At 45.4% G+C, this 72089-nt stretch overlaps 2 long non-coding RNA genes across 3 annotated transcripts; both read right to left on the bottom strand.

Moving 5' to 3' along the window:
* Positions 1–9857: 9857 nt before the first annotated feature.
* Positions 9858–13220, bottom strand: LOC147002466 (uncharacterized). The gene is made up of 2 exons (XR_015048730.1): positions 12777–13220; positions 9858–10084 (listed from the first exon to the last, which is right to left on the bottom strand). It is a non-coding gene; the product is annotated as an uncharacterized LOC147002466 (long non-coding RNA).
* A 43145-nt stretch (positions 13221–56365) lies between these two features.
* LOC110300771 (uncharacterized) lies at positions 56366–69054 on the bottom strand. Of its 2 annotated transcripts, none has more exons than XR_015048729.1 (5): positions 68965–69054; positions 67240–67308; positions 63503–63723; positions 56739–56864; positions 56366–56483 (listed from the first exon to the last, which is right to left on the bottom strand). It is a non-coding gene; the product is annotated as an uncharacterized LOC110300771 (long non-coding RNA). The 2 variants fall into 2 exon arrangements; XR_002378622.1 differs by lacking the exon at positions 68965–69054 and adding an exon at positions 67662–67696.
* Positions 69055–72089: the final 3035 nt, after the last annotated feature.

The following is a 72089-nucleotide window of genomic DNA, read 5'->3' as shown; positions in this document are numbered from 1 at the left end:
CTCTTGGTGGTCATCTCGTGGTACTGGCATCTCCAAAACACTGCGTGACCCCTTCAGTCCTGGGTCTTCAATTACAACTGGGGCTGCACCTTCACCAATGGCCTTCCATGGCCTCTCACAGTGCCGAGCCTGAGCTGCTGTGTGACCCCTTCATGCCTTCAAAACCAGTACCACCTGGGTGACCCTTACACATTACCAAGTCCCACTGCAGAAGGAGTACAACCTTGCCTATCTCTGGAACACAGCCTCTTTGTGCTTTCAGAAAACACTTCCCAGAAGATGTCACCTCAACGATGCTGGTCTCTTCTTAATCACCGCTAATTTCTTAGCTCCAGCTAACCAGCATCAATAGTCCCAGTAATGCAAAGTTTTTGCTTTAGTAGTTCTGGTATCTTGTTAATCACAGCTGATTCTTCAGCCCCAGCTAACCAGAACCACAGAATCTTCACAACCAAAGTAACAATGGCCCTGAAAAGAGTCTTTAATTTTCCCTCTGAAATTTCACAAACCAGGCCTCCATCTTCTGCACTGTTCTCAACATTATCTTCCAAGCTCCTACACAACATCTGACAGAGCTCTTAACAACAAATGGATCTTCAAGCCCAAAGTTCCAAAGTCCTTCCACAGTCCTCCCCAAAACATGGTCAGGTTGTCACAGGAATACCCCACTCCTGGTACCAATTTGTCTTAGTCAGGGTTTCTATTCCTGCACAAACATTATGACCAAGAAGCAAGTTGGGGAGGAAAGGGTTTATTTGGCTTACACTTCCATACTGCTGTTCATCACCAAAGGAAGTCAGGACTGGAACTCAAGCAGGTCAGGAAGCAGGAGCTGATGCAGAGGCCATGGAGGGATGTTCTTTACTGGCTTGCCTCCCCTGGCTTGCTCAGCCTACTCTCTTATAGAACCCAAGACTACCAGCCCAGGGATGGTCCCACCCACAAGGGGCCTTTCCCCCTTGATCACTAATTGAGAAAATGCCTTACAGTTGGATCTCATGGAGGCATTTCCTCAACTGAAGCTCCTTTCTCTGTGATAACTCCAGCTGTGTCAAGTTGACACACAAAACCAGCCAGTACAGCGCCCTTTACTGTGTTCAGACTATTTAGAGACCTCACTATTATGGCTCTTCACAGAAAGGCAAACCAGCACCAGACGGCAGGAGATGATCATGCCTGCGTAAGCATAAAGATGTTTACAGACTAAGATCTCTCTGACTGCTACCTAGATGTTACAGGCTCAGCTTTCAAATGAAACAGCAGTCCTTAACATCTGGGAAAGCCTTTTGAGTGTACAGGATGTTTTCTCATCACCTAGACCAGAACTGAGATCTGCCTCCCTGTGGCCATTCTCTGCATGATTTTCCCTTGGGGCAGGTTCTTCCTGGGACTCAGCAGTGGGTGAATTTGCCCTTTCTTTACATGTGTGGTCATGCTCTCTTGGAGAGATGGCTCTGAAAGCCCATTGGCTGATTGGGAGTGGGAGGCTATACTGATGCCCTTGTCCTGGAGGCAGGGGGTCGCAGAGAGCCAGGACTGGAGAGTCCACACATATTTGTGACGCTCACGGTGAGCTGAGGGAGGAGTGGCTTAATGGATGTACATTTTGCCTACCTCTCAGTCTTATCAGGTGGTTGCATAAGCATAACAAACCAAATGTCAGCGATGCAGGGACCTTTCAGCAAAGCCTGGCTTTCTTACTAGCTTCACCACAAAGGGAGTCCAACTTAAACTTAAGAGCAAACTGAACCTGCACTGAAGAGGGACCAGAATCTAATCATCTCTGGGCCATTCTGAGCTTGCTGCCCTGATAACAGTAATGATTGATAATTACAATGACTGGCGTTAATGGAGGACTTAAATGCAGATCCAGTTGTGTGCTAAGTGCCTCCCTGTATCAACTTACTTCACAGCCTTGTCAGGTACGTATTACTCATGTCCAGGTACTCAGAGATGGTGTGACCCGGTCCCCTGCCCCTCCGGGATCCCATAGCTTGTACATGGAAGGCGGGAGTCCAAATTTGTAATAATGATTCTGTATTTCCCAAATGCCTCTTGACCTACTTAAGTCTGTGCTGGAGGAATTCTATGAGCCCCCAAACTGCAATGAGTCCCTGGCATCCAAGCAAGTCCTGGCATGGGTGTGTTCTATGGGAGAGGACCTGGAGCAAAGCAGCCTATAAGGACCAAATAAGATCAGAGCCTGTTGTGAGGGCTGGAACCCCTATTTTCTCTTCATCTTCCTTTCATCCCAATCCATAGGTGGACCAGTTCCAGTGGGATCCCTTTGAGTACCGTGCTTGGGACATCACATTTAGAAAAGAGTGTGTTTATCTTATGGATGATAGTGACGGCCTCTGTCATGAAGGTCTTATCAGAGAATATTCCTCTAAAAAATGTGTGTGTGTGTGTGTGTGTGTGTGTGTGTGTGTGTGTGACCAAGGAGGCCCCAAGAGGCCATTAATACCCTTGGAGCTGGAGTCTGGTCCTGGGTGCTGGAAGCCAAATGTGGTTGCTTTGGAAGAGCAGCAGGCAATCTTACCCACTGAGCCATCTTCCAGACCCTCCAAGGTCGTTCCTTCATCTTGACTTTGGCCCCAGCCTTGGACTCCAGCCTATGCCTACGGCAGGCAGACCGCACTGAGTCCATCGTTATCTTGGCGAGATGGCCATGGGTTCATATTCTATGTTTGCCTTTTTTTTTTTTTTGGCCCCAGCACACAGAACATGGGCTTAATTGCAGCTAGAAAGAGAGCCTGTCAAGGAACACAGAGAGCCCTCTCTTACACATGCTCTCTGATAGTCAATCTAATTAGCATGCTTCAATGATTAAAGCTGCGTAACCACCCAGGGCTGAATGTTACCAAGTTACCCTGCTAACGCATGCCCAAGGGGCACAGGTCCGGAAGCAGCTTACAGCCAGCTGCAGTATCAGAGCCTCAGATTTGTTTGATCCTGACTCTTCTCGGCCATGAAATCTCCAGGCCCTTCCTGGCCTTGATGTCGCACCCAGAGCTGTGATCTGGCTCAGGTCCTGGATTCTGGTCCTCCCTCTGCAGCCACCTCTCAGTTTGGTCCAATCCTTTTTCTTCCTGGTGCCCCACATAGCCACCTGCACTGTGTGGCTACAAATATTTGCTCAGGATCATTTTAGCAGCTGTGAAGTGTCTTGGGATCTGTGCATGAAAAGCGCTCTATTCAAGCTTATGAACCAAGTGATGACTCTGGCCCTGTGCACATCACAGGAGACAGACTGGGACCTATTCATCCTTCATACAGTCCGGATTTTATTCCGAAGCTTCTCTGGGTGCCAAAGGCAGAGGACTTGTCAGGGAACTGAGCAGTCTTGCCATTTTCAAAGAACCTTCTATTTGGTAAAGTTCCTCTTCCCGTTGTTAACTATTTCATTACATGTTAGCCAACGTAAAGGCATCAGGTAAAGAAAGGAACAACTATGCGAAGAGAAAGCTCTTCTTATGGAAGCATTAATTATACGCTGTTGAGAGGATGAAGGAAGCCATTTTCCTGCTGGGATCTGCACTGTTCGCATACCGGACACCTCTGGAGTCCACCCTACACAAGTATTTTCTACTTTCATATTTAGTCTTATAGGTCTGTGGGGCATGATTTTTTTTTTGTTTTGTTTTGTTTTGTTTTGTTTGTTTTGTCAGGGCATCTACAGTATAGACCAGAGAATGCACACACTATGTCTAGAATTTGTTAGGGACTCATTTGCGTGTCTTAGTCAATGTTGGCTACTGTCACAGAACATCATTGTCTGGGTCACTTGTCAGCAACAGAAGTTTAATTCCTACAGTTCTGGAGACTGGCAGTCTAAGGTCAGGTGTTGACATGATCAGGTTCTGGTGAGGACCCTCTTCCCAGTTAAAGATCCTCATGTGGCAGATAGAGGACAAGACTCCTTTGTGGGGTCCCCTTTGTTAAAAGCTCTAGTCTCATTTATGAGAACATCCCGTCGTGACATAATCACACCCCTGGACAGCACAGTGTCCAACGTTACCCTTACGGGCATGTACATTGTGGCTTCCTTCCGTTCTTAGTGGGAACGACAAATCTATCTTTTCTTTTCTTCAGAAAAGTCTAGGATACTATGCAGCCCAGGCTGTCCTCAAACTCTTCAATCTTCCTGCTGTAGCCTCCCAAGTGCTGCGGGTTATAGGTTTGTGTTACCATGACATAGCAAATATCTCATGCAAATTACTGAAGTCTTACTAAGCCAGGCCGTGTCTTCCTCGTTCTTCCTCGTTGGCATAATCCCCTCTCCTCCAATTCTTTGCTCAGCAGACCCAGCCATCTGGTTTTCTTTACTCATTGTGGTTTATTCAAGTGCTAGGGGTTCTGGCTTTCACTCCTCATCTCTCTCCTCCAGAACACTCTGCATCCCAAATGCTGGGTTTTAAAAAATCATCTAGACCTATGTGTAAATGACATGATCCTAGAGACTAATTCCATGAGCATTTTGTGTGTCATGTTACCTCTTTCCTTTCAATACCAGAATATGGGATTCCACGTGCTGGAACCTTGTCTGAGGTCCTTTCTCCTAAGACCCTGACGCCACAGAACCCATCTGGTGTTCCGTATATCCCCCTCTTTAGATATTTGTCAGATGACTCAGTGGGTGAATAAACAAAAATCCTTTGAAGCTATGCTGAACTCATTTTGCAAAGGCTCTGTCTTTAATACATGCAATGCAAACCCCGTGAGTCCCCAGCTCAACTAGCAGAAAGCCACAATTCTTCACCTGGTATGCCCATCACTTCAGCTATGTGGCAGTTTCCCTATGGCCAAGAACCAATCTCTAAAATCTCTAAAGGGTCCAGTGAGCTGCCATTCATTGAGAGCTAGGTAGAGTAGAAGGGTCTTTGTAAGAAACGTTGACTATAACCTGAGAAAACCAGGACAGAGGTGGAGCCAAGAGTCCTGCTTAAAGGTCTTTTATGGCAAGTCCCTGTAGCTGAAGTGTTGGGGCTTCTGGGTTCACGTGCACAATAGCCTGAATGCTGCTCTTGAAGAAGGGAGCTGGCTGGGGCTATACCATGCCCTCCTGGGAAAGATCTGATACCTAGGCCGGTGTGACTTAGGAGGGAGGGAGCACACTAGTAGAAGTGAGTGCTCCCTCCCTCCAGAAGATGATGTCTGTCTTGTTGCTGAGTGGAGTATGTTTAAAGGAGGGCCGAAGAGGACTACAGGATGTCTCTAGCAGCCCATGAGGATGAGAAGACTCACACACAAGAAGAGACGTGAATGCAGAGTGGAAAAAAGCATAAATCAGTTCGAACTCTACTGTCAGAATGGCGAGAAAGAACTAAGTCAGCTTAAACTAGCTCAATGTGTGTAGAGGCCTTGTTTCATGTCGGGATGAGTTCAGAATCCTAATGGAAGAGCAGGGAGAGGAAGGAAGTATGCTTTATCTCTGCACATACTGAAATGGACACACCCTCAGGGATCCACAGATGGCTCTGATACCCAAAGGCAGCTGGGAAGACTGACAGCTCAGAGGATGAAGGGCTTGTATTGTTTTGCTTTTGCTTCTGTTTCTGAGTTAAATAATGAGAATTTTAGTAGTGTGTGTGTGTGTAGAACCTAGGAAGATATATTTTTTAACTTCAATAAACTAATATTGGGCTGAGGTTGTAGCCTATTTGCCCAGACTGTGTGTGCAGTGCACTAAATTTGATCCCCAATATCACGAAACAAACACATACAAACATACATACATACATACATACATACATTCATACATCTATTATTGAGCAAAGAAAACTTGAAGCTAGAGGACAGTTTTATATTTAAATGGAGGATTTGGGGGATTAACATGAAAACGTATTATGGTACTTTCAGAAATCATCTGTTCTTTTGTTTTACAAAGAGAACTCAGGAGTATCTTTGGAAGTTCTGAAATATACAAACTCCTTCCCCCAAAGAGGAAAACTGCTCCCGTTCACTGCTTTGGCCTATACTATACCAGTTACCATGACTAACACAAAACGTCTAAGTCTGGGTACTTTAAAAGTAAAAAGTTTACTAGCTCCTAGTGTGAAGGCTAAGGCATCTGATCTTGCCATAGCCTCCTTAATCACATGGCATTACAGTAGATGAAGTCACCGTTGGATCATGTATAAGAAGGAGAGTCTAGTTCTGTGAGACAGGAGGCTAGAGAATAGGAAGGGCTTGCTCTGTATAGCAACTGGCTCACACAGGAACTAACTGGGTCTACTGGAAAACTATGTTAATCTTCTAAAAGAGCATCTATAATGATTTAACCGCCTTCCACATAGCTCTACTCTGTACGTGTGTCTGTGTGTGTGTGTGTGTTTCATGTGCATCTGTGCACATCTATATCTATGTGTATAGAGGCCAGCAGTTGACATTGGGTATCTTCCCCAGTCATTATCCATCTTATTTTTTGAGCTAGGATCCCCCACTAAACCTGCAGTTTGCACTAGACTGGGTGAACTGCTGGGGTCCTGTCTCTGTCTCTCCAGCACTCAGATTATAGGCACATGCCATTGAATTCAGGTTTTAAAAATATGAGTACTGGGCATCTCAACTGATGTCTTCATGACTGAAAGGTGAGAATTTTACCAAAGGAGAAGTCTCCATAATCTTTGGCCTCACCTCCTAAAGACCCCATCGCCTCTCACAGCACTGCCCTGAGAAATTCAATTCTTGGGTCACACAAAGCATATCTACACCAAAGCAGCAAGCTATGCAGCGCACTCTGGGCAAAGGATTCTGCGAACGCCATACCACAACAAACAATGCCACCCACATGATTTTAATAATAAATATATGAAAGCAAAAACAAATTTCTCTTTGTTTGCAAAGGAAGAAAACCAAAAACTTCAGACATGAAAACAAGGGAGATAACAGAAGAATTGTTAAGCAGGTTGAGCCCCCGGAGCTAGCAGGAGCTAGTGAAAATAATTACTACCAGCAGAGGTAGATCATAGAACAAAAAGGACGCTTTCCCTCCGTGCCAAATGAACAGAACAGAAAATGTAAAAAGACAGGGAAAGAAAACTATTTAACAGGGCAAAAATACGTCAACAAAAGCGTAGCTTTGGACCCCTCTTCCTAAGTTCTTATAACAAGGGTTAACATGTTAAGGAGAGGCTAGGGAGATGGCTCAGTGGATAAAGCATGTAACGGTTGAGTGTAAGGACCAGAGTTCAGATCCTCACGGCCACTTAAAGTAGGGTGGGTGTGGCGATCCATCCCAGGGCTCTGAAAAATGGAGGCAGGCAATCTTCAGCTGGCTAGCTAGACTAGGTGGAATTGAAGAGCTCTGGGTTCAGCCAGAAGTGGTGCCTAGGAAGATGAAATGGAGAGCGATGGAGGACCACACCCAGCTTCTACCGCTGACCACTACAAGCCATACATATGAACACATATAGCCACACACACATGTAGAAACAAAACAGCAAGGATCCAGGTGTCATGGTGCACATCTGTAATCGGGGTTTACTGAGGCAGGAGAATTGAGAGGTTGGGGACAGCCTGGACGGGAGAGGAAGACACTGTGGGGAGCCGAGCTGCGAGCAATTGCCATTATAAGATGGCGCTGGCTTCCGCTGTGCCTAACTAGTAAACAAGCCTTGTGCGCAAGTGCGAGAGTGAACTCACGCCTAGTCACTGCCTATCTGGGGCATAGTAATGAGGTGATGGGCGAGCAACAAATCAGGAGCTGACACGCCACATCAGGTGCTGAAACGCCACGCTGAGGGCTATATAAGCAGCACCATTTTCCGGGGTCTGGGTCTTCCCTCCTTAAGAAGCAATAAAGCTTGCCACAGAAGAATCCGGTTGTCCGAGTGTGTTCTTGCCAGCGAGAACGATAGCTCGGGACAAGACACTGTGTCAAAAAGTTGTAAAGGAATGAATTTAAAAGTTAAGTAGTAAACAGACAGACAGACAGACGACTGGCCTGGTCTAGCTGCTTACAGAGATCACTGAGAAGCAGGGCAGGTCCCGGCTAGGAACTGTGGGAGCAGAACCCTACATGAAGGCTGAGGAGCAAGACTCAGCAGGAAAGAAGAGGGGGCTGGGGATATTATGTGGCTGCAGTCCTCCGTGACCTTCCCCTGGAAGCCGGTTATGTCCTCTTTGACATTAGGACGGAGTGGACTCTAACAGTTCTGAAGGGCCTTGGAAGGCATGCAGATAGCGTGAGCCAGGAAGTAGCCAGGGATTTGGTAGTAAATCAGCTTGAGGAATAGTATATACAAATTAGTCATTTGAATCCACAGTCTATCAGTGTATTAAAGGCTCTGGCAGGTCGTGCAGCTAGAGAAACCAGTTCGATTCATCAATGTCTCCGCCAGCAGCCACGCAGGGAAGCCAGAACTCTATAGGCCACTTGCTCACTTACTCCGTATGCGTGTTCAGCAGCAGCAGCAAAACTGACCATGGCATCTGCTCTGGCTGATCAATTGCTAATGCCCTCTCTTCCTCACGTCCACGTGTTTCTGCCTGAAGCTTAACCTGCAGTGAACAATATGGAGGCACTCCAAGTGGACGTTTTCTTCTAGGTAAACCCTCTGCAGATGTCTGTGCAAGCTGCAATCTGGCTGCCAAACCACTTCGGTCTTAGAGAGTGGTTTTGCAGGAGTATCGTGTCTCAGAGCCTCCCACTATCATGATGACTTAGGCAACACCCAGCTCACCTCGTTCCAAGAGCGCGGCGAAACGGACTCCGCAGAGTTGAGGCTTTTTGTTAATGGGGTCAGGTGCCCTGAAGATGTGGGATGACGATCCCTACTTACCACAGCAGCCTCCTGGTTGCAGCCAGTATGCACCTACTGATGGCTTTAGGGTACTTCCCTCATCTCTTCTCAAGTTTAACCTACAGTCATTTGCGCACCCTTAGGGTGGTGGCTGAACAAGCTGTTTGGATCGGAAGACTTAAAGCTCACATTATTTTACTTTTCAATTCTGTTTTAATTATCTAATGATAGATCTCGCCGAAAGGATTAAGTCCAAATCACTTAGCAACTCTTCCCGAGAGCCCCTCCCACCACTGACCAGCCAGAGGTACTGGGGCTGAAACACTGCGGAAACCCTGCTGTCTCCTCAACGGGCCACTTGTGCTGTTTGCTTGCTGTTGTCTAACAAGCATGTGAGATGATTATCTTATGAAGAAGAAAGGTTTATTTTGGACTCCGGTTTAGGTATAGCCTGTGGTTAGTTAGATCCATTATTTTTAGGTCTTTGGTGGGAGTGCCATATAGTAATGTCAGGGCGCACAGAGCAGAGAAAAATAGCTCATTAAATGGCCAGGTAGGGAAATACAAAAGAACAAGGTTAGGGTCCCACCCTCCCCTTCAAGGACTTGTTTCTGGTACCCTAAAGACTTCCCTCTGCCTCTTTCAGTGTCCACTCTACCTCAAAGCACCAAACTGGAAACCAAGTCTTTAAATACACGGGCCTTCGGAGAATATTCCAGATCCACTGTAGTCCCATGCTTCCTCCAGGTCTTGCTCTTCTATAGTCTGTCACTGGCTGTCCTCTTTCCTTTTCTCCCCTCATGGAGGGACAGCCTGTCTGAGGGACTGTCATCTTATGCCAGAGCTTGCCTCTCCTCCCCTGGGCCTGCTGTACTTCCTGCCTCCTGGCCTCTGACAGCGCCCAGGGAAGAGGATTGATGGTCACTGAGTGCATGATGCTTTTACTACTGGGTTTCTGGGTTCCATGTGGAGACAGGAAAGCCTTCCCACAGTCATCTCTAGCTATCAATCAAGAGCAGAGCCGGCATGGCCCACCCTGCGTAGGTGAGACAGGCCTGGGCCCAGTGGGTGCTTTGCACAATCTTAAGGAAACAAACAAACAAACAAACAAAAAAACAAAACCATTTTTTAAAATGCTCTTCAAAACCAACATGGACTAAAAGATGATAAACTGGTCCAAAAGCCACCCTGCTTGCTTTCGAGAGGGATGAGGAGGCCAAAGCTGGCGGAGCAGAACCGTAGGATGCTCTTGTTGTCTCAGGCAGTGCAGAGGAGCAGGCTGCAGACTCCCTAAACTGTGGTCTCTGGGGATAGGGAGAAGCTTACAGCTACTTTCTCTGAAAAGGGGCAACAAGAACAGGTAGCTGGTGACTACTTTAGCACCTATGCATTTAATTTCTATCATTTAGTGAGAATCTCTAAGAAGCTTATTTTTCTTTCCCTTCCTTCCCTTCCCTTCCCTTCCCTTCCCTTCCCTTCCCTTCCCTTCCCTTCCCTTCCCTTCCCTTCCCTTCCCTTCCCTTCCCTTCCCTTCCCTTCCCTTCCCTTCCCTTCCCTTCCCTTCCCTTCCCTTCCCTTCCCTTCCCTTCCCTTCCCTTCCCTTCCCTTCCCTTCCCTTCCCTTCTCTCCCTCCCTCTCTCTCCCTCTCTCTTTTTCTTTTTCTTTCTTTCTTTCTTTCTTTCTTTCTTTCTTTCTTTCTTTCTTTCTTTCTCTCTCTCTCTCTCTCTCTCTCTCTCTCTCTCTCTCTCTCTCTCTCTCTTTCTTTCTTTCTTTCTTTCTTTCTTTCTATCAGAGCTTAGTCCACCTTTGCTAATTTTTCTCAGAAACTCCTGAAGTCAAAGGAAGGGCAGCCCAGTTTCCAGACCTTTGTCTCAGCCTTGCAATCACCTCTAGGCATTCTGGGTAAGCAGACAAACAAGCTTGAGGCAGGGCAAGCAGGAGCTACCCCACCTATTTCTTTTCTCAGACTTTCCTCGTCAGGGAATTAGGACAACAGCGACTTAGCAACAAGGATTTGGTCTCTATAAACTTATTAATGTCACTTGAAAATACAGTAAGTTGAAAATTCACTGCGTACAGTTAAGCAACCAGGTCACAGTAGCTTTCCTTGTTCCTGTCAGGTCAACAAAGCTGATGGGAGCTGAAGCTTCCTGCTCCACCCAACATGTAGAGGAAAAAAGTCAAGATATGGTGTCTCCTGAATGGACATTTCGTTCTTACTACAGGAATAATATTGATGATGATAATAATAATAATATAATAAAGTCAAATCATTAAAATTCAGAAGCCTGAGTAGTCATCAATTTATATTAATAAAAGCTAAAAACTCAGCCCCACACGAAGATAATCGTAGACCATGGAAACTAAATGGGACACAGGGTTCAGTTAGTCCCCCTCCCCTACACTTCACAAGGTGGAGACAGACAGGAAGATATGCTGAGCTCAAACAGCAAAAGACTTGGTGAAATCCTGCAGCTATTTCCTCTAGAGGACAGAGACACAGTTTAAGGTCCTTTTTTAAATAGCCACCATTTTCCAGTTTGGCTTTTTAGCAGCAGGACAGCAAGCAGAAGGATGGGCACAGAAGTGAGGAGAGCACTTTGAAGCGACAGGCACAAAGGGAGAGGGCGTGAGGAGGCCGCCTGAGCTTATTTAGATGAATTCCTCTCTAAGCAAATCCTCACAGACAGGAAATGGTATAAAATATTTATGTATGAATGGATATATTGAGTTGCTCATGCCTTTTTAAAATGTCGTAATGTATGGATGCAGTTATATATCTTAATTGCTAATTCAATAAACATTATTAGCATCTACTAGACTAAACCCATAGGGATTAGAGTAAAAGTGAGGATATAAATATTCATAACGAGAAGGGCAAACATTCGCTGACGGTTATGCTTGATAGGCTGGACAAGTCTTGGCTTATTTACCCAGAACACTAAGTATGGTTCTTTCCCCACTTTATAGGTGAGGAAATGGAGACTTAGGGAGTGACGGAACCTGCCCGTGGTGGCAGAGCTGGAAGGTCTCAGGGCAGGTGGGTGGCAGAGCTGGAGGACGGTAGAGCTGAGAGTCTGACTCGGACTAGTGCATTAGGCTCGTGAAGCTTGCATGAGAACTCTTCCCCACGAATTTGGACTGGACTAGGTGGAACTCATCCGAGCAAACATCACTCACGCCAGGTCAAGGCTCACAGTGAAGGGAAGAAAAAAAATGAGGTAGGGGTCTTCAAATGGAGGAATGGAACGGAAGGCTTCAGGGAGAAGAAACTCACAGGCAGGGGTGAGCAACGCAGGTGAGAGGAGCGTGGGAAAGTACACCTTAGAAATGGTGGGGCGGGGCTTAGCAGCAGCAAGCAACACATGCTAAGAAATGATGCGAGGGTTGGACTGCTCACATCCCAAGGGAAGCAGCGCGTCTTGAGTTCAGTGTAAGAGGAACATGTCTTGATGCAACGAGGATGGAGCAAGATCTGGAGATGACAAGGTCATTAGTGGCCACTGGAGCGCCTCTTCATGGAAGCAGGCAGCGCACCTGTCTGTCTGTCTAGCCTTCGAGTTGTGAGCTGCCAAGAACTGCGGAAGCTGCAGAAAATAATTCATCTTCCCTTCCCATTCCCTTGGGTTTTAGTGACTCTGGAGTTTGGAGATCAGCAATAGACTACAACCAGTAGGTCTGTAAGGAAGGGGAGGCGTGACCAAGGAGAGGCTGGCTCCTAAAGGAAGCGTTTCTGTGTAGTGAGTCTGCCTTCAGAGAGCTGAGTGCTTGTTTAGCTAAGTCATAGTTTTCACACTAAGGACCATGAACCAGGCTAAACCACAGACACCAGCCAGCTACATGACCCCAGTACCTCTGGCAATGGCTGTTCATCTTTTCTAGTTTGCAGCGTGGGTTTTGTCTCATTCCCACTTCCTGCCCCTAAATCCTCTCTAACCTCCTGCTTCCTTTCCTCTGTCCCTGAGGGTTACCCATGTCATTCCTCACACGTTGGAAGCGCAGCGCCCCCTTGTGATTATGACCACTTACCTTGGACTCTCTCAGAAAGCTGAACAAAGTAAAGAACTGTGGCTCCACCTCAAAGACTCTCAGCCTTGTCCTCAACCAGCTCCCCAAAACCATTAGCGCCACTGAATCGGTTTTATTTACTAAAGTTTAAGATCCACTGTCCTGGGAACGGAGATCCTGGTGGCTTTGAGATTTCTGTAGTTTTCTGACTCCATTAAACCTTCTTTGGAGAGCATAGCAGCTCAGGAGAAGGCCCCGAGTCAGCGGTGGACACGCCTCCACTCTTCGCGTTTTACATCTCAGATGTGTTTCCCTTATCGGGGGTCAGTTTCTGAGGATGGAAATGTCGTCTCCAGCTCCCAGAGCCCAGGGGACATTTATTAGACGCTGTGAAGATGACATTGTTAGAGGGTCCCCTTTCCTTCTTTCTTCTTTTTTTTTTTTCTTCTTCCTTCTCTACTGCCACCCCACCCCCCACCCCCCAGCCCTGGCTGGCATTGAGCATAAAACACAGGTTTTAGAAAGTGGTTAATGTTTAAAGGGGAACTCATCAGGCTAGGCAGGGCATGGGCAGGTTGCTCAACGGACAAACAAATCCACCTGCTTTGTTGCTCCCTAAGCTAACAGGAAGCAGCCAGGAGATGGTCACTCACCCAGCAGTGGCTCACACCACCTGGCAAGCCACCGACAGGGCGACAGCACAGCGTGCTGCAGTAGCAAGAGGCTATAAATAGACTTTTCTAAGAAGCTGCAGGCTGGTGCTGGACAGGCCTGATGCGGAGGCCTGGTGTGTTGCCCTTCAAACAGATAGGGAAGAGTTCTAGAAGGACACTATAGAATGTAAGCCTCCTCCCAGTCCCTCTTCTTTCCTATTTTGTTACCTGCACCTGAGAGTCTCCATTGGGCTCTTAATTGCTGGCTCCTAGCTTAACAATACTTGAGACAAGAACAGAAATCCCTTGGTAGGTCTTCATGAGGGGAGCCTCGTTCCTATTGCCCCATACTTGTCTAGCTTCTTACTCCTTATGCATGACCCTCTCTAGTGGTCAAGTCTCATGTCCTTCTCGCCTTTTCCACAAGACTAATTTCCCTACTCCTCCATTTGTTCATGTTTTCCCTGTTTGGACTCTTTGAATGCATTCCCCTTTGTTTATAATTGTGGTCTGCATTTTAAGCACGTACACCAGTTCTTTACAGACTAAATACATGCATGCCTATCAGTCTGTGTGAAATACAAGAAAAGCTTACTTTTCATGGATAACCTGTGATAAACAAACATGAACAGGAGTTTTATAGTCCTCCCTGCCCACCACCAGGTCATTTTGCAGATTCTGTAGCGGGTATCACTGAGCACAGTACCAGATCACTCTGCTGAGCTCTTGAGGTTCCAAGTCATGTATTTATCCACTCATTCATCATTTTTAAGTGACTACTGTGCTCAAGCCCTGGGCTAGACTTGGGAGCTAATAGGAAGGAGGCCCAACCTCTATTGCTCGGGAGCTCAGACTGTGGGAAGAGAGGCACACATAAAATAACTCCTTAAAGGGAGAAGAGAGAAATAACTGCCCATGAGAGTCAGGAGAAGCCTCACAGAGGATTATTTGTACTGTGGTGAAAAAAGAGTGGGGGTTTGCTCTGTTATGAAATGGAGAGAGGCCCTTCTAGCACAGGGAATGTGAAGGTACAAAGGTGAAGGAGGAGACAAAGGAGGAGGAGGAGGAGGGGAGAAGGGAGGAGGGAGAAGGAGAAGGGAGGAGGGACCATGTATTGAGAAGCTATAAGCAGGTTACTAGACAGGCGGGGCACACAATACAGTGACACAGACAAGCACTGGAAGGAACAGCTGAGGCCAGATCCTGCAGACCCTTATCTACAGTGTCATTAAATCCAGCTTTCATTCCGAAGTTAGTGTGAGTCGAGGATTTGTCAAACTCTGCTCTTTCCCAAGTGGCTTTTAACCCGTATCTCCATAGTTCCCGGGAAGGAAGGCACTTTGATTTTCTCTCTTTGTACTTTTATTAAGAAAGTGATGTCTGTGCAGCATTCCCACAGAAAACACTTATCTCTGAGGCTCATTAACCCACCACATTCCTTTCCTGAGACACTTTACCACAGAAATGGTCTTCCGGGACTTCTGCTCCTAGAATCTACCATTATCCTGTGTGTAATGGTTGCTAGGCGTGGACCCCGCAGGCTTTTCATGTCTCAGGTACTCTTTCTCGGGAGGAAAAATATCACAGATGATTCATTCCCTTGTGGTTGGTACCTTTCTGTTGTTTTGCCAGGGAGGACCGCTAACTCCCTCAAGCCTTCTAGGCTTCTTGCTTTGTGTCCAGGGTCAGGCGTTTCCAGGATCCTTCCTCCATGTTGGAGGTGTGGTTTGTGTTGAGGTACCAGCCCTCTCCTCTGCTGTGCTCTGCCATGTGCTGAGACCACTAGGCTGAGCTCTGGGACTTATCCTTATGTGTGAAGATGAAATAAAGCGAAGAACACCATGATCCAGAGAGAACATGTATTGAAATAGAAATGACAGTGCTTGTGCTCTGGGCTGGGAATGACTGTCACAGACGATGAAATCAGGAGACAAAGGGGCCTCTGGAAGTACATGACTTCCAGGACAGCTGACACTCTGTGCAAGAGGAGGCTGTACTAGAACAGGAACCAGAACTGAACAGGAAGTGAACGTGCTAGGCTCAGCCCTCATGTTGAAAGGCACACATCCTCTCTGGCTCCCATCATCATCTCTGCCAAAAAAAAAAAAAAAAAAAGACAGGAGCTCATTTGCCACCTCAGAACCTTGTGCCACGTAGCTGCATTACTGCACTGTATCTCAGTGCTTGGCAGCCATGGTAAGAGGTATCCAGTAGCCACCACCTCTTGTGTGTGTGTGTGTGTGTGTGTGTGTGTGAGTGAGTGATGCTGGAATGCTTTTATTATTCTAGTCCAGATTAGAGTTACTGACCGACTGGTTCTCTTTGGAAATGCTTAGAAAGAGAATGCAATAGGCATTCCTTGTTATTTTCCATATTCTGAGTCTCTTCTGATATCTTAAAACTAGGAACGAGGCTAGGAAGGGAGAGACATACACCGTGAAGCAAGGACCTGACTCGTCATCGGAGACAGAGAGAGCCATTCCCTATGTGACCATGAGTGTTGGCTTTGGTGGGAGTGTGTTAGAGTTCTCTGGTGGAACAGAACTTTCAGCCTTAATTATGTAGCAGAGGGAAGTTACGAGGTTGCCTTATTAAGACATGGGCTGGGGAGTTCAACAATGGCTGTCTGAGAAAGCTGGATCGGGTACAAACTTCTGCTTAGCCCAAGAAGCTGGAAGTCTCATCGAGGTGACCTGAAGACAATTGTGTAGATGTATTCTCTTGGTTGCTAATTGATGTAGGAAGGCCTCATTGTATGGTACCAAATATATGGGAGTAAGCCTGGCTATCTAAGAAAGGTAACTGAACCGGGTGATGGCGGTGAACACCTTTTATCCCAGCACTTGGGAGGCAGAGGCAGGCAGAGTCTACAGAGAAGGTTCCAAGACAACCAGGGCTACACAGAGAAACCCTGTCTTGGAAAACAACACAACAATAACAATGACAACAGCGACAAAGAAAGGTAGCTGAATGTGAGCCAAGGATCAAGTCAATAAGTGTGTGTTAGGGTAACTCTCCAACCCAAATATGCCCCAGCAATGAAAACACGACTCCATTAATATGAATACATGCTGTGCACCTAGATTGGGCAGATCTACTGCTACACTACCATGTTCTTCTGGCTGCTTTTCTCTCTTTCTTTCTCTTTCTCTCTTTCTTTCTCTCTTTCTTTCTCTCTTTCTTTCTTTCTTTCTTTCTTTCTTTCTTCTTTCTTTCTTTTTTCTTTCTTTCTTTCTTTCTTTTTTCTTTCTTCCTTCCTTCCTTCCTTCCTTCCTTCCTTCCTTCCTTCCTTCCTTCCTTCCTTCCTCCCTCCCTCCCTCCCTCTCTCCTTCCTCCCTCCCTTCCTCCCTCTCTTCCTTCCTTCCTTCTTTCCTTCCTTCCTCTCTTCCTCCTCCTCTGCACCCTCTCCCTCTTCCATTTTCTCCTCCTTCTCTCTTCCCACCTTCCCTTTTATCTACCCAATCATCAGCTCTCCCTTTTGTACAAATTAAGGTGGGAAGCAGGTTTACAGGAAATCACCTGAGTGCTGACTCATTCCTTGTTCACAACCCCTCACAGGAGAAAGGAATTGACATCAAATATAATTAGCCCCAGGGCCATCCACAACAAATAAGCAGCACTCTTCCATGACTTCTGTTTCAGCTCCTGCTTTGAGGTCCTGCCTTGACTTCCCTCAGGGACAGGCAGGGATCGGCAAGTATAAGTTGAGCTAAACCCTTCCCTCCTCTAGTTGCTTCTGGTCTCAGTGTTTATCACAGCAGCAGAAAGTAAACTAGAAGAGCCTGCTGAGAACTTCACCTATACTGCGAGGTACTTCCAGGCTCAACTGAGAGACGCTCTAGTCTATTCTGTGATGTGCTTAGAGGTTATAGGGTGGTTTCTGGAACAAAGTGGCTGTCATGATCTGGATGTGAAGTGTGCTCCCAAAGACTCATGCCTTTGGTTCCCAGTCTGAGGACTATGTCACTAGGAGGTGACTGGATCATGAGGGTTCTAACCTCTTCGCAGGACTCATCCATCCATGGATTCTTAACTTGATGGTGTCTGATGGGAGCAGGGTCTAGTTGGAGGAAGTGGGTCACTGAGGAAGGTGCCCTAAGAAGTTACACCTTGCTTTCGATGCTTTCTTGACTTTCTCTGCTTCCTGGCTACCACTGGGTGATGCTTCCCTTCACTGTGGGCTCTGGTAACCACGGGCTGCAACCTCTGAAGATGTGAGCCCAAAGGGCTGACTTACTCCTTGTCAGTTGTTTCTTTCTGGTGTTTGCCACAGAGATGAAAACCTACCCCTGTGACACATGAATGGAGGTTCAAATAATTTCACAAGTGTGGGCCAAAAGTCAGAAACTCTCCAGAACACATACATGTATGGTTATATGTGCTCCAGAACACATATATGTATGGTTATATGTGTTTCATGTTAGTTTCTTACATTTAGAGGTTTTTTCCCTTCAACTGTTCACCCTAACTTTGACTTTCACCTGTAGCTTGCCTATAGAAAGGCTTGGGAGACTATGGCCTGTGTGTCAAGCTCTGACCATGGATTTCTGTGCCACCCATGAGGTTGACAATAACTGTCAAGGTTTCCAAGGAATATACAATAAAAAACAATACACACAAAAGAACATTCCACAGAGTCCTGACTGTAGTTCCCAAACTCTACAGTATACTTGTTCCTTTGCATAAATGATTGCTTGCCAACTTCTTCCCTAGGGATGTCCTCCTGCCTTTGGGATATTGGCTCATCTTACTGGTACAGCCACCCTGGGAGGTGGGGCACTGGCTATCGTGCCCATAGTCAAAGTGAGGCAATAGAAGACCAGAACAGTTATATAACTACTCCAAGGTCATGTTCATGCTGGTGAGGTTGGAAATGGGTCAGGGACTCCTAGTCAGGTCCCTTATCAGGAGGTGGCAGAGGGAGTGACTGACCAAAGTGACTGACCCAGCTCTTTTGTACAGGACAAAAGAGGTTGAATGGCATCCAAGTTGATTGAAGGGCATTGGGCCTATCCACCCTTACTTAGCAGGCAGCTCATTGGGGGTGGGTGGGAAATATCATGAAGAATATTTGGAAACACTAGAAATGTTTAACTAGCCTTATTATAGACTTGGGCAAGCTGGGCAACAAAAGTTCACATTGCCCAGTAGACACTGTGTCTCAACTCCCTGGGAGTGACCCTCCCCACAGGGTGGCCTGGAAGGCCGTGAGACTGGCTTCTACCAAGTGGCCTTCATGGCTCTTTCTTTCTCTGCTCTCTCCTTCTCCTCCACACAGGAGTGCTATGCAAACATCAGCTGGAGTGAATGAATGCTCACATTATCCACTGCCTCCAGCCTGTCAGCAGCTTCCCCACGGCAGCCCCAAACAGCCAGTGTGGAGCGCTCTGTCCCCAACATAAACAGCTAGCCAGGCTGAGCAGTGGCTTGTTTTCCTTACCAACCCAGGCAAGGTCTGACAGATACAGGGACTCCACCCCGCCTCCCCCTGCTTGCTGCCCCCAGGGCTGAACAGGGGCTTTGTACCAGTTAATGCAAACCAGCTCCTGCTTATTAATGTCCTTGAATGCTACTCAGTGGAGTCCTGAAATCAAGATGTGTACAGGGTGGGTTCTGAGTCACTTTTAAGGAGGGGAAGAACTGGAGATTCCAAGACTAGGCTGCCTGTCTGCCAGAGAGCATTTGAGATGCCTTAATGCAAAATCAGAACTCTGAACAAGGTGACTGTAGACTCTTCAAAGAACCTAGAGTTCTAAGTCCCCGAATCCCTTCCTTACAGGCTTGCTTCAAAGAGACGGATTCTTATTCTTGGAGACAGGTCCTTCTAGAAAACAGAGATAGTCAAATGAGCCCTTCTTAGGCACAGGCATGGCTGTAGGGAGGAACAAAAGATTGGTGAAGAGGAGGAGCCCAGGTGAGAGCCAGTCTCCAAATGAAGATTGTCTGCTGAGCCCGGGAGAGCCCAGAGTCCTTGAGCATCTGCCAGTGAGCTCAGAGGGAGTCCAACAATGTGGCGCACCCAAGTGCTTCCAGCAGCAGGTCTCCTTTGTCCTCAGATTTGCAAATTTCACAGTCAATTAAAGAACTGTATGGTTCCTTCCTTTTTCCCTCCCTCCTAGCCTCCTTCCCTCCTCCTTTCTTCCCTCCCTTCTTCCCTTATTTTTCCTTTAGAAAAAAGTCTTTATGTAACCCAAGTTGACCTCAAGCTCATTGCATAGGCAAGAATCTCCTTGAACTTCCGAAGGAGTTAGTATCTCCATCCCGAGTGCTGGGAGGGATACAGGCATGTGCCACCGTACCCAGTTTATGTGGTTTGAGGATGAAACCCAGGACTCCCTGCGTGGTAGGCAGACATACTACTCATGGACCTTCGTGGCCAGCCTTTTCTCCATGCCTTCCTGTCTCCACTTCTGTGGCCTTGTTGCTCTTTCCTGACCCAGGAGCCCTTTTGCATATTCCTGTTCACAATCTACAGGCCATATCTGAAGATCTGCCTTGTGCTTTTTGTAGCCCCCCTCTTCTTGGAAGTCCAATATTTCTGGAGACTTGTCTTCCTCCTCTGGAGGACTCTGAGATTCTGAGCCACTATCTGATTCACTGGCAGCCACCAAGCAGTGTCCCAGCCACTAGATTGCATGCCACTAGTAGGGACCACTTTAGTACTAAGAAAAATGTTGAAAAAGCTAGGAAAAGGGGACAGCTAGGGGACAGAGCCACTTGGAATTGAAGAGATCTTTTTTCAGGCCAGTCCCCACCATCCCCATTAAAGTTATTCAGGACACCAGGTTGCATCAGACACTGAAATTTCCAAACTTTTTAGCAATCTGCCCATCCAAGGTTTTTTGCCAAGGCAAACACTCCCATTGATAGAAGAGAAGAAAGGTGTCTCTTGCCTTCAAAGTCACCCACCTATAAAGATCACTCAGGCCTAATAAAGACAATTCTCACGGAGGAGCTCACGGCTCTCTCGTTCTGAAATCACACTTTTCCATCTTGATCATGTTCTTTGTAGGTGTTTATTACGCTTGCCAGGAGAGACAGCCCGCTGTGCCTGCTCATTTGGCGAATGGCTGCTGACTTAAATCCAGCAAATAGCAACAAAAAGCTGCTTTAATGAGATTTTAAAGTTCAGCTGTGAAAATTGAAAGTTGCCCAACATCAAACCACCCAAGCACCTGAGAATATTGCTCCGAAATGTTCTTGTCACTCACAGAAATTCTATTTTGGACTAGGCAGTTTACAGTAATGGATGGAAGAGGCTGGGGTGTGAGATGCAATGTAGGTTAGGTTACCCTGGGACAACTGTGGAAGAGTTGAAGACAGAATGTCTGCAAACAGCACAGCACACAGCACGTGGAAAGCAGATGTTAACATCACCCATCCTGTCTCCCCTTCTCTTAGACCTCAGTATTCCTCGGTGTGTAATTGGATTATGGCTGTACTCATGTCTCTAAGTAAACAATCCATTCGCACACTGAGAGAAGGCCAGGATGAAGGTGGTCCCTTGTCAAGAGTTGTGGTTGGCCCGATTCTATAGACTTGAGGTCTGTTGTATGTACCAGTACAGAACAAAGTATATTATTATCGTTTCACTCAGTGACTTTCAGTCCCCACCTATCCCATTTAGTAGGAAACTGAGTATCATCTTCTTAATGGATGCCATTTTCCATTCAAATGACATTCCTGCCTCTCAGGCATAACCAGTTCAAAGGTGTCAAAGACAAAGTATAGGAGTAACTGATATTTCTTGTAATCAGCCAAGGTCTCCATATGTCTGGGTCACAGGGCACTGGAGGCAGAGCTTCATGGCCAAGTGTATCTACTCACTCAGTGCTACGACTGAAGTCATATACACAGCCTCTACTATTACTTTGCTGGGTACCCAGAAGAAAGTCTTCCCTCAAGTTCAGAGACTCTCAAGCCAGGGTTAAAAGTCACCGCCCTATCTAGCGTGAGGGCAGCAGACTAGAGTGAAACAGACTAGATTTAAGAAAACTTGACATACAGGTTTTGTTTTTATTGACTGTCATGCAAGAAAGTTCGATGCAAAAAATGTGTATTACTGATTATCTTTGACATGAAGAATGCAGAATGAATAACATATGTTATAATTCAGTTCTTCCCTAATAGGAGTCTGAAAGACTAAGACCCTTCCCTCTGCATTTGATGTCAGTGTCTTCTCATACTACGTGGGCTCTGAAGGCAGACAGATGAAGCACTTCACCTGGAGAACTCTGTTACTTCAATCCTGTTGCAGTAGGTTTTTGGTATTATTTTGCCTACCTTCAATAACGTCAATTGATATTTCTTCCTTTATCCCACCAGGATTAAGTGATAAAGGTACACTCAGAAGTACTATTTCCTTCTCATTGTGTTTGAAATACGCTCCTTGCCAACCCTAGTCAAATTGACATTTTTTTTTAGAATGTCATTGAATCTATTACTTTTTCATTTCTGAGAGCTCATTCCAGCATAGCGAGGTGGCCCCGACTGCACCCTACAGAATGAGTTTCTTAGAGGTAATTTCTTTAGAAATGAGTAAATTGAATCTCACACTTCTTACCAATATCCTTCAAAATAAATATTGTAAAGTTTATTGTAGAGAGTCTAGTTTGCAGAGAATGGTTGTGAGGGTTTAGTGTTAGGCTATATGAACAAATCAATTCATCTCAACAATTCAAAAAAAAAAAAAAAACTCTTACTAGCTCTGAACCTGCTCAATGGATCTCCCCCAAAGGCCATGAGACACAGCAGAAGAGGTCTCAGTGCTTCAGTGGGCCATGCCTACCACGTAGCCAGCAGCAACACACACACAGGAACCCATCCAGGGCTCTGTGTGGCTTACTAATATCTCTGACATAGTCTAGGTTTTAGCTAGAAACAATTTTAGCACTAAACAATTGCTGTATAATGACATAGCAGGCTTAAAGGTTTATGTCCTTACAAATATTGCCTTAGTAAATTTCTTAATAAGTTTGACATCGGTGCTGGGTAGGTCACAGATATTGGCTTCTAAGTATGCTAAGGGTGACCTCTCTGTGCTCAAGCTAGCAGGACTCTTCGGGCACCCTAAAGTAAGCCATCCCAGTAATGTGTTTACCACAATGGCCTTCTAACATGAGTCCCAATCAACTCCAATCATATTTAAGCATCTGGCACAGAGCACTGGATATTCCTCACCGTTTGCACACAGCTTGTACTGCAGATGTTGAGTGCTAGAGTCAGTCAAGTGACAAGATTTCTGGTTATTTCCACTTGGGATTGTGAACTTTAAGTCGAACCAAGTCTCTAAGAAGGGTGCCATTTAGCATTCAGAATAGATCCCTGGAACCGTTTGCCGATTGTGGGGTCACTCAGGTAATTGGATCCCTGGAAGAACTGCAGAACAACTTCGACTTAGAATTCTGGGCAAATTCCTGTTTCAGATGCCAAGATAAACAGCTGTCAGCTGCCCTCATGCGACCTATGAAACCTATAGTTGTATGTAAATCTCAACCAATCAGAAATGAGCACGATTGCCCCCTCATTTACATAGAACTAGCCAATTGGCCTCGAGGAAGCCTGCATGTCTCATTTGCATAGGTTGGCCCAATTGGGAACCTTGTTGGGGAATTTCTCCATATAAGCCAGCCCTTCTCTCTGCTTCTTCAGGGAGGGCCTTCCTATTTCACTTAAGGCTGCATGTCCCTGCAGCTCCAGTTTGCAAACTGCTTGGTTCTCTTGTTTTCTTTATAGTTAGTAGACTTTTTTCAAGTTTTATTTACTTTTTAAATATATGTTTGTGCATGTATATGTGTGTCTGCGTGTCTGTATGTTTGTGTCTGTGCCTGATTGTCTGATGTTTACCATGTATATGCAGTGACCTTAGAAGCCAGAAAACGACATCAGAGTCTCTGCAACTAGACTGACAAGCTGTTGTTAGCAGAGCTAGTAGTATCCTTCCTCCTACATATCAGATGAAACGGTCGGAGATGGTAAATCATCTGGCCAAGGGGATGCAGAAGCCTATTTAGAATGCGAGAAATTCAGTTTTGGCTTGAAGTCTACCTTGCTCTCACTCTCGGCTGTGTGAATCTTGGTTCCAGTGTAGACGCTTCCTGGGCAATGCATTTTCTTGAGAGGGCTTATTCCTCTCCATTGTCTGTGCTGACTGAGCATGCCTGATCCTTTAGTACTCTTAAGGCCTGGAGGGACCAATCAACACCGGAGAGAGAACGGGTTCTGATGTTCTGCAGTACAACAGAGTGGCTGGGGTTCATAATAAATTAGTGCACGTTCTATGGAAGACTAGAGGAGAGCCTGAAGAAACGATAAGAAGCCTCGTGGGGATGCTTGGTGTTAGAGAACCACTTGCCACAGGAGCAGGGGAATCTGAGTTTGGATTCCCAGCATGCGCCCAAAAGCTGGACAACAGCACCGTTTGCCTGTGACCCCAGCACTGTGATATGGGGAGTCAGAAACCAGGAGACCTCTGGATTTCACTGGCCAGTCTTCTCTCTCTATACCCCCATGCCTGACTCTGGACTGTGCTGGCACGGCTTGCCATGAGACAAGCAGGAATCGAGTTTCCATTCTCCCTACTTCTTCTACACTCTTCCACCGTCTTCTCCCACTACTTTGTTTTGAGTTGAGCTCACACGTGTATTTTTCTGAGGTCTCTAGAGAGAGGGGTAAACCGCAGTCATGGGTATTATATTTCTTTCCCAATTATTAACCAGTTTAGGATTATTTTCAGATGATCAAGAAAAATATCCAAAGGAGAGGGAAACTCCACAGAACGCTGCCACTCAGAAGTAATCGCAGGCGAGAGACTGAGGAAAATAATCCCTTCTGGATTCGCCAATTATCCTTGAAATGTGCAGTTCCTAGGGGAATCTCACTGTGCTATGGCATTCTCATTGTCATTGCGCATGCGGAGATGGTGTGATGGGAGGAACGTCATCGGACAGTCCTGCTGCAGCCCCAGCTGGGCTACACTGAAAAGAAAGCAGCCAGGGTGAACACTGGGGAGCCCTGGCCTCAGCGCCTCTTCCTTCCCTGCTTCTAACTTCCAGGGCATCCTGTACCAGAAGGGGTACCCACCAGGCAGCACCCAAGTCCCTGTGCAGAGGAACACACCCTCTGGAGCAAATTCTTTGGGTCCGAGTAGGGACCTTTGAGCCATTGGATTTATTGGCTTTTGGAATTTTCTTTCCACAGCCGAGCCAGCCTCCTGACAATCTCTGTGATTTGAAAGTAACATTCTTTTCTAGTCTCTTTACTGTGAACAGGCCCTCTGTCTGAGACTGTCCAGTTCCTAGGGCAAAGAGCAAGGGTCAGAGTTCATCCAGATGAACAAAACTGGGGAAGGGGGCTCCTCAGAACAGCTTTCCTCAGACCCCTCTTACCTTGGAAATGGGTGCTTCCTTCTCCCATTTTGGCTGAAGTTACTTTTGTTCTCCTATTTAGCCATGAATAATTAGAAAAGAAACAAGTTTGGCTTTCCCCCACCTGATGGTTGAACCAGCTAAGGTGACCAGGGACTTGCTTTCTGCTGTGTGGGGTGACCTAGAGACAGAGGCTGAAAACTCTCCAAGGGCTTGTAGCTGAGCAACCAACCCAGTTCTCCGTCCATGTGCGTGGCCCGTGGAGGGAGTCAGATGACTCCGTGTTTCTCTGGGCCACCAGTCAACTCTTGTCAATTCTGGGTCTTACTTGTGGCTTGGCTCAAACTCTTTGGCAGAAAAGAGGATGGGGGTGGGGGCTGGGGAGCTGGGAAGCCACAGATAGATTTAAAGGAAGAATGCCCATATTGCCATACTGCGGAAGGCTTTGGGGCATTTTTCTGCCCCCACAGGTATGATATTTTGTTCAAACCCTGCAGCTAAGATATTGATCTTTGGGCTGGGAGTAAAAGACAGAATGATTCTGACTGAGGAAAGCCATGTGGGAGGGGGAGGGGCTCAGAAGTCAGGCCTCTTCTTCTTAAAAGAACACTGGCTGGCACAAGATTGTCGACAGCACACACTTACTCTACTTGGATATATGGGTTGTTGGTGCATTCTTAGACACTTTGATGAAACTCACTTTTTATCTGAGTAATGCTACTTGTGGAGACGGGCTGTTTTATTTGTTTTGTTTGGGACCCAAATTTCTAAATAAGAAATGGCCCTACCCTGTTTGTTCTCCTGGCCAAATGTCTGCAGCTACAGCTTTCCAGTGCTGTTATTTCAGTCCATCAGATGATTAAACAGAGATATTAAAATATGGAGATAGGAACCTCCCCAAACAAAAGTTCGCTCTTTGTTTTGTGAAGGCACTCAGGCCCCATCTTAACCTCCTACCACTGCAGTGACAAAACTCCGCAGGTTGAGGTAATCAACCTAAGAAGGACAGGTTATTTTGGTTCATGGCTTTAGAGGCTGTTTCCCATGATTACTTGGCCCTGCTGCTTTGGGCTGTGATGCTACATCATGGGAGAAGAGGCCCAGATACCTCGTCTCACACAGAAAGCACAGAGAGATAGGAAGCAGCTTGGATCTCAGCATCCCCTTCATGACCACACCCCCAGTGATGTAACTTCCATCCAGTGAACCCCGTTTCCTAAAGGTTCTACCACTTCTTAGCAGTGCTGTGGGCTAGGGACCAAGCCTTTAGCAGGTAGGATTTCATGGGATAATTCAGACTCAAATGATAGCAGATGCTGTAAGACATGCTGATGCCTAACATAACTTTTTCCCCTTTCTGTGGTGTTGGACATTAAACCCAGTGCCTTAAGTATACTATGCAAGCATTCAACCACTGATTTATAATAGTCCTCACTTTAAAGTTTTTATTTCATGGGAATGGGTGTTTTGATGCGGGTATGCCTGCAAACCACTTGTGTGCATGCCTGGTATCCAGGGAGGCCTGCAAAAGGCACTAGATTTCCTGGAAGTGGAATTAGAAATAGTTTGAGCCTCTTTGTACGTGCAGGGAACCAAACCAGGTCCTCTAAAAGAACAGCCAGTGCTCTTAAGCACAGAGCTATCTCTTCAGCCCCAGCTCTTATTTTTTAAGGTAGAATTCCATTGTGAAGCCCAGACCGACCTCAGTCAGACTCATAGTCTTTCTCAGTCTCCTAGGTGCTGGGATCATAGGCACACACCACAATGCCCGACAAACATAACGTCTTTCTTATTACACCGTTTTGCGATTATTTGTCTGATTCTTCTTTCCCTATTGGAACTTGAACTGTTGGAAGGAAAAGGTCTTTGTGAATTTTTGTTCTCTGTCACAGTGTAGTGCCTGCCTTAGTATGATGTCTTTTCTTTTTTCTTCCTTTTTTTTTTTTTTTTGAGACAGGGTTTCTCTGTGTAGCCCTGGCTGTCCTGGAACTCACTTTGTAGACCAGGCTGGCCTCGAACTCAGAAATCCGCTTGCCTCTGCCTCCCAAGTGCTGGGATTAAAGTCGTGCGTCACCACGCCCCGCCTTAGTTTGATTTCTGACCCTGTGATCAAACGAGATGAATAAAGGCAACATGAGGAGGAAAGGGCTTATGTCATCTCACAGTCAGAGTCCGTCATGAAGGGGAAGTCTGATCCGGAACTCAAGGCAGGAACCTGAAGGCAGGAGTCGGAGCAGACACCAAGGAAGAATGCTGCTCACTGGCTTGTTCTGTTTCCTTTCCTATACACCCCAGGGCCAAGGATGACACCTCTCCTTGTGGGCTGGGCCCACCCCCGTCAATCATTAATCAAGAAAAAGTGCTATGGACTTGCCTACAGGCAACCTGATAGACGTTCTTCTTCCGAGGCAACTCTACCTTGGGTCCAGGCCTTCCTTCCATTATTTAACATATTTAACATATCCTGATTTAATATTTTAGTTTTTAGTAGTAGACCGACTGTCAAAGAACTTCATTTTCTTCTTCATTTGAAGCGTGGTCTCACTATGTAGCCCAGGCTGGCCTCAAACGTTCAGTTCTCTTGCCTCAGCCCCTTAGGTTCTGGAGTGACAGGCATGCATTCATCCTGCTTTACAGACTTGACAACCTAAGGTCATTTAGAGACAGAGGTAGGGGATGGAGAGATGGCTCAGCGGTTAAGAGCACTGACTGCTCCCAGCAACCACATGGAGGCTCACAACCATCTGTAATGGGATCTGCTGGGGTGACTAAAGAGATACATAAAAAACCCCCAAATCTTTTTAAAAAAATTTTTAAAAAGATTAGAGAAAGAGGTAAAAGTATTCTAAATCTCACCATTCTTTCTTTAACAGTAAAATAGTGTCGGTATTTGGTATATTTTCCCACCTTCTTTGCAGTTTTTACAGGGTTGGGATCACACTGATTAGATTAGCTCCAATTTTGTCCCCATTCAAAGTTCTGTGAACAGTTCCTCATCCCACTGACGTCATTCATAAGCAATCCCTAATTGCTCTACAGCATTTTATTTTGTGAACATTACCCTAAGGTTTCAACAAATTATTTCTAATTTTATTTATTTATTTATTTATTTATTTTAGAAAATGATTACTTGCCTCTGTTTTTGTACTTAAGATTTTATCCCTCGAGTGCCTTCCTAGATGTGAGTTATTAAATAAAGAGTATGAATAATTCTAAGACTGTCCATACCACATTACATGAGCTTATGTGGGGGCTTAAGCTCGCCGGGCTTTCTCTTAAGGAATCTTACATGTAACTTAATTTCAAAGGAGCCCAAAGTTCCCTGACACTTCTCCCAAAGCAAACACACGCCGAAACCTCTGTCTGCTCCCCACCCGAACCTGTTCGTCATTGTCCTCAGCGTCTGCCTGTGCTCAGGCTCCTGACAAGTGTCTGTGATGCTTATCCCTGTGAAACGTGGATCCTGAGATTACAGCTGAAGCAGAGAGAGAGAGCAATCTTAACTGTAAAGAAGAGGAAACAGATGATGTGAGAAAGATCCTAGGCTGTATTTACCAGTGCTCCAATTATTATTAAATTAAAAAATTTGTTATTAGCTTCATAATAATATCTGATAAATATTAATAAATATACTTTATGTAATAATAGCTTATTTAATCTAATAAATTAATAAGTACTTGTTTAATTAAACAATCTATTTGCTAATAAATATTAATAGGTATAGTAAATTAATGATGTTAAAAAAAACCTGGCTGCTACTGGGGTGAGCTCTGAGACTGTGTGAAGCCACAGCTTGCTGTGTATCTCCTTCACAACACAAGGGTTTTACCATAAGCCTTCAAGGGCTGTTGTCTCTGAGAAGACCTTCCTCAGGGCCACCCGCTAGCTTCCTCCTCAGTTTCCAAGGCCCAGTCAAAGAATCATTCCTTCTTGGGGGTAAGTCTTCTCTTTCCAGAAATATTTATTATTTCTAGGCCTGGCTGATTTACCAAGTGCTTCTACTGGAAACTTAATCTCTCCCAGCAAGAGGTCAGACTGGTAAGAGCTGTTTGGGAGGATGGAAGTCTGCTGTTGGGAGCTGATTAACATCCCAGCTCTTCCCTCCCCCTCCACCCACCCACACAGGGTTTCTTTGAGTAGCCCTGGCTGTCTTGGAACTCACTCTGTAGACCAGGATGCCCTGGAACTCTCCTGCCTCTGCTTCCCAAGTGCTGGGATTAAAGTCATGTGCCACCACGCTGGGCTGACATCACATTCTTAACCATAATTCACTGAACCTATCCCCTAAAAAAGGAACTCCCAAAAGACATATGTATTTTTCCACTTGGGGACCGAAGGTAAGCAACATTCTTTGATGACCAAATAATGGAGTAAGTGATGCCTGGCTTGCAAATCAACTTCTCACTTTATTAGGTGTGAAGAATCACAGGCACAGAGCAAAAGAAAGGTCTGGGAAGGAGAGGTCAGTGAGGGGGAGAAAGTCCATACATTTTCCTGAGTATCTGGGGAGTCCTGGAACGCAGGCATCACCTCTCTGTTCCTTTTATAGTTTGATGCTTCTGTCATGGGCACTGGTAGATGAGCCTGCCCTTAGGATGAAGGTCCAAGGTCTTCTGATGCTGTCTTCCTTGGGCAGCCATCTTAGATGGCTCATCTTCAACGGAACTCTTGACCTTAGACACCTGTCCTCAGAAGTGGAGACTACAGTAGAGAGGTTGAAGTTCAGTGGTCACTCAGCAGCGGCCTCATCATCAGAGCGCGTTTGCTATGCCAATGAGTTTGGCTCCCTGCCGTGCGTGCACACTTATGCTTTACCATGTATGACTCTGTAAAAGGGTTCTATCCCGGGGTGGCCTCTTCATCGTGGACTTCCCAGGTTTCCAAGCTCTGGGCCACACACATTTCTGATGCTTACAAAGCAGCATCCTGTGAGAGCGGTAGACACGGACACTAGGGTGGCCGTGTTTGACACATCATCCAGAATCTGAACTTAGCACCGTGTTCTTCTAAGACGACAGTGGGAGAGGACGCGTTACCTTAAAACCTGATCCATTTAGCAACAAGCGCGATAAGAAATGAATATCTTGCATATATTTCCATGGTGCAATCATTATTACACCCCCCCTTCCACTATTATAATTGGAGTCTTTTTTTGAAAATTTTTCATCTTTGGAACCCACATGCCCGTGTTGAGGACCTCTAGCTCATGGTATAACTCTGAAGCCCGCTGGATAGCTTTGACAAGGCAGCCCCTTATTAGAATGATTGGGTAAGATATCGTCAATGTGCCAGATGCTGTAGAGACGACAGAAACATGCCTATCTACAACACATAACCTTTCCTTTTCAACCAGAGAGCTGAGTATGTAGCTTGAAGAAGAATACTAAGGCTCACAAAAGGTCGCTGGGTTCTTCGGCTCCTGAACTCCCCACCCCCCATAATCACTTTGAGTTTAAAGCCACTCCCATCTTTTTCTGCATGTGTAAGCTCTGGCATGCTTGAACTGGTCCTCCCCTGTTCCCTAAACCTTCCAGCTACACGTAGACGTTATAACCCCCCAGCCTTCTCAGCCTTCCTCCAGTGGGTCTGTGTTTGCATGTCTTATCGCCAGACTAAGTGCCTGGGCAGGAGGGCGTGAAGAATCATTTAAACTCTCTAGCACTTAGCAGATTGCTGGGTACACACCTGACAATAAATCATTCATTCGTTGCTGTAGACATGATTCACTTTCTCACATGACGTAACCGGGATCCTCTGGTCTGGCTACTCAGTGTGTGGTCTGGCCCACCAAGCACCAATGCCACCTTTGTGGAGATCAAGACCTGCAGACCTAGCCTTGGACCACTGAATCAACCCACACTTCCACCCTTCTGAAACTTTATACATGATTCATGGCGATAGAGTTTGGAGAGCGTTGCGTTCAGTGGGCGTTAGTGGGCTGCTTCTTAAACCTTCTTCCTCAGTCCGATGTTCTTGCTACCATGTCCTGCCCCTTCCCCACATCCCTCAGCCTTCCCACTGCTTTAACCATTTTCTGTCCTGTGTCCTCAGTCCTCCTCTCCTCTGCTCTCTATTCCCGCCCACAAGGTGCCAACAGTTCTCTTTCTCTCCCCACTCCGTTTCTCTTCTCTTGAGGTCCAGGCGCTGTGCACGGCACGTATTCATAGTGGAGCCCCCTGTTGGGATGAATTCCGCTCACGTCTAGCTCATCACTCTGCCATGGGAACAATATTAAGGAAGAAATCTGAACTCAGTCGTCTGTTAGATGGGCACTAATGTTATTTGCCCTTTCTGCTGTTCAGTTCCCTTCCGCATTGAGGAAAGGAATTTATTAACCCACGATAGATAGAGAATGGCCCTGTTTACAGCTCTACTGGCTTGAAAGGGGCTGAGAATTGCAGTCATCCCCACCACTTAAGCCTAAGCCTTTGATGCGGAGGAAGGTGTGCCTCACTTAAGGCGAGCAAACAGAAAACTGCACTAAGAAAGCGAGGGCTAAGGTTTGTTTTACCCATAATTCCTCCGCTTAGAAAGACTTCAAGGGGTCTTCAAACTAAGAATCTTGAAGGTGACTTTTCAATGACTTTAATTCACGCCTTCAAAAGCACAGCCAAATCTTGGAATTTAGGGGTAACTTATCTTCAATTTTAATACATTTTGTGGAGAAACCCCAATAAGTGCAGATTGAGACCTGAAGGAAATAGAAAATTACCCACTTGCGAGATTGTTTTTGCAGCGGGAGCTAAACAGTTAATTACTCCTGCTGGCTTTGAGGCTCACATTTTTCTACAAGTTGATGTACAGTGATAATTTTCTTTGGCTATGTTAAAAAGCAATTTCTCATAAAGGAAAGGAGGTGCATTGGACAATGTCTTCCTGGATGTCAAAGGGCATCAATAATTAGGCCATTTGGCGTCTATTCATTTTTCTAAATCCTCTGATTGCTAGCACAATAACTTTCTTCCTCCAATCAATGACTCTAACAGTTCCTACCAATATTTTACTTTTAATGGTTGACTACTCATTTCATTAAAAATGTAAGTGCATTAGCGCCATGTAAAATGATACCATTGGGATGGTGATATTTAAATATTCATAACATAAAAATTAATAAATCGGAGTGCAGCGTTTGCATTTTAAAAAGTCAGGCTGCTGTCAGATATAGTTGGTCTCCAATGAGAGTCACTAAATTAGAAACCTCAAGCATCGTCTTCCTGTTGATTTTTTTTTTTTTTAACAGCAAAACAATTCAACAGGAACACTTTGAGAACAGAATTTCTGTGCAGTAACTTGCTGCTTTGTTTCAGCTTGATCAACTAGAGCTTGCTTCCTCTGTCTTTCACGTTACACCACTAATCAGCTTGTCTAATATTAAAGACGTTCAATGCTGGGCATGGACTATACTTCCATTTTTGTTCAATCTCCTTCCCTCCCTCCCACCCAAAGAAATCTGCGGTCCATGGGGTGATCCATTCCCAGCGGGCTTCTCCTAATGGGAGCAAGAGTCACACATTTCATAGTGTGTAAGAGTTCTTTGTCCAGTGTGTGTTCCCGAGCCTGTGAAGCTTAGAGTCAGCAAATGTGGCAAATGTAGGGGTCCAAACAAAAGCAAGGGATCTCTGTGTGCAAATTGCTCAAGGCTTGAGAATGCTGCCAAGAAGCAGGGACAGGGCTGGAGGGCTGGCTCAGTTTACACTCAGATCTTTGCACCCTCAGATCTCAGATCCCTGATTGTGGATCTCCACATCCTACATACAGCTGGATGATGTGGTAGGTAATGTGTGAGAACCCAACACTTCTACAGTGAGACGGGCAGTGGGGACAGGAGAGTCCCTGGGAGCTCCCTGGCCAGCTAGCCTGGAGCATGCAATGATGAACCAGAGACCCTGTCTCAAGCAAGGTGGAAGGCAGAGATGACAGCCAAGGTTATCCTTTGAGTTTGACCTCCACATGCATGTATACACACACACACACACACACACACACACACTGGAGAGGGAGCATGGAGATAGGTTAGGCCTGCCCACCCCTCAAGGCACGGAGCCACCTGGTACAGAATCACTAATTTCTCACATCCCAGCCCAGACACTACTGTTAGCAAAGCTTATCTGGATTAGACAGAAAGGGGCTCTGCTGAAACGATGAATAGGCCACCTGGAAGAATGAGACTCGGGAGGAGTGTGACATTTTTACATTCACCACCAGCTGCACGCCCGCTTGTATGGATGATTTATTATGAATTCTGTTATTGAGAGTGGCATAAGATTTGGAGCCAAAGTCAGACATTTTAACCCTTTGCTCTCAAAACATCTACTTTCTGAAATGGAGTTTCTTAAAGAGTGCACCTTCGGGGCTGGAGAGATGGCTCAGTGGCTAAGAGCACTGACTGCTCTTCCAGAGGTCCTGAGTTCAATTCCCAGCAGTCACATGGTGGCTCACAACCATCTGTAATGGGATCCGATGCCCTCTTCAGGTGTGTCTGAAGATAGCAACAGTCTACATAAAATAAATAAATAAATCTTTAAAAAAAAAAAAAAGAGTGCATCTTCATGGGAGTAAGCCAAGGCTGGACTGGTAGGTAGATGTCAGAGAGGGGAACCCCCTCCACCCAACAGGGAGGCAGAGAGCATCCTATAAGCCCATGAGGAGCTTCGTAAGCCCTTCTCACCCCATCGCTGTGGCTGCAGCTCCAACATTACTATGAATTGAAGCTTGTTCTCCCTAAAGGGAGGCAATGCACACAGCAGAACTTGAATCTGTTTTCACTCAGTCAAGGCAAGGCAGAGCAAATTCACCAACTTCCTGCCGAGGATGACCTCACCCAGGGGTTGACTTTGAAGGTCGAACCCCAGGTTTCAGATGGAAAGGGGTAAAGAGACTTCAGAACAAAAAAGGGGACAGAATCCCATGTTTGTTTGTAGCCCAAGTCAAACCCATATGCTTCTGTGTATTGTTCTCAAAGGATTCCTGTCATCTCCTATAAATTAAATTATTCTCCTGGGCCAAATAAGAGATGAAAACACTCAAAACCATACACTGCATTTATTTGATTTTGCTGAAAACACAAAATTCAGTTGTTCTATTATAAATGAAGCACATGTGGACTCCATATACACGGGAAAGAGACGCAGATGGTGTATAGTCTACCTGCATAGATGTGAATAGGCTAGGCACTCTGAATATATACAAATGTCGGAGAGATTTTTTTTTTGAGGTTGTGTATGTACTACACAGTTAAGGGGCCCTGGCATAATCTGCTCCAGAGCATCTCAAAGCATAATCCACAAGCTACCTGCTGCAGAACCTTCAGGGTGTCTGTCCAGAAATGGGGGAGGCACCACAGACCTCCTGCACCAACCTCCCATACCACTTCCAAGGCCGACTGTGGTTTGGTGATGCATTTGGGCTGCTCAGAGTCTCTTTGAGCAATAAATCTGAGGACCCACAGATATATATGGGCGTGACTGTAGTTCACGGGATGAACACATGCACTTTGGAGTATGAGTGGTTTCAGGTCCATCTATAGCTCTTCATTTTTCTACAGCTAAGCTTGTATCTTAGTTACTTTTCCTTTTAGATGGTTGCGAGTCACCATGGGGTTGCTGGGAATTGAACTCAGGACCTCTGGAAGAGCAGTCGGTGCTCTCGACCACTGAGCCATCTCTCCAGCCCCCTTAGTTACTTTTCCATTGCCGTGATAAAGCGCCATGACCAAGGCAACGTACAGAAAGCAAGGGTTTACTTTGGGTTCATGGTGGCAGAAACAGGTGATTGCAGAAGCAGCTAGGAGCTTACAAATTGTCAACTGGAGGAAGAGAGAACTAACTTGAAATGGCACGAGTCCCTTAAAACCCCAAAGCCAATGACACACTTCTTCCAGCAAGGCCATACCTCCCAATCATCACTGAAGAGCTACCAACTGTGAACTAAATTTTCAAATGCCTGAGACTTATGGGGACAGCTCATCTAAACCATCAGAGCATGGCTTCATTTCTGACATCATCATCATCATAATAATATAATAAGCAATAATAATCTATTCCTGCTGGACCTGCAGTACTCATGTTCAGCCACGGGGGGCGCCATACCGTCATCCCTGTAATAACCAAGCTTGCTGCTTCTCCCTACTGTGGAGTCAATTACAGCCTCTCTGCAGTTGTACCCTGGACATAAGTAAATGATCCTGATTCTCTAAAATCTGATAGCTAAATTGGCGAGAATGGGCACCAAACGGAGTAATAGCTGCCCACCCGATTCTTCTCCCTTCACCTCGAGTAAGCAGTAAATGTGACGTCTCTGAATGCGGCAGAATCTCTGCCATTTCAGAAATTTGGGCCGCTTACAGGGGTAAATTATAGCACCTGCTTAATTGCAGTAAAATCATAATTTGAATGGCTCCAGTACTAATTAAGGATCATACCAGAAGAGACAGGCACTGAAGGGAGATCTCATATATTAAATAGCACAGGGCTCAACCTAAGGGCTTTGAGTGCAATACTTTGAAGACTTCACGGCTGTGCACTATAATGCACTAAAAGGTCAGAGAACGGTCTAGAATCAGGCCAGGACCAGAGAATAGAGTCTAAGGTCCTCTGAAGAATTACCTGGATTATCCACGGAACGACCAAGAGGACAGTTAGTGCCCCACCCCCAGGCTCAGTCCTCGAAGCTGTGGGATTTTTGAGTGACTTTTTCTTGGAAAGCTGAGTTCTACCTCACCACAGGCATCTTCCAAACCGTGCTTTGGGGAAGGAGCTGTTGTCAAAATTCTGGCTACGGGAGGACACTTGTAGAGTTTATGGCATTGTAAATTGTTACATATTACTCTCAAGTAAGAATTTATCACAGCTCTTCCATAGGATTAATGAGCTGGACATGACATAACTTGTGGGCCAGATGACTGAGAGAAAGCCACATCTCTGGAGTCTCTGAGACCTGTTTTCTGGGCCAGCCTTGGACGCTGTGAGAAGAATTTGACATGACTGCAAATTCTGCCTCGTGCTCCATAGAGACAGCAGATATGAAGGAAGAGCTAATCAACTGCAAAAGAAACAAAGACACCCAAAACTGACTGAGCACTTTCCGTGTGCCAATGACTGCGATCCCCTCTGACACCATCAACACCACCCCGGACTTGTTCTCTGACAGAATTTCCATGGAAAACCCATGAGGCCACCCTACATTGCTGTTGGACAGATAAAAAGGTTACCTTAGGGAACAAAGTCACTAGGTCAAGATCACATGGTGTGAATCCAGAGAATCCATTTATATCCCCTATTCCACATTCCAGATGATGTCTGTACTGGCTAGTTTTGTGTCAACTTGACACAGCTGGAGTTATCACAGAGAAAGGAGCTTCAGTTGAGGAAATGCCTCCATGAGATACAACTGTAAGGCATTTTCTCAATTAGTGATCAAGGGGGAAAGGCCCCTTGTGGGTGGAACCATCTCTGGGCTGGTAGTCTTGGTTCTATAAGAGAGCAGGCTGAGCAAGCCAGGGGAAGCAAGCCAGTAAGGAACATCCCTCCATGACCTCTGCATCAGCTCCTGCTTCCTGACCTGCTTGAGTTCCAGTCCTGACTTCCTTTGGTGATGAACAGCAGTATGGAAGTGTAAGCTGAATAAACCCTTTCCTCCCCAACTGCTTCTTGGTCATGATGTTTTGTCCAGGAATAGAAACCCTGACTAAGATGATGTCTCTCTCTGCATGGTGGTCTTATTCTTGTCCCTCTGCCCACTGGTGGCTTAGGTGAAGTGTTGCCTGCAGGAACCTTATAAGCGACACACTAAGGCTCATCTTCAGGTATCTCTGACATAGAAGTCTGCCTTTCAACAGGTAATAGTAGCCATGGTGGGAAAGGAGATCTTTAGAGTTTTTTTGTGGAATGTGGCATTCGGGTTAACAATGAAGACTGGTTAAGACTTGTGTGGTCAGAGTCTGTTATGGGGATGTGCCTCGTACCAACTCATAAACCCCTGGCTACAGATCTGCAACTTGGGTTTTTGTGTGTGAATCAGTGTATGAATTCAGCCGGGACATAGTTCAGTGATGGCTACATGACTCAGGAGGTCATGGGTGGTCATGAAGGGCAGAAGAAACCCAGGTGAGCCGTGCTGGCTGGGGAAGATTTCCTAGGAAGGAAGATATTGAGATACCTAGAAATCACAGGTGATATTTGGAGAGGTCAAAGCCTTGGCTGGCCTTGAACTCATGGCAAGCCTCTGCTTCAGCTTCCCAAGTTCTGGTATGAAAGGCGTGAACCAGCACACTTGGCTCGTAGGGTTATGAATACACATTTTTTCTATCCAATATCTCCACATGATTTCAATACACCAGACATGAGGGAGAGGGGAGAGTTAGAGAAACAGATTTTCTTGTTTAGTTTAGTTGATGAAAAAGAACATACAACAACTAATACTTTATTAATACTATTAATACTAATGAACATCCAATTAATACCTGTACTGGTTAATTTTGTGTCAACTTGACACAGTTGGAGTTATCACAGAGAAAGGAGCTTCATTTGAGGAAATGCCTCCATGAGCTCCAACTGTAAGGCATTTTCTCAATTAGTGATCAAGGGGGAAAGGCCCCTTGTGGGTGGGACCATCTCTGGGCTGATAGTCTTGGGTTCTATAAGAGAGCAGGCTGAGCAAGCCAGGAGAGGCAAGCCAGTAAAGAACATCCCTCCATGGCCTCTGCATCAGCTCCTGCTTTCTGACCTGTTTGAGTTCCAGTCCTGACTTCCTTTGGTGATGAACAGCAGCATGGAAGTGTGAGCCAAATAAACCCTTTCCTCCCCAACTTGCTTCTTGGTCATGATGTTTGTGCAGGAATAGAAACCCTGACTAAGACAATACCTTAAGCTATGTTTCATCACAGACACTTTAAAGTACTGTAGAATCCAAGACATCAGTTTGAGGTGCACAGTGGATCGGTTTCCTTAAGGAGGGAGGAGCAGCTTGGGATACATCATGGAGGCTGAAGGTGGTGATAGAGGCTGTGACATTTGTAACCAAAGAAGATGTGGAAAGAGCTTGGTGATCACAGCTTACCAAGTCAGTGGGGGCATTCAGTTGTACCCAGTTGGAGAGGGAGGGGGAGGGGGAGAGGGAGAGGGGAGAGAGAGAGGGAGAGGGAGAGGGAGAGGAAGAATATGTGTGCTGGCAAGTTTTATGTCAAGCTGACACAAGCTAGAGTCTTCTGAAAGGAGGGAACTTTGAATGAGAAAATGCCTCACCACAGATCAGGCTGTGGGACAATTTTTAAATTAATGATTAATAGAGGAGGCCCCGGTTCATGTTGCAGGCTACCATCCCTGGACTGGTGGTACTGGGTTCTATAACAAAGCAGGCAGAGCAAGTTCACGGAGCAGGGCCGTAAGCAGCACCCGTCCATAGCCTCTGCATCAGCTCCTGCCTCCAGGTTCCTGTTCTGCTTGAGTTCCTGCCCTGGCATCCTTCGGTGATGGACTCCGATGTGGAAGTAAAAGCCAGATAAACCCTTTCCTCTTCAACTTGTTTTTGGTTGTTGTGTTTTGTCATAGCCGTTAACAACCCTAACCAGGTCAATATGGCTACCTACAAAATGACTGCTGGCCACAGAACTTGAAACATCATGGTATAAACATCTTACCTTCCTCACCTATCAGCCATGTTCAGTAGCTGCTGTAATTCTCCCCTCTAGTTCCAGGAACCTCTGTGAGCACGGAGCTGAAGTAGATTCTTTACTAAAGGAAGTATCTATTCCCCTGACAAATGGGGCTAAGCCCCCAACCAGCATAACCATACCAAAAATCGCCCTATAGGGCCACTCCTTGAGAAAATGTTTGTTACCTAGCTGGCTTCCCCAAATCATCCTGTAGGTCACTGTGCACTCCATGAGTGACACTGCCTAGCATCCCTGGCAGAAGTCCATCTGAAAACCCTTTCGTGCATTTCCATGTAAACCTCCATGTTTGCTGGATCCCTCAGCAATTCTCATGCAATGCCAATCAGGCATTCCCCAGGGAATCCCATGGGAATCAAACTCTGAAGAAGTATAGCAGCTCCCAGCATCAGGAGGTGTGTGGAGGTGTGTGCAAACCGGGCACAGCGTCGTGTGTAGAGGTGGACATACTTGGCAGTCGACTTTTTTTTTTTTTTTTAAGATTTATTTATTATGTACCTTGGTGTTGTACCTGTATGCATGTCTGTGTGAGGGTGTCAGATCTAGAACTGGAGTTACAGACAGTTGTGAGCTGCCATGTATGTACTGGGAATTGAACCTGGGTCCTCTGGGAGAACAGCCAGTGTTTTTAACCTCTGAGCCATCTGTTCAGTCCCCCAAACTCTTATCTTTAACAAAGCTTCAGATCTGATATCTTTCAAAAGAGCAAACAGCCTCTCCTTCTTACATGAGGAAAACAAAACAAACAAAACAAAACAAAAACCAAAAAACAAAAAACAAAAAAAGGCAAAACCCCAAGCACCCGCTGAGGCCATATTTAAAAATCCTAGGCTGTGATTATCTCACCCACCAGTGACCTGGTTTAGCAATCAGACTTGCTTCCTTGGTGCTGAGTTTCAAGCCATAGGATACTTGTTTAATAAGCTGCCTGCCTGTCCTCCTGGGCAGATCAGAGCTCCAGCATTGAGGCTTAAGGTAACCAGCTCACTGGGCTTGAATAAAAACCAGGACAGGTACCTCACAAAGAGGGCGGGGCCTGAGAGTCTTGGATCTTCTGCAGAGGACAGGGCTCCGCGAAGCCAGTCTGCCTGGGTAATGGGAAACCCATACCCTTATTAGCAGAAATGGGCCGTAGTCTACAGCAGCTTCAGCAGAGACATATTGTTTCTCAGTGAGAAGAAGCCAGGAGACACAACTCCCACCCCCACCAGGCCACGTAATTTACCTTGGTGTATTAGGAATCCAAGAACTGCGTATTGCGTATGCCTGCGCTAGCTTTCAGAATGGCTTGGATAAAGAAGGGGAAATGCTTTCTTCCAAAGACTGAGGCTGCTTGGGATTTAGGGGGCTCATGTACAATACCTGTTCCCACTGTCTGAGTCCAAAATACAGAGAGAAGACACAAGTAGCCAACAGCTGGAAATCAGCAATGTCAGCTTTATTAATACTCTGCCAACTAGAGAGTGTGGCTTTAGATCTACAGTCCAATATGTCACCCCTAAGGTGACAAAGCCAGAGCTTGCTAATCCTCCTTTCACAGAGCTGTGTCCCATTTCAAGGCTTGGGCAGCAAGGAAGTGCCCCGCTCTGCCTGAAGGCTGACCCACAGCAAGAAGGAACTAACACAGGCTGAGCCAACTCATCCAGATGTTTCTCTCTATGCTCCAACCAGACAGCTTCCAAGAATGAGAACAAGGACAGAGGCTGGCAGAGGGAGGGGAGAGGACAGACTTTTGAATGAGCATCCTCCTAGTGGAATACAAACACAGAGGAAAAGCCTACAGAAACCGTCAGAGGGCTGGCATACCACTCACTGGAAGAACACGTGCCTCACCCAGTATAGGAACAGGAGGATGTCAGGGCCAATTTATGTTTAGTCCACACGGTGTTGATATAAATATCAGGTATGAGTCAGCTAAAATATGGCTGACTTAGGACATGAGGGCTGGGGAAGGAAGTCTCTGGATCAGCACAAAATGGCTGATAGGAGATGTGCAGGGAACTCCCAAAGTAAAGAAGGATGTAATCTCTTGGGTAATTATTCCTGACAAGTGCCACTTTTCATGATTCTGTATAAATATGCCCTAGAGGTCAGAGGCTAGTGGAGCTTTAACCTTCAGATCAGCTTGCCTGAAGGAATCGGTAGGTCTGTGTGCCCAGCTCCATGTGGCCTTTGTGTGCCTGTGCATGTCAGTGTGTGGCTGTGTGTGCCAGGGTTCCTGCCTCACACACGTTCAAGGCTGCATGTTCGATCCCCTGGTACCCTCCTGTTATTCTGAGCTATTCTCTTTCTTTCTAAAGGCACCACTTGGATCTTTTCTCACGCTGTAAAATAGGCTCTTCTCAGATGCATAGAAACAAAGCATTTTAGATTGGGTTCCAAAGCCACTCCTCATATTGCTGCCACAGAACTCAGTCTTCCAGGTCCAGAGAGTAATCTTGAGAAGCAAAACCAGAAGAGGCCTGCTTGTGCAGCCCAAGAGAGCACCCCCAAGTTCTTCCTGCCTGTCTCAAGCTCTCACGTGACTCACCTCTATTTCAGGTAGGGACAGAAATTTCCAAAGGCGTGTGAAATCCGTCTCAGAACTGCCTTGGTCTCAGTTATTCTGCAGGGGTTCAGTGACTGGGCCCCACCCGCCTTTGCAGGGTACAAACTGGCTGAGCTAGATAACTGCTCTCATTGCTCCAGATCCTGAAAGGGACAGCAAGCATCCCACCCCTAGTTAGATCACATTATGCAATCTCAGACTCCCCTGCGAGATCTGTTTACCAATTGCTTTCCTGTGGCTGCTTCCCTTTTCTACTAAGCCTGCTGAATCCTGAATTAGTTGAAAAGACAGTAATCTCAGCCGGCTGGGTGTTTTTCATCAGGATTGCATTTCATTTAATATTAAGCTTAGCCGATGGCTTACTAATTATTTTAAAACGCCCATGTGTTGCAAATATTTCTAAAACATGCAGGCTCTGTTATATATGCAGAGGAAGGCATCTAGGCCCTTGCTGTAGGATCAGTCTGAGCCAGGATTGAAATGATGGGTGGGACCAGGTTGACCTGAAGATGCTGGTTGGGGCTGCATCTGGAAGCCAGGCAGAAACCATTGGAGGGACAGGTCCAGATTGATAGGAAAGGGACAGAAAGAAGATGCCAGTGTTGAGAGAGGCTTCCAAACAGGGCCCTGAGCCAGGATACAGGATACACAAAGAGAGCTGTGTCATGCACTTACCCTGGATGTGAGCTGGTGGCTTGATCTCCAGCCCTCTGCTCCCCTTCAAGGTCCTAACACACTGCCAAGGTCTTGGAGCACTCTGAAAAGAAAGAAAGAAAGAAAGAAAGAAAGAAAGAAAGAAAGAAAGAAAGAAAGAAAGAAAGAAAGAAAGAAAGAAAGGAAGATCTTTTTGAGCATCATAATCTTTACACAAAAGTCCTTACATACATTGAAGACATTAATTACGTCTGCAAAGTACTCCCAGGTACATAAAATGACAGTAAAATATGTGATAAGATAAAGCATCGAGATTACAGATGGGATGGGAAGCTGAGATCGTCGGCATCCAAGTTATAGGGAGCTCAGTGGAATCATACTTAATCTTATGTTCCAGCTGTCATCTCAGATGTTCTGATGGCTCAGGCAAAGATAGAGAAAATTCTTGCAGGTTCCCCACCCAGCTCCAGGAAAAACAAGACTCTCTCCTCCCTGGTAGCAGTGGGCAGGGCCTCTCTTCTTCCTTTGTGTGGCTTTGGAATTTACCTAGACATTCTAGAAGTGACCATGACTTTAGGGAATGATACTGCCAGTCAGCCCCGCTGACTGCAGGTTTGAACACTAACCAGAGAAAAAAATAAACAGATGCAAAAACTCTATCTCTAAATTACACTCCGGCCACTGTTTCCATTTCTCTCTCTTGCCCCTTAATATAATTGAAAGATCCCAGCACGAGGTAGAAAATGAGCCTGTGTTTTTCGATGAAATCCAATTGCACAGACATTATGGTATTCATAAATCCTCCAAATTCTGTCCTTTGGAATTCTTCCCAGAGTGAAATCAAATACACTTGTGCACAGCTCTCAGACTCCAAGTCAGTGGTATCTCTCTTCACAAGCGACCCGTGTGTGTGTGTGTGTGTGTGTGTGTGTGTGTGTGTGTGTGTGTGTGATGTTCTTATGAGAGGTTATCACAGTGGAAGGGACTTGGACTTATCTGATCAAGTCTACTACACTTGCTTTATTGCATTCAAATCTCACTGGCTGATCAAGTGGCTGGACTGTGGAGTGAGCTGTAAGAAAAGAACATGCACGTAAGAAAGAAAATGCTTGCCCTTTGTCTTAGACAGGGTTTCTATTCCTGCACAAACATCATGACCAAGAAGCAAGTTGGGGAGGAAAGGGTTTATTCAGCTTACACTTCCACATTGCTGTTAATCACAAAAGGAAGTCAGGACTGGAACTCAAGCAGGTCAGGAAGCAGGAGCTGATGCAGAGGCCATGGAGGGATGTTTCTTACTGGTTTGCTTCCCCTGGCTTGCTCAGCCTGCTCTTTTATAGAACAAAGATTACCAGCCCCGAGATGGCACCATCCACAAGGGGACCTCCCCACCTTGATCACTAATTGAGAAAATGCTTTACAGCTGGATCTCGTGGAGGCACTTCCCCAACTGAAGCTCCTTCCAGCCTGTGTCAAGTTGACACAAAAAACTAGCCAGTACACCCTTGTTTTAACTCCACTCCCAACAAGATGTAGAGGGGCTTTTTCTCCTGGCTTGGGCTATAATCCTTTCTGACCAATTGCTGATTTGGAAGCCTGGGACCTATTCCCATCTCTTTACATTTAGAAAACATTCCTGAACAGGACATGTGTTGGACAAGAGCATTTCTGAGGTATCTTTGGAGAATAATCTTGCAAAAGTATTTAATGCAGCCCCTCCCTGCTTCTTAGTACACCCTCCCCCCCCAAATAGATGCTCAATAAATGTGGCCTCACTGATGAGAGAAAGAATAGTGGGCGGCTAATTGACTAGATAGCCAACACTGTCACTGTCTATGTTCCCAGGTGCAGGACCCAGGTCCTCACTGGAAAACCTATTTTGTAGGAAGGTCTTGCGGTAACAACTTGCATGCATGTCTGATTCTTACTGTGCCAGGAGTCCAGTGTAGGCAGCCCACCTTATCTACTCTTGGGTAGGTAGCTCAGCACAGGAAGCTGTATCTGATATCCTTCCAAACAAGAGGGGCTGCTACTTCCCACCCACTAGGATGGCTAGTCTCAAAAGAGAAAAAGGAAACGGAAAGTAACAACTGGTCCGGAGAGTGTGGAAAGGCTGTGCATCGGGGTGCCGGAACGTAGAATGCCACAGCTGCTTGGGAAACAGTTTGGCAGGTCCCCAGAAAGTTAAATATAGAATCTAGCGCTGAACATATGATCCAGCAACTCCACTCTCGGTCACCCAGAAGAATCAGAGAGAGATGCAAGCAGATTCCTGCTACCACGTTTCCAACAGCATCACACACAGCAGCCAAAAGGTGGGAGAACGTAAATGTCTAGCAATAGTTGAGGAGCTGAACAAAATGTCGGTGGGTAATGCAAGCATGTGTATATGCATTGTTGTATCTCTGTATATTTCTATGTGTGGGATAACATGCTTCCTTAAAAGGAGATTGTGATATATGCTCTAATACAGGGATAAATCTTGAAAACACATGATATGTAATAAACCAGGCATGTGAGAGCTAAGATTAGGGGCTGGAGAGATGGCTCAGCGGTTAAGGGCACTGACTGCTCTTCCAGAGGTCCTAAGTTCAAATCCCAGAAGCCACATGGTGGCTCACAACCATCCGTAAGGAGATCTAACGCCCTCTTCTGGTGTGTCTGAAGACAGCTACAGCATACTTACACATAATAATAAATAAGTCTTTGGGCCAGAACGAGTGGAGCCAGGGTGAACAGAGGTCCTGAGTTCAATTTCCAGCAACCACATGATGGCTCACAACCATCTGTACAGCTACAGTGTACTCATATACATAAAATAAATAAATCTTTCTTAAAAAGAGCTAATATTATATGAGCCTACCAATATAAGGTGTTTGCACAGAGAAACTGTTACAGATGGGCCAGCAGTGGAGGAGTTACTTGATGGCTACAGAGTCTCAGTTTGGGATGATGGAAGCTTGCAGATATGGAAACAGTGACATCTGCCCAGTAGTGACAATCCACTCAGTGCTGTGGAGTTGTACACTTAGAAGCCATTGCATAGTTCGGATTCACTCAGAGGCACCCATAGCCCAATAGAGAGTGGAGCCTGAGAACTCTTATGGAAGAAAAGGAAGAAGGATTGCAGTCCCAAAGGAGATGGGAACTCTACAGGAAGACCAATAGAATCATCTAACCTGGACCCTTAGGGCTCTCAGAGTTTGAACTACCAACCAAAGTATATACATGGACTGGATCTAGGCTTCCCTGCTCATATGTAGCTTGGTCTTCATGTGGGTCCTAAATAACTGAAGCAGGGGCTGTCCCAAAAGCTGTTGCCTGCATGTGGGATATGTTCTACCAGTTGGGCTGCCTTGTCTGGCATCAGTGGGAGAGAAGTAGCCTAGATTCACAGAGACTTGATGTATCAGGATGGGGGTATACCTGGGGGCAGGGGCAGGCACCCACTCAGAGGAGAGGGGAGGGGGAATAGGGGCAAAGATTATGGGAGGGGGTGACCAGGAGGGAAAGTGAATAAGTAAAATAATAAATAAAATAAAATAAAATAAATGCTTAAAAAAATTCAGTCAGAGAAATCAGACAAGAAAACCAAGGGAAAAGGGATACAAGTACAAAGGAAGGAAGAAGTTCAAGTGTGCGTGACTGCAGATGATGCGATCTTATGAATGGAAGTCTGCAAACACTTCACCAAGAAAATGCCTAGAAGTGTCAGACAAAGTCAGCACCAGACTATGCTGTCGGCCTCCAAAATCAGGAACTTCTAAGATATATTGGCATGAAAATTACCGAGAATGTTTAAAAGCCCTGTTATCAACAGTTTTCCTCTCTAAAATAAAATCGTTAAGAATCAGCATACCCGAAGAGATGGAAGATCTCCACTGATGAAACTATGCCGCACTGAAGGAGGAGGTTGGAAGAATTGAAGACAGAAAGACATCGGATGTCCATGGATTGGCAGAACTACTATTGTTCTGTTGTTAGAACGGTCACACTAGCGAGCGCAAAGTGCAGGTTCCACGAAATCCTTCAAAACTCACGAAGTTCTCTATAGAGCTAGAAAGAACAACCCTGAAATGCATGTTGCAGCATAAAATACCCAAAGATAAATAAAATACTCAGACAAAGCAATTCTGAGTAAAAAATAGCTATGATGCTGGAAGCATTTCACTCTCTGGACGTCAAATCATACTACAGTGTAGTACTGTTGTCATAGTAACAAAACCTGTGGTACAGGCACAAAACAGACATTTAGAGCAACATAACAGGATGAAGAAATAAACTTACCCATCCACAGTCACCTGTCTGTCTGTAGTCAGAGGTACCCCAAACACACACTGGAGAAAACACTGCTCTTCGACAAAATGGTAGAAAAAAACCCTGTATATCCTCATGTTGAAGGTGGGAGCTAGAACCATACTCTTACCCTGTACAAAAATTGACTAAATGGATCAAAGATCTTAACCTACAATTTGAAATTTTGAAAGTGGAACAGGGGTGCTGGAGAGATGGCTCAGCAGTTAAGAGCACTGACTGCTCTTCCGGAGGACCTGAGTTCAATTCCCAGCAACCACATGGTGGCTCACAACCATCTGTAATGGGATCCAGTGCTCTCTTCTGGTGTGTCTGAAGACAGCAGCAGTGTACTCATAAAAGAAATAAATCTAAAAAAAGAAAGTACTTCAGGAAAATAATAAACACTTCAAGATTTTGGCACAGGAAAAATTTTCCTAACTAGAACTCTAGTAACACAGGAAATAATTCCAGAACTGGTCACTAGTTAAATAGTTTCTGCACAACAGAAAATATAGCAGATTGAAGAGACTGCTTAGAAAGTGGGAGAAAAATTTCCTAGCTATTCAACTGACTGACCCTTAAGATCCACAATATATAAAGAGTTAAGGAGATACAACACTACACAACCAAACAATTCAGCTAGCAATGGGCACATGAACTGAACAAACACTTCTCAAAAGAAGCATGCGCTGACAATAATCACCTAAACAGTGGTTCTCAACCTGTGGGTCATGACCCCTTCAGAAGTAGACTGACCCATTCACAGGGGTTGCATGTCAGATCCCCTGCATATCAGATATTTACATTATAATTCATATAAAACAAAACTATAGTTACAAAGTTGCAACAAAAACAATTTTATGGTTGGGAGTCACCACAACATAAGGAACTATATTAAAGGGCTGCAGCATTGGGAAGATTGAGAATCACTGATCGAAAGAAATGTTCAGATTCTTTCAGTGTCAGGAAAATGCAACTCAAAACTGAGATTCCATCTCACCCATTGGCATAGCTGTCATAAGGAAAACAAACCAGGATGGGGCAGGGCTGGAGACCCGGCTCAGTAGTCAAGAATGCACACCATTCTTCCAGAAGAGCAAAGTCTAGCTCATAGCACCCACACTGGGTGGCTCGCAACATCTTCTGACGCCAGTTCCAAGGGATCGATGCCTTTTCCTGGCCTCTGAGGACCCCCTCCATTCACATGCACATATCCAAACACAGGCGCACACACACATAATTAAAAACAAATCTTCAAGGATGCACATTCTTGCAATATTAAGAATTGCACACGTCCCAGCAATAACTTTAAAAAATATAGAAAACAAATATCAACAGATCCTGAAAAACTGTGGGAGGTGGGGGTAGAAAGCCTTCTACACTGAAGGTTAGAATGTCAAGTACATCAGCCACTATGGAACCAGTGGGCGGTTCCTCGAGATGCTAAAAATAGAACGATGGTGACATTTCAGCTGTACTGCTCCTGGGTGTATCCCCAGAGAATTCCAAGTCAGCAGTACAGCAGAGGGACTTACAACACCCGCACGTATTGTGACACGACTCACCATATTGCAGTTATGGAATCCACAGATGGACGGATAAACAGCACTGGCGTTGTTGAGCAACGAAGAATCAAATCATACCACTTGTAGGAAAATGGATTGGCCTCCAAGTAGAGTAAGCCAGACTCAGATAGATATCATGATGTTATTTCATACGTGGACTCTAGAGGGAAGATAGCTAAAAAGAAGATGGCATGAAAGTGGGTGGCATCTATTAGAGATGAGGAAAGTGGCATGGGGAGGGAGGGGAGAGAGGAAAGGTGTTGGCAAGTATGATTGATGTGCGTTATCTGCATGTCTGAAATCGGATGGAAGCCATTATTTTATACAAGTAAGAGGCACTGTGTCAGTCATTCTTTCTTGTGGCTAGGACCAACTTCCTCAACGAACCACTTTATGGGGCTGGACACATGGCTCAGAGATGAAGAGTGCTCTCTGCTCTTCCAGAGGACCTCAATCTGGTTCCCAACAATCAGGCAGCCCGAAAGTACCTAGAACGCCTGCTCTAGAGGATCTGATGCCCTCCTATAGCCTCTCTGAGCACACACAGACACATGGTATGGACACAGAAGACACACAGACATACATTTTAAAACTTCATTTTAAAGAACAGATTTAAAGGAGGAAAAAACAATGTGCTTGCCTCATGGTTCCACAAGTTTAAGTCCCTGGTTCTTGGCCCCATGCATTTGAGCAGAGCATCGCGAGCAGAGAGAGAAGAAGAAGGTATTGTAGACGATAATGTTCAAAGGCACCTCCCCCCAGGGGCCTAACTCTTCCAACCAGGTTGTATTTCCTAAACTATTCATCTCCTTCTATACGGAGCCACCAGTCAGAGCCCAGAAGGTCAACACATGGGCCTGCCAAGGCTATGTCATATTCAAACCGTAGAACATGCCAATCGTTTTAAATGTGGTTACAAGAATGCTACAAACTAGAGTTCCTGTGAGACCTTTTCTCAGAATTGACAAGACCTGGGCCAAGGATTAAAAAGGTACCCAGTGATAGATTTTATGTATATTCATTAGCATAGTGAAACAAAAGAAAAAATCCAAAAGCAGTATGTGTAGGACCAGAAGCAGACAACCTCTCTTAGGTATGTCCTGCCCCGACATTGTGCTAAATGGTCTTCTCAACTTCTCAAGGTGCATTGTGGCTTACAAATGACATCCAAGCTCTCTGTCTCCATCTTGATATCATGTCGGGGGGTGGAGGGAGACCATTAATCCTCCTAAAAAAACTGGCATAAATGAGGCTCAAAGACTTCAGCTCATCAAGTTCTTGTCATTAGCCAGTAGTTCACCCAGCCCTGGCCTTCACCCAGGCCCTCATACTTCTGAGTCTCTATCTGTCTCTTCAGTTTATTCCCAATGTCAGTGCCCTTCATGAAAATTGCAAACAGTGAAGCACCTGCCTAGCAACCCTGGTGTGATGGTTTGTATATCCTTGGACCAGGGAGTGGCACCATCTGAAGGTGTGGCCTTGTTGGAATAGGTGTGACCTGGTTGGAATGGGTGTGTCACTGTGGGTGTGGGTATAAGATCCTCACCCTAGTTGCCTGGAAGTCAGTCTTCCACTAGCAGCCTTTGGATGAAGACATAGAACTCTCAGCTCCTCCTGCGCCATGCCTGCCTGGATACTGCCATGCTCCCACCTTGATGATAATGGACTGAACCTCTGAACCTGTAAGCCAGCCCCAATTAAATGTTGTTTTTTTATAAGACTTGCCTTGGTCATAGTGTCTGTTCACAGCAGTAAAACCCTGACTAATACACCTGGTAAGGCTGACGCCTCTGGTAAACTCTGGCCCGAAGGACAGTGTCTTAATAAGGGTTTCTATTGCTGTACAAAACATCATGACCACGAAGCAAGTTGGGGTAGAGGGGGTTTATTCAGCTTACACTTCTACGTTACTGTTCATCACCAAAGGAAGTCAGGACTGGAAGTCACACAGGGCAGGAACCTGGAGGAAGGACCTGATGCAGAGGCCATGGAGGGATGCTGCTTATTGGCTTACTTCCCCTGGCTTGCTCAGCTTGCTTATAAAACCCAGGACTATCAGCCCAGGGATGGCATCACCCACAATGGGCCCTCCTCTACTTGATCACTAACTGAGAAAACTCCTCACAGCTGGATCTCACGGAGGCATTTTCCTCAAGGGAGGCTCCATTCTCTGTGATAACTCCAGCTTGTGTCAAGACAGACAAAACCAGCCAGTACAGAGAGTAACCTGTCTGCATCCTCAGTGGGTATATTCGTACCCTCCATGGGGCAAAACATATCCCCCATAGGGCAGAGCGGGTCACAGCTTGCTTCTGGATAGGGACACGAGATAAATTGAGTTTAAAGATATATCTTGACTATAAAATAAGCAGACACCCCACAGCCTTCTCCCTAATCCCTCATGCACACAAAGGTCTTTTTCAAGGTATTGACCCTCCATTCTAATCTTCTGTGTGCCCGGGAGCAGTGTTCCTCCTGCAGGCTCACAGGCAGTCTGTCAAGAGAACTTGTCCCTAGTTTGACAGTTGAGTCCAGCATCTTTGGCAAGGAATCACTGTTTGAAAGTATCAGGCGGTGACTCCCTCCCACCTGGTGAAACTCATTCAGATCATTTTTACTTTTGGACATAAGGTCAATTTCGTCAGGGCTCCCATTTGGCTCAGAGAGAGCCATCTATCTCCTGATTTTATGGCTGCAGAAGTCACTCCATCAAACCATCACTGGCTTTTTTTTCTGAGCAAAGCGATCCATCTGTGTAATTAATCTATACCCCTCTCCTGCCCAGACCTAGCTAGCACAGCTCCGCCCTCTTGCTAATCATTGTCGTTTGAAAGATGGAAACAAAGGCCTTCCAGTCCGGATTTCCAACCCCAAGGCATCTACCCACGGAGCTCCTGTTGTTCTTGGCCTTCCTGCAAGTGTGCTGTTAATTAAACTCTGCAAATGGTTATTTGCAGACAAAGGGAGCCAAGGGCAGGCCAGGACCGCTTTGCCTACTATCCATCAGCTCTTGCTGTGCTTTCTGGGACCGTGAGTCATGGGTTCCTGGCGCTGACCAGGAGCTTGCCAAACGAAGATCCCTTCCTCTGCACCTGGGCAGAGGCAATGTTTGGGGAGATGAATTGCAAACCAGCCTGCTGGGATATGAATTCTGTCTCTCCCAGGAGAGAGTTCTGCAATGGTGGAGAGATTCCTTGTTGATCAGGACCTCAGAATGGGGGCAGTAACAGTGTACTGAATGTATAAAGTACTTAACACAGTTCGGGAAGTATAGCAGCCTTATGGTGGGCTGCATATTATCATGCAATATTTATTAATGTGTGTATGCACACGCCATAAGCTCGCATCCACTGACACCACAAAAACTCCTGATGGGTCAGTTCATCACATTTCTGGAAAGATATCCAGCAAACAAAACCATGGTTGGCTCCTCAGAAAGGAACTTTCCTGAAGAAACAGCATGGAAGGAGTTCCGATGTCTTCTTTTCGTATTTTCTTTCCCATTTCCCTTTGTGCTTGCCTTATCCATCCTTTAACTAGACTGTAAAAGCAATCAGGAAGACTGAGAAAGAGAGGAGCCACATAGGGAACGACCCTAGCGTCTGGCAGGGGAGCCGTCTCAGGGCAGCACAGTGTGCGCATGTGCAGGGCATGGTCACCAGCTGGAGGGTTCTTTCCCAGAAAGCCCAATTCACCAGAGTTTGGGTGGTTCCCCCCCCACCAACCCCATCCCCTGCCACACACATCCTGCCACCCCCACTCCTCGTCCCCCACTCCTCCACCCCCGCCACCCCAACTAAAGGCCTCCAACCCCAGCTTTTCCCAAAGTCAGATAGATGAGCGTGTAATTGTAATGGAAGCAATGGCTCTTGGGATTCTGTGCTTCTGATTTACCAGCGCAGGGCATCTCTGTTGTGAGCTGGTGAGCTCCGGACATGACCATAGGGGCCCAGGCAGAAAGGGCGAATCTGCTTCCAAAGGAAGCCATGTGGGTGAAGAGAAAGGCTTGCTCTCCCAACTTCACAGACTGTCCTGCTTTAGAAGGGTTGGAGTACCAGAGAAGGAAAGAGCAGCTGAAAAGGCTGGCCAAAGCCACTACGGAGACACCACCCCTGATTCCAAAGGAGGACTTCGGGGTTGTGAAAAGCCAGCGGCTTGGGACTCCCAGTGTGGAATTCCAGGAGCAATCAAATTTTGTTTTTAGTTGTTTGGGGGAGAGGTGTTGTTTGTTTGTTTTCCATGCAAGACCTTAAATTTTAAGGAACTGGCTAGAGAGATGGCTCAGCGGTTAAGAGCACCGACTGCTTTTCCAGAGGTCCTGAGTTCAGTTCCCAGCAACCACATGGTGGTTCACTACCATCTGCAATGGGGTCTGACGCCCTCTTCTAGTGTGTCTGAAGACAGCAATGATGTACTCATATACATAAAATAAATAAATAATTTTTAAAATTTAAGCAACTGATGCCAATGAAATAAAGATGTACCTGGGTTCCAGAAAACTCTATTTCAAAATAAAGCAGGATCTGAGCTCTGAAATGGTATGCTAAAGTTTACCCAAAAATCTAGCTGTGTGGTCCAGGTCTCAGGAGCACCTCTCGATCTGTCTCATCCATGCTGTGAAAATCCCGGTATCTGTTTGGGCTTCCGGTTCCGGTTTCTGTTTCGCTGCCCAGGATACATCTCCCTTTTCCTTCACTCCAGCAGGGTGTATTTGCTTTTCAGAATGGTTATTGATTTATTCATCCCTGTTATCAGAGTGGATTCATCATCATTTCTCGGGGTGCTCACAGCTTGCCTGAGATGGGGGCGCAGTGGCTAACACCCACCACCTTAGGTCTTCCGAGACTGGGGAAACAAGACATGTTGTTTTGCGTTAAGGACAAAGGTGGTGCTGGTTTTCCGTGATTGCAGCTTGGAGGTGTTGGTAATGGGACACTCCCCCCCCCCCCCCGGAAGTGACAGAAGGGGGCTTCCTTTTGTACATGAATATGTTGACATGAAAGTTTCCCTGTGACACCACCAGCACCTTAGCACCCTGAGTCTCTCAGTTTCCCAAAGGCTGGTGGTTCTAGGCTCTTCCAGGTTAGCAGGGATCTGAAAGTGGTTTGAAAATAACTTGAGATAAACAGGCTGAGAAAGAAATTAGGGAAGCAGCACCCTTCTCAATAGTCACAAATAATATAAAATACCTTGGTGTGACTCTAACTATGGAAGTGAAAGATCTGTATGATAAGAACTTCAAATCTCTGAAGAAAGAAATTAAAGAAGATCTCAGAAGATGGAAAGATCTCCCATGCTCATGGATTGGCAGGATCAATATAATAAAAATGGTTATCTTGCCGAAAGCAATCTACAGATTCAATGCAATCCCCATCAAAAACCAACTCAATTCTTCAACGAATTAGAAAGGGCAAGCGGCAGATTCATCTGGAATAACAAAAAACCTAGGATAGCAAAAACTCTTCTCAAGGATAAAAGAACCTCTGGTGGAATCACCATGCCTGACCTAAAGCTGTACTACAGAGCAATTGTGATTGAAACTGCATGGTACTGGTATAGCGACAGACAAGTAGACAATGGAATAGAATTGAAGACCCAGAAATGAACCCACACACCTATGGTCACTTGCTCTTTGACAAGGGAGCTAAAACCATCCAGTGGAAAAAAGACAGCATTTTCAACAAATGGTGCGGGCACAACTGGCGGTTATCATGTAGAAGATTGCGAATTGATCCATTCCTATCTCCTTGTTCTAAGGTCAAATCTAAGTGGATTAAGGAACTCCACATAAAACCAGAGAGAGTGAAACTTATAGAGGAGAAAGTGGGGAAAAGCCTCGAAGATATGGGTACAGGGGAAAAATTCTGAATAGAACAGCAATGGCTTGTGTTGTAAGATCGAGAATCGACAAATGGGACCTCATAAAATTGCAAAGCGTCTGTAAGGCAAAAGACACCGTCAATAAGACAAAAAGGCCACCAACTGATTGGGAAAAGATCTTTACCTATCCTAAATCAGATAGGGGACTAATATCCAATATATATCTAAAGAACTCAAGAGGGTGGACTCCAGAAAATCAAATAACCCCATTAAAAATGGGGCTCAGAGCTAAACAAAGAATTCTCACCTGAGGAATACTGAATGGCTGAGAAGCACCTGAAAAAATGTTCACCATCCTTAATCATCAGGGAAATGCAAATCAAAACAACCTTGAGATTCCACCTCACACCAGTCAGAATGGCTAAGATCAAGAATTCAGGTGACAGCAGATGCTGGTGAGAATGTGGAGAAAGAGGAACACTCCTCCATTGTTGGTGGGATTGCAAGCTGGTACAACCTCTCTGGAAATCAGTCTGGTGGTTTCTCAGAAAATTGGACATAGTACCACCAGAGGATCCAGCAATACCTCTCCTGGGCATATATCCAGAAGATGTTCCAACTGGTAAGAAGGACACATGCTCCACTATGTTCATAGCAGCCTTATTTATAATAGCCAGAAGCTGGAAAGAACCCAGATGCCCCTCAACAGAGGAATGGATACAGAAAATGTGGTACATTTACACAATGGAGTACTACTCAGCTATTAAAAAGAATGAATTTATGAATTTCCTAGGCAAATGGATGGACCTGGCGGGCATCATCCTGAGTGAGGTAACCCAATCACAAAAGAACTCACATAATATGTACTCACTGATAAGTGGATATTAGCCCAGAAACTTAGAATACCCAAAATATAAGATACAATTTGCGAAACACATGAAACTCAAGAAGAACGAAGACCAAAGTGTGGATACTTTGCCCCTTCTTAGAATTGGGAACAAACCACCCATGAAAGGAGTTACAGAGACAAAGTTTGGAGCTGAGACGAAAGGATGGACCATCTAGAGACTGTCATACCCGGAGATCCATCCCATAATCAGCCTCCAAACGCTGACACCATTGCATACACTAGCAAGATTTTGCTGAAAGGACCCTGATATAGCCGTCTCTTGTGAGACTATGCCGAGGCCTAGCAAACACAGAAGTGGATGCTCACAGTCAGCTATTGGATGGATCACAGGGCTCCCAATGGAGGAGCTAGAGAAAGTACCCAGGGAGATGGGGGGATCTGCAACCCTATAGGTGGATCAACAATATGAACTAACCAGTACCCCCTGGAGCTTGTTTCTCTAGCTGCATATGTATCAGAAGATAGCCTAGTCGGCCATCAGTGGAAAGAGAGGCCCATTGGTCATGCAAACTTTATATGCCTAGGGCCAAGAAGTGGGAGTGGGTGGGTGGAGGAGTGGGTGGGGGAGGGTGGGGGGGGAACTTTGGGGATAGCATTGGAAATGTAAATGAAATGAATACCTAATAAAAAATTCAAAAAAAAAAAAGAAAAGAACTTGAGCAAATTTTGCAAGATGCTCTGCATTTCGGGAGGTCCAGCAAACAGTAAATATCATTTAGATTAATTGTGCCAAGCAGACTCTCCCTATTTAAATTGAATTGTCAGCTTTGCATAATAAAAGTTTAAAATTATGTGTCACACTAAGAATAAATCCACCCTGATTATTTGGTTCAAAAGTTAAAGACTGAATGCTCCTACATTTTAATGTGTCACACTATTATATATGTCACATTAGAAAACAAAAAACCCCAGAAGGTCCAGGGCCTTAATTGCTCAACCATACTGGTGTAGGCCCATATTTCTTTAAAGCTAGAAATATAGATTTGTCATCTCTGGTGACTTCTCACCATCAAAGCACGCCACATTTTTTGACGTAGCTGAGTTGCCTGGTGGCTATAGTTGGTCCATTTTAGCACTGTCAAAGCTTCGCCCTCTAGGGCTAATGGGTACAACTTTATTCTCACATCTTCCTTCTCTTCATGTTTGATGGCTCGACTACATAGAACAGCAAATGCTACAGGTAGATACCTGTCTACCAGGGTTTCTATTCCTGCACAAACATCATGACCAAGAAGCAGTTGGGGTGGAAAGGGTTTATTCAGCTTACACTTCCATACTGCTGTTCATCACCAAGGGAAGTCAGGACTGGAACTCAAGCAGGTCATGGAGCAGGAGCTGATGCAGAAGCCATGGAGGGATGTTCTTTACTGGCTTGCTTGCCCTGGCTTGCTCAGCCTGCTCTCTTATAGAACCAAGACTACCAGCCCAGAGATGGCACCACCCACAAGGGACCCTCCCCCTTGATCACTAAGTGAGAAAATGCCTCGAAGCTGGATCTCATGGAGGCATCTCCTCAACTGAAGCTCCTTTCTCTGTGATAACTCCAGCTTGTGTCAAGTTGACACAAAACTAACCAGTACAATACTGTACCCCACTTTCTCCCAACAGAGCTCTGCAGAAAGGTAGCTGGTTAAAACAGGCCAGCTGGCTCTGTGGCATTCGTCTTTGTTGAGTCTGGCAACCCTATATAGAGGACTTCTAGCTTCTCAGACCTCCTATCTCACCAGGCCTTTGTTTCTTCCCATTTTTCCCCCTCATCTCTTCCATACCCCAATTTGCTCCAGCCTTTCCCAACTCTATGAGAGCCAAATTCCCAATATTTAAGAGGGTGAGGCAGGAAAACCCTGAGTTCGAGACCATTGTAGGCTGTACTGTTGCAAAGCACAGGAGAAAGAGACATAGGACATGGAGAGAACTGGGTTAAATTGTGTGCAGGAATGCTAGGTTTCTGTGTGTTAACCAGGCACGGTGGTATAGCCACATCATTCCACTTCATTGGAAGCCAGAGCAGAAGGTTCATGAGTTCAAGGCTAGCTCGGGCTACATAGTGAGACTGTCTCCAAACAACAGCATCAGGGGTCTCCAGCCCTTCGAGGGAGGTTATAGGCTCTGTGTCCTTATTACCGAGTCTCTGCTTTATTAACTGAGTTGGACCCAATACAGTACAAGCAAAAAGCAATTATTATTTTTTTTCTGTGCTAAGTCCAATGCTGCTTCTTGGGTCCTGGATGACTTCCCAGGCAGGTCCTGAAAAAAATTAACAAATAGACTCATTTATCACATAATAAAAATGTCCAGCTCAATCCCAAATGCAGATTCATCATGCAATTTAAACCCCTTCCGTCCTCCCACATCAGGCCCAGTGTCAGCCAAGGAGCTAGTGCCGGGTAGGAGATCATAGCTGGCCACACTGCTAACTACACTGCATGCCTACCCCATTCTGGATTTTTCAAAGTGGAAAAGGGTGAGAGGAAGAAAGGGAGTGTGAAAGACGGTACACACCTGGCTGTCACCATGACTGCTGGTGGCAGACTGATTCTTTCTGGTACACAACACTTTGTAGGCTCCAGGGGTGCCCTACATCGGGTGCCTTCATCTTTGCTCTATTCCTGGCAATAGCCCTTGTTCCTGGGGTAAATGGAAGGCAGGTGCTAGTTCCTCAAACACACACACACATGCATGCTCATGTGCATGCGCATGTATACAAACACACACATACATACACACATATATACACATATACACACATATTCATGCATGCTCACGTGCATGTACACAAACACATACACTCACTCACTCACACACACACACACACCCATGCACACTCATGTGCATGCACTTGCATACAAATACACACACATACACACACACATAAACACCCATGCACACTCATCTGCATAAACATGCATGAAAACACACACACAAACACACATACATATGCCCATGCATACTCATGCATGCACATACAAACACATGCACTCAGGTAAAGCTCTCTGAATGGCCTCTGAAGCCTTCCTTCCCTTGTTTGAAGTGAGCAGAAAGCTACCCTCCCCCCCACCTCCCCAAGACAGAGTAGAAAGGGAAGGGGTGAGAACACCCAGCTCTTGTCAAGCTTGTCAATTAACCCTTACCAAGCTGCTGCTCCTAGTAGTAAATTCGTAGGCTCTTCTGTTCAACGGGAAAGATGGGTGACAGAAAACGTACTGGGCCACCTGCACCTAGGCCCCCAAGGCTGCTCAGTCACTTCCTTTCGAGTGGCTTTTGACTTTTCATCTGAAACCTTATCTAAACTGCAGAGAGAATAATTGCACTCCCCCGTCACAGAAACCACCATAGAAGTTAGGCAATATTGGAGAGGTTTTTTTAAGCTGGAGAGCGTCCAGAACTCTATATATGTTAAAATGTGACTAGTTTTACTTGCAAGTGTGTTTCAAAGGAGAGAGAAAGTGGTAGGAGGGTAACTGCTCTATACTTAATGTAAGAACTCCGGGGAAACCACAGGGCATGTCTATATTTTAGGAAAGATGGTTTCAAAGAGTGAAGCATACATTTCAGGTGGATGCTCAGGGAGACATTGAAGAGAAAGGTGCTTGGGTTTGGTTTTGGTTGTAGTAACAGACAATCTGAGACTGGGCAACTTACTCAAAAAAATGTATTTTGACTTGAAGTTTTAGAGTGCTAAGTAGTTTTTATGTCAACTTGACACAAGCTAGGAACATCTGAATAATGGAATCTTAATTGAGAAAAAGCCTCCATAGCATTGCCTGTAGACAAGTCTATAGGGCAGGGGTTCTCAGCCTTCCTAAGGCTGTGACCCTTTTCATACAGCTCTTCATGTTGTGGCAGTCCCTTCCCACATCATAAAATTCAGTCTTTACTCCAGATTTCCTTTTGATTAGCCCATGAATCAGCATCCTACAACCCCTGTCCCTTGATTCTCTGGATGAGACAGTAAGCATAAACACAGACAATAAGATATCTGGGTGAGACAGGGTTTCTCTGTGTAGCTCTGGCTGTCCTGGAACTCACTCTGTAGACCAGACTGGCCTCCAACTCAGAAATCTGCCTGCCTCTGTCTCCAAGTGCTGGGATTAAAGGCATGTGCCACCACTGCCTGGCTTCCTAAATTTCTTTATCTCCTTCCTTAGCATCTTTCTGACAAGCTGGCTAATAGTGCAGCTGCCTCTGTCCCTTTAGATCTGTGAAGCTCCTTATACAATTCATAAAACACCCTTATATTTTGCGTAGTTGACAAATTATATATTTTTAAACACATTTCCAGTGTTCTTTCCCACAGCTTTAAAGGCTGTCCACAAGGTCACAGCATTCTACCATTTGCGGAGACAGACTCATGATGTCTCTGATTATCATGTAGTCATTAACCTTGGCAGAGAGAACATTCCTCAAAGGAGAAACATGAAAATATCTACACTAGTATACAAACAAACGTTATGTCCACATCGTGCAGGCCCACACCCTGTTGGCTCTGTTCCAGGGGCAGGAACTATGTCATGCTATCCCAAAGGGGGACCTAAGGCCTGATTCATGGAATAATCAGAAGGGACCCTGGGGTAAAAATTGAGTTGCTATGTAAAATAAAAGACTGGGCTTTTTGGTCTGCAAAAGATGAGCTTTCCAGAGAGTTTTCAGAATAGCAAGGCAAAGCTGTCTCAAGAAAGCAGAACACAGAGAGCAGTCTGAAGGTGTCTCAAGCAGAACACACACACACACACACACACACACACACACACACACACACATGCACACACACACAGAGAGAGAGAGAGAGAGAGAGAGAGAGAGAGAGAGAGAGAGAGAACAATTGGGTAAGCTGTCTCGAGCAGAACATAGGCCATCAGCTTGGACCCAGGATTTGACTGTGAGTCGTTTGTTTCACGGCTCTCAAACATCCCTTCTTTCAGAACCCTTCTCCACGCCAAGGCTGGTCCTTGGTACTTGAACACATTGGCACAAGAGACAAATTCTTGAAGAGAACCCCAGTGTCTCAGGCACTAAGATCAACAATTAACGAATGGGACCGTATAAAACTGAAAAGCTTCTACAAGGCTAAAGACACCATCAATAGGACAAAATGGCAGCCTACAGAATGGGAAAGGATATTCACCATCCCCACATCTGATAATATCCAAAATACATAAAGAACTCAAGAAATTAGACACTAACAAACCAAATAACCCAATTCAAAAACTGGGGTACACAGCTAAACGGAATTCTCAGCAGAGCATCTCAAATGTCTGAGAAGCACATAAAGAAATGTTCATCATCCTTAGTTATCAGGAAAATGCAAATCAAAATGACTCAAAACCCAGCCACAAAATTTGTCCTGCCTACAAGAAGTGCAGGGACAAAGATGTTGCAGAGACTGAAGGAATGGTCAACCAATCACTAGCCCAACTTGAGATCTATCTTATGGGCAAAAATCAATCTCGAATGCTATTAATGAGCTTATCATAACTGTCTTCTGAGAGGCTCAATGTAGCAGCTGACTGAAACAGATGCAGAAACCCACAGCCAAACATTAGATGGAGCTTGGGAAGTTTTGTGGAAGAGTTAGGGAAAGGATTGAGGGACTCACAGGGGATAAGAACTCCAGAAGATCAAGAGAGTCAACTAACCTGGACTCTTGGGGGCTCCCAGAGACTGAACTACCAACCAAAGAGCATACAAGGGATAGACCTAGCCCCCCACCCCACCACCCACACAAACACCATTAGCAGATATGTAGCTTTGTCTTCAGGGTGTCTCCTGACTCTGTTGCCTGCCTGTACATCCTACTCCCCTAACTGGGCTGTCTTGTCTGGACTCAGTAGTAGAGGATGAATCTAGTCCTGCAGTGACTTGAGGTGTCAGGGGTTTGGTACTCAGGGGAGACCTCCCCCTTCTCAGAGGTGAAGGAAACAGGAGTACGGGGGTCGGGGGAGTGGCCAGGGTATGGGTGGACTGTAATGGGAGGGGGCTGCAATCAGGCTGTAAAATGAATAAGTAAATTAATTAATGGATAAAAGTGAAAGAGGCAGCTCTACAAAATGAAAGGGATGGGTCTATAAACATTAAAGGGGCGGGTCTACAAAGGGGAAAGGGGCAGGCCTTTAAAGAGAGCCCCATGGTCATCTTTTGTATGAAGGTAGATGCTACAAGGATATGAACGTGAGCCAGATGGAGAAGACCACAGGCCTAGAGGAGGAAGCGGGGAAAGAGAGGGAAGCTTCACGTCAATTTCAGCCTGCAGCCTGCAAGGACTCCGTGCTGTGTGTAGAGCTCCATTGTTAGCACTTACATTTGAACTCTTGGTCATCACAAGCCCTGGATAATGACTACCTCCATTAAGTATGAAAAAGGAGAGGTGCAGGGACCTAATTTAACTTTGCCCAGAGGCAGACAGTGGGTAAACGGCCACGATCCTAAGCCCAGTGCCTGCGATTCCAGACTTGGTTTTGAACCATGCCACTTGCTCCATTGCCTTCTGGTTAGCTTATGCATCTGAGTTCTTCCAGGAGCTCAGACACTTTGAAGGTGCAGAGTAGCTGTTATTCACTTTGTAACTGCAGCACTTTAGTCAGTCTTAGAACCCACTGAGCCAAGCAAGAGAAATAAGAAACAAAATGTTTGAGGATAATGGAGTGAAAGTATCTTCCACAGTCTAACTAGATGGTCTGACCATAGTCACCTGGAATCTAGACAGAACAGTGCTGTGGAGGTTTAGAGAGAGACTATCTATGTGGAAGAGGCTTGTGGCTTTCAGAAGAAATGAAAGATATTGTTTTTCAACATGTAGAACTACTATGACTTTCTTACCTTCCCTCTCTCTGAATGCCATCTATTGGGACAGGTGAAGAGGGACCTCTCCAGACAGGCACTGCCTTCTGAAAAGGAAAGCTGGCCTCGTGCATGCTCACCAGAGGGTGGCTGTGGTGCACACTGAAGAGCTTCTGCTGTGTGATGGGAGAGTTCAGAAGACAGCTGTGGAAGAAGCTTGCTTCAGTTCCCAAGTTTGGAAAGAATTACAGCTAAGAAGTCTCATAGAGGGAGCAGTCCCCAGAGGGACAACTGTAGTCAGGCAGAATTGGGTGGCCTCCTAAGAGCTTCCCTAAAATTGTACCACTTCTGGTGGGGATATGTCCTCATGCAGGGATATACATGTTTGTAAAAGCTGTGACTAGGAAGTAATGTACAGAGAGTAATATGGTAGAGGGGTCTAAAATATGATCCCATGAGAAATTTCCAGTATGTGTATATAAGCAATGAGAGAGAGAGAGAGAGAGAGAGAACAGAACAAGACTAGTCTCTGATAGAATACTTAGCTCAGAGAGTAGGCAGCTGACTATGGGAGAGGGAGGGGATCTTATGGTATGTGATGGAGCAAATCTTTGCTTTGGGTTCTATTGGATGTTCAAATTAAAAGTGACCAGAGTTCTGAAAGTATGGTCCAAAACGCACCATGGGCTGGTGAAGAGCATGCTGGCAGAAGGGTTTGGGATGGAGAGTGTGGTGGGAGAAAGAGTATCACTTCCTCTTTGTCCTAGCAAGCACAGGCTATTCAATGATCTGTAGACAGAGAAGTGGCTGCTGACCAGTGGGTGGGCAGTAGAAAGCATACTGAGGCGTAACTGCATCTCCCCAGTTCTCAGGCACACTTTTCTTTCTCCACTCAAGTCCTAGTCACCTTGAACCTGCTTAGCTACCAAGATCAGAGCAGACCATGGCTGCAGGCCATTTCCCTTTCGTTCTTAGGAAACATTTTAATATTCTTGGTATCTCCATTATTCTTTTTTTTTCTAATTTTTTTGACATTTTCAATATTCTTGAAATCCAATGGTATCTCAATTATTCTTTTTTTCTAAATGTTTTTTCTAAACATTTTTCTAAAATGTTTTTAAATTTTATACTCTCTTAAAAACATATGACATGTTTTTAACATATGACATCATTTTATAATGATAGTTATACAGAGGCAGGCTCTTCACCGTTGTATAGAACTCTGACTTCTAGGATGGCATAGAGGGTCACTCCCTGGTCTCTGTCTCTGTGAAGGAATGTATATCATCTGAGAAAGAATGCCAGGAAAAGGCCAGGGTAGGAGTAAGTGGGGTTGACCTGAGGTTGTGGGGTAGGTGTCAGAGGGGGTTCAAACCTGAGCTCTTGGCTAAGGTGTATGGGAATCACAGGACAACAGGGTTGGGATTCGAGGGCTGAGGAGGGTCCAGGATGTAATCTGAACTACAGAGTCGGTCAGTCAGGACTGTGGAAGTGAATCTGGAGAGACCTTTAAATAAAGAGAAGAAGGAAGGAAAGGAGGGAGGAAGGAAGGAAGGAAGGAAGGAAGGAAGGAAGGAAGGAAGGAAGGAAGGAAGAGAGGGAGGGAAGGAGGAAGAGAGAGAGGGAAGAAGGGAAGGAGGAAGGAAGGAAAGAAGGAAGGAATAAAGAGAGGTAGAGAGGGGGAGACTGAGTGTGGAAGAAGGGAGGGAAGGACTTGGGACTGAGGGGGGAATGGAGAAGGGGAGGCAGGAAGAGAAATGAGAAAGGTCCACAGGGAAAGAGAGAAGGAAGGAAAGTACCTTAGTTGAATCCATGGATCTTTCCCTCCCTCCTTCCTTCCCTCCCTCTCTTCCTTCTTTCCTTCCCTCCTCCTTTCTTCTTTTCATTCTCTTTCTCTGTCTTCTTCTTCCTTCTTTTTCTCTTCCCCTCCACCCCTGCTGGTCTCGTTCTTTCATCATGGTTTCATTAGCCCAGGCTAGCCTTAAACTTCCTGTGTAGCAGAGAACACTCTTGATCTTCTGACCTTCTTGCCTGGGACTTCTGGTCACTGTCTCCACCACCATGTGCTGGAGTTACAGACTTGTGCTACCCCACTCCTCCATGAAGGGCTTTGAGTGGAACCTGGGCTTCCTGCATATGAAAAGCACTCTGCCAACTGAGCTATATCCCTATTCCTATATACAGTTGTTTTTTCTGAAGCAAGACTTTTAAACATAAAGACTTGAACTTTGTAAAATGGGATTGTGCAAATGATCTGAAGTCACACAGCTAATCAGAGAAGCAATCAAGTCTATCTTTTGTTCCAATTCCCCCTCCTTGTGAGAAAAAAAAAGTTTTCAACATGAAGCCAATGAAACCAAAATGCCTACAAGGAAAATAAAGCCAGGGCGGTACAGAGATAGTAAGAAAATATCAAGCTGTGGGTGGGAAGGTCTGAGTTTCCAAGCAGCCGTTACTGAAAATGAAGCCCTTGGCAAAACATGCTGAACCTGGGGAGAGTTTAAGAATCCTGTACAATTTGCTGTCTTCGGCAGTCACCACCAGGGGCATCATGCAAAGGAGACTCATAGGATGGTTTTCCAGCCTTTGGTCCAGATGGCACTTGGGTCCCTGCACCTTCATCATTAGTTTGAAAATGCTGCTGAGAGCAGATGCCTCCAAACTTCAAAGAAGATGACATTTCAAATGGAAGCAGGGGCATCATTCCTTCCTGGCAAAGTTTAGAGGCAAAGAGGAAATAAAAGTAAGAATCCAGCATCCCGAGACAGCTAAGAGCAGTAACAATGTCACTTTAAATGTTGTGATGATTACAGTGTGTGTGTGTGTGAGAGAGAGGGTGGGGGGGATGCTGTACAGTACTGTGGTGTGCACATGGAGGTCAGGAGACAACTTTCAGGGATCAGTTCTCTCCTTCTACCATGCGGCTTCCAAGGAACAAATTTAGGTCATCAGACTTGGAATCAAGCACTCACTGTGTCACCTTGCTGGCCCTAATCTCTTATTTTGAGTGGCATTATGATCCTAGTATATAAGAGGATTTCTGAGACAGAACAAAACGCTTGGTAAGGTTTCTTTAAAATGGGTTTAAATATGCATGTTGAGTGAATATGGCCTGGCTAAGAGCTTGAAAATCTATAAACAAGGAAAATAAACCAGTTTGAATGAATGTTGATAAATGATCACCCAAATGGAAGGAACATCTATTTATTTATTGTATTTATTAATATCAAACTCTTATTGATGATTTGAAGCAATTGAAAAAACTACTGGTAAAGTTATATAACATTTCTGATAAGAAAATGATTTGCCAGGCAGTGGTGGCACACGCCTTTGATCCCAGCACTTGGGAGGCAGAGGCAGGTGGATTTCTGAGTTCGAGGCCAGCCTGGTCTACAAAGTGAGTTCCAGGACAGCCAGGGCTACACAGAGAAACCCTGTCTCAGAACCACCTATCTCCCTGCCCCCCAAAAAGAAAGACAATGATGATTTGATTTGGGTTAGGGGCAATCTGAGGGTGGGGATGATTTTTTTTTTAATGGAGGATAAACATTGCTAGAGCGTTTTCAGATAAACACCATATTAGCTAATTCTGTTGGTGTGATAAAACACCATAACCCAAAGCAACTTATAGAAGTGTTTATTTAAGCTTACGGTTCCAGAGTCTATAATGATGGGGCTGATGTGGTATCACACACCTGGGGTGGGAAAGTGAGAGACGGCATCTCCAACCAAAGGGCAGAGAGCAACAGAAGGGGATGTGGTTATGAGCTCTCAGGCTTGCTCCCAGTGACATCCTTTCTCTAGAAAGGCTCTCCCTCCTAAAGGGCCCACAACCTCCCTACACATGCAACCAACCAGGAACCATTTGTTCCATATGCGAGCCTATGGGGACCATGGCCCATACCACCACATACACCAAATCCTGCCTGGGTGAGGGGACCAGGAAGTTCCATGCTGGAGACTTCATCTTAGAGCACTCTGGCTTTTCCGGTGATAGACTGTAGATTCAGCCTCAAGGTCGTAAGACTCAGTGTGTTCTGGTACCATTCCCTGGTGTCCTAGACATCGCTTAGAGTCTTCTTAAGAGAGAGTATGTTACAGTCTTTAACCAACCTGCTTTCTGCTCCGTGAACCTGGTCTCCTTTGTTTCTGTTTCTTTCTGATGTGACAGGTCAGCCTTAGGTAAGGTCTAAGCCTTGTCATGATCTGGATCTCAATGGTTCCTGGCTGGCTCATTTTTTGAGCACTTGGTCCCCATTGGTAACACTGCTTTGGATGCTTTCTGGAACCATTTCTGAAGCTTTATTGAAGGTTTATGCTGAAAAATGGAGGAGGTCACTGGAGGGAGGTCCTCCGTGGTGTTGTGTTTGGCCACTTCCTGTTGGATTCTGCTTCCTGGCCGCCATAGTGTGAAAAGCTCTGCTGTATTGCCCCCCCCCCCAATGGACTGAATCCAGGAGCAAACAAAAACAAAAATAAAAAAACAAAATCCCCCCAAAAAAACCAACCAACCAAACAAACAAAAAACCCTCTGAGTTTAAGTAGTCTATGGCAGGTAATTTGGTGACTAATAAGAACATTTAAGAATACAGTGTAATAGTGTCTCATGTGGATCAAGAAATCTATTAAAACAGTCTTTGTACCATATACTTGGCTCTTACTGGATTTGTAAACTAAAGCTCACAAGTGAAATACCATTGGGATGAGCGGCTGCCATACTGTCCCAACTGATTTAAAACAAAACAAGACAAAACAAAACAAAACAAAACAAAACAAAGCAAAACGAATAAATGATTATAATGAAATTTATTAATTTTATCCCAATATACCAGCTAGAAGATTGGGGCTTTGCTTAAATGTATTACCAGTATATTAGTTTATCACAGATGACCTGCATCCATTCAACAAAAGCTTTATTGCATATGATGCACTGACTATTTCCTGAATTAGATATGGAAGTCATCACATCCAAGTCTTTTGCCCACCACTGAATATCTTTAAGCATCAGGAATTGACTCTACCTTCCAACCATTGCCCTTGAAGCACTGCTTTGTCCAGCATGGCTTTAAGGAGTAAAGGGCTGGACCTCCCTGGGGCTCCCCAGGCCTCTGCTAACCAGTCCCCAGTTCTGCTGTTTAGATCTGATCAGATTCACATTTTCTTAACGGTCTAAGCAAGTTCTCCCTTCTCGTTACTCCCGGAGACCGACTCTTCAGTCCCTTAAAATGCCTTGGGTTTACCTGTTCTCACCCCTTTGATGTTGGCGACTTGAATTCCGCCTCATTTGTTCATACTATGGCTTCTGCATAGAGAACAGTCAGCCATTTATCTGAGGGTATGCAGCAGCAGCAAATGTGAATTTCTTGGGGGCGAGGAGGACTGGTCTTAACCAGAATTCCCTCCGAGATGGAGGGCAAGTCCGACTATCTGTCCCAGTCTCTGCCTCTGCTTCTTTCTCTCCCAACCTCAGGGCTGAACTTACAGTTGTATCATCTCAGCTGCAGAGGACAGGCAGAGTAAAGGGCTCTTCTGTGTGCTGGGGGTTTACAGAGCGCCGTGTTGGGGGTTTAGGCTGCTCAGATGGGGCTGAGATCCTCCCAAGTAGCTGAACTTCGAGTTTGTAGATGAGAACAGAGGAGAGAAATGTTGGCGGAAGTAATCAACATCCTCGATCTGGATTTTTGTTGTTATTTTGAGATAACGCCATCTGTAGGCTGGTGTGCACTGAGTAGCTGAGAATGGAGTTGAACTTCTGATCTTCCTGCCTTAACGCCCATGGTTCTAGAATTACAGGTCTGAGCCTGGTTTATGCAGGGTTGTGCTGGGGATCAAGCCCAGGAACTTCCTCCATGCTTCATGAGTTCCTTTTCTAAAAAGCTTTCCTTGCAAGAGGCAGAGGGAAAGAAAGCAAGCTACTTAGGTTGCTCGAGTGCAGAAGGAGCAAAGAGCAGACCGCTAAAACAGTAAAGAGAATATCCGAGTAACTCCCGAAGGACTTTGTCGCTTTTTGTTTAGCTTTTGTTTTGAATAGCCAGTTCTTTGAGAATACCTTACAGTGTGTTCTGTTCATATTGACCCTGCCCCAACTCCTCCTGCATCCATTTCCCCTCTTCCCTACCCAGCCAATTTATTCTCCCCCCTCCCCTCCCTGGCCCCATCAAATCCAATTTGTGTTGCTCAAATATTCTTGGATGTGTGGTCCTCCAGTGAAGTGTGGTCAACTTACCAGGGGCAACATTCTTAGAGAAATTGGCTCTTCTCTCCCAGCAGCCTTCAACTGCCGATAGCTCTTTAGCTAGAGGTAAAGAGGATGTTTAAGTCTATAATTTTTACAGTCATTTGGGATTCCTAACCAAGTCCAGGAGAAAGCACCTAGGTTTTTTCTATACCATTGACTCTCAGCCTTCCTAATGCCATGACCCTTTAATTCAGCTCCTCATGTTGCGGTGACCTCCCCAACCATAAGATTATTTTTGTTGCTGAGTCATAACTATGATTTTGCTACTGTTATAAACTGCAGGGTAAATATGCATCTCCCATGAAGGGGTTGGTTGACCCCCTAAAGGGTCATGACCCCCAGGTTGAGAACCACTGGTCTACACCCTCTGTACTGCAACATTAAAGTTTATCGCTTCATCAGCATCTCACCAGAGTGGCATACTGACATGTTCCATCATCTGAGGACCATAACTTACATGAATGTTTACTCTCAGTGTTCTATGTAACTACGGTGACGTGTGCGTCATATTAACAAGTGTTCTCTAAAGGAACAGAGCTGATAGGATGGATAGACACAGGAAATGGGGTTTACTAGACTGGCTTACAGGATGTGTGACTGGGTGATCCAACAATGGCTGTCTTATGACAGAAGGGTGCAGAGAAAGGTGGCTGCTGAGCCCACGAGGCTGGATGTCTGAGCAACCTGAATCTGGTGCTGGAGTCCTGGAGGATCCCTGGAGGGCTGCTGATGCTTGCTTGCTTCCTTCCTTCCTTCCTTCCTTCCTTCCTTCCTTTCTTTCTTTCTTTCTTTCTTTCTTTCTTTCTTTCTTTCTTTCTTTCTTTCTTTCTTTCTTTCTTTCTTTCTTTCTTTCTTTCTTTCTTCTTCTCTCTCTCTTTCTCGCTTCCTTCCTTCCTTCCTTCCTTCCTTCCTTCCTTTCTTTCTTTCTTTCTTTCTTTCTTTCTTTCTTTCTTTCTTTCTTTCTTCTTTCTTTTTCTCTCTCTCTTTCTCGCTTCCTTCCTTCCTTCCTTCCTTCCTTCCTTCCTTCCTTCCTTTCTTTCTTTCTTTCTTTCTTTCTTTCTTTCTTTCTTTCTTTCTTTCTTTCTTTCTTTCTTTCTTTCTTTTGGTTTTTTAAGACAGGGTTTCTCTGTATAGCCCTGGCTGTCCTGGAATTCTCTCTGTAGACCAGGCTGGCCTAGAACTCAGAAATCCTCCCTGCCTCTGCCTCCCGAGTGCTGAGATTAAAGGCATGCTCCACCAAGTTGGATTTTACATAGCAGCAGCTCACTAGACAAGTTGCCCTCAAGAGTGATGGCAAACAAGCAGACTGCAAAGTTTCTTTCTTTGTGTCCTTCCAGGTGAGCTGCCATCAGAAGGTGTGGCCAGGATTTAGGATGGATCTTTCTGTTTCAAAGAATCTGATCTAGGAAATTCCCTCACAGGGGTGCCTAGCAGCTTGGGTTTTTGACGATTCCAGGTATAGTCAAGTGGATAACCAAGGTTATCTATCACATGTGCCCTTACCGTAATGATGTGAGATCTTTTAAAAAATTGTTAATATTCCCAAACTGATCTATCACAGGGAGGATTCACTGACCTCAGAACAATAAATCTGAATAGAGGGGCTGTGATGGTTTGTATATGCTCAGCCCAAGGAGTGGCACTATTAGAAGATGTGGCCCTGTTGGCATAGGTGTGTCACTGTGGGTGTGGGCTTTAAGACCCTCACCCTACCTGCCTGGAAGCCCGTATTCTGTCAGCAGCCTTCAGATGAAGATGTATAACTCTAAGCTTCTGCACCACACCTGCCTGGATGCTGCCATGTTCCTGCTTTGATGATAATGGACTGAACTTCTGAACCTGTCAGCCAGCCCCAATGAAATGTTGTTCTTAGAGTTGCCTTGGTCATGGTGTCTGTTCACAGTGGTAAGATTCTAAATAAGACAGGGGCCCAGGCAAAGAATTCTATCCAGCTATTGTCTGTGTCCCAAGTCTTAGGGTAAGTGACCATTAGTATACTGCCTGGTCCCACCTTGTCTTGAGTCCTGGTAAGTCCAGAAATAAAGGCTGCTTTGACTATGACAAGGCTATCTGCTATTCTCCTATGGGGACATTAAGGTCAAGTTTCAGCCAGGAGTCCAACTCGTTTGCATCTTTGTTTTGGAAAGATAACCTACAAGGGGAAACGGGACAGGAAAGCCAGATCATCTGGCTCCAGTGGCCTTCAGCCCTTCCCAGGCCTCAGCTGGCTCACCTGTCAAATAGCCCTCAGAATGGAGGCCGTAAATTGTGTCTTCCCCAACATGCCATAACCAATCATCTCCCCAGCACCTGTTGGAACAGCTGTTAAGGCTACTGAGAGTTTGGTCCATGACATTTGGCATGGTTGCTGTCCCTTCTTTCTGGAGCACTTCTTGCTTGGTGACCTACCTATTCTCTGCTGCAGTTACTGAATCCCACAATTCAACAGTCTGGAACTTGCTAAAGAATGAGGGTTTATTTAGCTTGTGGTTCTAGAGCATGACCCCACAGCCTGCCTAACACACGGGGAGACACTTGCATTATAACACAGCAGAGAGCACTACATGATGAGCTAGCCAGCCAGTTTTTAGGGTCCCACTTGTTGTTATAGACCAGCAATACCATTGAGATCTCTCCTCCCCCCTCTCTCCCCACCTAATACTGACTACCTCCCAAGAACCCCACTTTCAAATACCACTGATACATGGATTTAGGGTTATGTTTTCAACACGGGAACATCTGGATGACCCAGCGAGACCATGGTACTTGGCTTCCAGAACAAGTTTCTAGTGTTTTTGTTCCATATCTTCATGTTCTTCATGTCTCCTCATTTGCTAAACAGTAGCACAACTCAGAGCTTAATGCTGGCTTGCCTCCAACCACACACAAAACTCAGTTTGTCTGTTGGTCCTGCAACTTTAAAGGTTTATTACCCACCTGAATTCCTAGCTCGGATCCTTACAGGAACTACAGCCCGACCCATGTCGACCTCAAGTTCTTTACTCGAACAGGTCAGAAGCATCTCATCCTTAATAGTGTGCTGAACTCTCATTTCCCCTCTTTACCTTAAGCAGTTCCTCAAACAGCTTTTCTGTCTCAGAAAATGTCACTCTCTTCCTCTAGCTGTTCAGCCAACATCCTTGAGGCCATCTTTGGCTTCCGCCTACCTCTCATGTTACCCTATATAGCCCATCAGCCAATTTGGATCTTCAGAGTATGACTGGATACTGACCTCCTCTCTCTCCTGTGGTGTAAAGATGAGAGACACCATCACCTTCTCTTGCCTATAACACTTCAATGGCTATTTAACACTCAGGTGTCCATCTGCTGTCCTATAGTCCATCTGAGTCCTATAGTCTCATCAAGAAGAGAATAGTTAAAATTTTTATTGGCAAACAATAACTGAATAAATTACATTTATTTATGAGGTTGATACAATCTCATGATAGATGCATATTCATATATGTGTGTGTGTATATATCTATATATACCTATATATATATGCATTGTAAAGTTATTCAATCAAGATAATTAACATATTCATCACTAGAGGATGCTTTTAAAAGTTTAATTCCTATGGTCATGATTTTCTAGTGTGTCTTCCTCATCCAATTCAGAATAAAAGCCCTTCCAGAGTGTTCCATGCCTCCCTCCACCTCATCTCTTTCCTAGCTGTACCTGTTCTCAAGTTCTACTTGGCCTCTTGGTCACATGACCTCCCTTCCTCTCTCCACTGTTCTTTCTCAGGTGCACACAGTGTGCCCAAACTTCAGCATGTTTGTATAAACCATTTCCTGTCCCTGACTTTGCCCTGGCTTGCATGTTGATTTCCTCCAGGTCTCTGCTCAAAGGCGACTTCGTCAGTGATGCCTAAACACAGCAGTGTTAGCCAGGCAAGGAAGACATGACTATGATCCTAGTACTTGAGATCAGGCTGAATCAGGAAGACTGTGAGTTTGAGACCAGCTGGGGCTATTTAGTGAACTCCAGGCCAGTCTGAGCTACACAGTAAGACTACAAGTCAACAAACAAATAAACATAAATAAATAATAAATAAACTAATAAAACTACTAGCATTCTGTACCCTGATACTTCCTTTTTCTCCATACAACTTAATCACATTTAGTATACTATAGGGTATTTAAAATAAAATTGTATAAGCTGGCAACCTCTGATGGAATGACATTTCCATAATGATTGGCTCTGGTATCTCCAGAGCCTAAATCTGTGTATGGCACACAGGAAACTCTCAATAAATGCCTATTGAAAGACAAATTAATTAATAATGAAACAGATAGCACTGAGCACCTGGGAAGGACTTAGTACGATCTTTCTGAATGAATGACTGAAAAGCAGTTAAGACAATAGTTGACACGTCATAGAAAAGCATTGGGTGAATGAATAAATAGCATTCAGAAATGATGGGCACATTGGATGCCCTAACAGACACTTATGTGAAATGTTCAGAGCAGTGGCACTACATAGGAAGACATCAGTGCATCCTCATGTTTAGGATTCACGTGCCTTTCTTGTATGTCCACTCCAAAGTTCCCATGGTGACTCTGAAGGTGAACATTTGAATATTTTTTTCTCAATCAACTTGTTGTAATGAGTCTCAAAATTCTGCAACAGATTTTTGGTAAAGTTGTTTTCGTTAAAAGGAACTGATTTTAAAAGCTAATAACTTAAAACTGCAAGACGTGTGTGCGTGCACACACACACACACACACACACACGAATGCATGCACAAACCCACACACTCAAGGTCCATAAAGTATTCTCCACCCCTTCTGGAGTTTTTACAACACACTGCTACCATGAGCCACTGTATTAAACTG

Source organism: Mus caroli, unplaced genomic scaffold (assembly GCF_978045245.1).
Source record: "Mus caroli unplaced genomic scaffold, Mus_caroli_1 scaffold_10, whole genome shotgun sequence".
Classification (NCBI taxonomy): domain Eukaryota; kingdom Metazoa; phylum Chordata; class Mammalia; order Rodentia; family Muridae; genus Mus; species Mus caroli.
The sequence above is the reverse complement of the archived record's forward strand: the minus strand, read 5'-3'. Positions and strand labels throughout refer to the sequence as shown.